Genomic DNA, 66089 nt, shown 5'->3' on the forward strand with positions numbered 1-66089 from the left:
TCCCCAGTATGTTGAAGAGAGGAAGGCTGAGTATTCAAGGAGGTGGTACAGTTGATAAAGTGTTAAACTCTCAAGCATGAGAACCTGAGTTTGAACTCTGGCATATGTGATGTCCTGGCTTTTCCCCCTCCTCACTCCCTATCCTTTTCTCTCTTATAAGCAAACAGATATCCACCCCTTGCAGGAGGGAAGCTTCAGGAATGGTAAGTCAGTGATGAAGGTGTCTCTTTCTTTCTCTATTTCCCCCTCCCCCTCTCAATTTCTATCTATCCTATCAAATAAAATTTTTTTAAAAATTTAAAGGAAGAGATAGTAAGGTTGAGGGGAATAGGTGTAGGAAGCTATGGGGTCTCTGCAGTTTCTGCCCAGAAGCCCCCAATGGTCAGTGACATAACTCAAGACAGATGCCTGTTCCCATTGCCAACCAGCTGCTCACCTGATACACAGTCATAAAGTAAGTGAGGAATAACTACTATACAATGACTCCCTTTCACACTCTTCCTTATTCTGGATGCCAATACACAGCACGATCTTGGAAGCTACAACATGGAAATAAAGTTTCTTGCAGAAAAACAAAGAGACTCAAGTTTAATCCTCCACACCACCATAATCCAGAGCTCAGCAGTGCTCTGGTTAAAGAAAAAGGAAGGAAGGAAGGAAGGAAGGAAGGAAGGAAGGAAGGAAGGAAGGAAGGAAGAAGGGAGGAATGGAGGAAGGGAGAAAGGAAGGAAGGAGGGGGTGGAAGGAAGGAAGGAAGGAAGGAAGGAAGGAAGGAAGGAAGGAGGGGGTCAAAGGTACCAGCTACCTTGGTCCTTGTTATACACTTCAAAAAAGAAAACACAGAAACAAGACATTGATGTCAGGGACCTCGCTGTGGAGTCCCATTCAGATGGCAGTGGAATGGCTTTTTAATCTGCTGCAGCACTGAGTCCGGGTGGTGGTGTACCTAGTTGAGTTATAATGCTCAAGGACCCGGTTCGAGCCCCTGGCCCCCACCTGCAGGGGGAAAGCTTTGTGAGTATGAAACAGTGTTGCAAGTGTCTCTGTCTCTCTCCTTCTCTATCACCACCTTCCCTCAAATAAATAAAGATTAAAAAATTTAAAAATAAGATAATCTGCAGCACAGTCTTGAGCGGGAGTCGTACAGGAAGATTCACACCTTATTGGAATCTGACATTGATGAGAAATTATCTTACGGCAGTCCCCAGGGAAGGGAAGATGAGAGGCAGATGGCTCTGTAGAGGCTTCCCATCCTCTCACATCCCACAGGATCTTCAGGTCTCAGGCCAAGGCTCAAATATACTACAACTCCCACCTCTGCTTACATGGGCCTGGGTAAGAAAGGGCAGCAAGGGGGGTCGGGCGGTAGCATGGTGGGTTAAGCACACATGGCGCAAAGTGCAAGGACAGTCATAAGGATCCCAGTTCGAGCCCCCCGGTTCCCCACCTACAGGGGGTCACTTCACAGGCAGTGAAGCAGGTCTGCAGGTGTCTATCTTTCTCTCCTCCTCTCTGTCCTCCCCTCCACACTCAATTTCTCTCTGTCCTATACAACAACAGCAACGACAACAATAATAATGACAACAACAAGGGCAACAAAATGGGAAAAATGGCCTCCAGGAGCAGTGGATTCAAAGTGCAGACACTGAGTCCCAGCAATAACCCTGGAGGCAACAACAACAAAACAAAAAAACAGAAAGGGCATCAAGAAGTCAGGGCAGAGCTGTTCCCCCTGCAGCAGCAGCCACACCACAGTTCTTTCCTCAACTCTAAGCCTGACCACTGTCCTTGGTGCTGCATCTCTCAATTTTTGTTGACTATCTACTACCCCTGGTTGAAGTAGTGTATAGGAATTAATGGCAACTGCTTGTACTAGGATCTTTTAAGCCACCTGTAAATCCTAAACCTAACCCCCTCTTCCTCCTGGTATTTGTAAAAGTGAGCTTCTGCTGTTTGAAAAAGTACTAACAACCTTTGACCTTTATGACTTCTGTCCATCTCTTAATCCTTGTATGCAGAATATGGATATATATATTTTTGTCTACCTTTCTTTTTGTGTAAAGGGGAGATCTTACTGAACAACAGGGCCCAGGCATTTTTTTATATTTATTTATTTTCCCTTTTATTGCCCTTGTGTTTTTTTATTGTTGTTGTAGTGATTATTGTTGTTGTAGTGATTATTGTTGTTGTTATTCATGTTGTCCTTGTTAGATAGGAAAGAGAGAAATGGAGAATGGAGAGGAAAATAGAGAGGGGGAGAGAAAGATAGACACCTGCAGACCTGCTTCACTGCCTGTAAAGTGACTCCCCTATAGGTGGGAAGCCAGGGACTCAAACCAGGATCCTTACGCTGGTCCATGTGCTTCATGCCACATGCACTTAATCTGCTGGGCTACCGCCCAACTCCCCAGGGCCCAGAAATTTTTAACATGAGCTGATTCTGGTGACAGAATAAAACTCTTGTTTTCCAGCATCCCAGGTGTCATGTACTTTTGATCAGATTCCCATGTTTACATGGTGAAGGACCTCCCCCAGCCCCCTAATAGAGCAAAGAGGTAAAGAGAGTAAAGGAAGCCATAGCAGTAAAACTTCCTCCAGTGTGGTGGGGGCCAGACTCAAACCTGACTCGAGTACATAGAAATCAGCGCACTATCCCAAGTGAGCTCTTTTGCTGGACCTGGAACCATGAACTTGTTTGCTTGTTAATATTTATTTATTTATTTATTTATTTATTTATTTATTTATTGGATAGAGACAGAGAAATCAAGAGGAAAGGGGAAGTTAAGAGGGGGGGTGGGAGGGAGAGAGAGAGACTTGCAGAACTGCTTCACTGATCATGAAGCTTCCCCTTGAAGGTGGGGACCAGAAGCTTGAACCCAAGTCCTTGTGCATGATAACATGCATGCTCTACTGAATGTACCACTGCCTGGCCTCCAGGATTCTTTTTTTTTTTTTAAGCTTTATTTATTGGATAGAGACAGCCAGAAATCAAGAGAGACAGAGAGACACCTACAGCACAGCTTCACCACTTGCAAAGCTTTCCCCCTGCAGGTGGGGACCAGAGGCTCAAACCCACATCCTTGAGCACTGTAATATGTGCACTCAACCTGGTGCACCACCGCCTGGCCCCTAGGATTCTGTTTTTAACTAGGTTTTTTCCAGTCTGACTGGTCATAATGCACACCTGTTGCTCAAAATCTCTCTCAGGCCTAGGCCTCATTTTTAAGATTGAGTCTGCTTTTTTTTTTTTTTTTTTGGTGGGGGGGATCTTATGGGTGGGGGTATGAGTCTGCTTTTCCAACCTTGAAATTCCCCATGTGCAATGACCTCGGTTCAAGTTCCCAGCCCCAACTTGCATGGGGGAAGCGTCATGAACAGTGGAGCAATCTCTCTCCCCCCCACCATTGAAACAAGAAGAAAAAGGAGGGAAAATGGCTGCTGGGAGCAGTAAAACCATGCAGACACTGAGCCCCAGCTATAACACTGGGGGGGGGGGGGAGACAAGGAACCAATTTTCTGCATTTCTCTTTCTTGTAGTACTTAATAACTGCAGCCAGTAGCAAACAATACTTGCTGCTAATATTCTCATTTTTATATATTTTTATTATTGGACACAGAGAAATTGAGAGGGGAGGAGGAGATAGAAAGAGACAGAGAGACACTTACAGACCTGTTTCACCACTCTAAGTTCCCCTTGCAGGTGGGGACGAGGGGCTTGAACCTGGGTCCTTGCGCACTGTAATGTAAGCACTTAACCACCACCTGGCCTCCCTAGTAGTCTCTTTAACTTCTTCCTCCCTGTGCTTCAGGACAGTCGGGACATGTTCTATTAAGATGACTGAAGATGAGTCTAGATAAACATTTTGCTGTTGCAAAAGCTATTTCTGTGGCAAGGAAAAATTACTTACTAATCTTAGGTTCTAAAGCATATATCCCCTTATTTACACCTATTCCTTCACAGAACTGGGAATTTAAGTATGAAATACTGTCACTTAAAAAGATCAATTTTTATTTCATTTAGAAAAAAACAGATTTTAAATTTTTAAATTATTTTTAAAAAATATTTATTTACTTATTCCCTTTTGTTGCCCTTGTTGTTTTATTGTTGTATTATTGTTGTTGATACTGATGTCATTGTTGTTGGATAGGACAGAGGGAAATGGAGAGAGGAGGGCAAGACAGAGAGGAGGAGAGAAAGATAGACACCTGCAGACCTGCTTCACCGCCTATGAAGCGACTCCCCTGCAGGTGAGGACTAGACTGACTCTACATGGAAGAATCACAAAGAGTCAGTCATGTTTCAGGGAGAAGATGAGCATTATTGGGAGAAAATAAGTAAAAGAGAAGAAAGTACAAGCCATGTCAACATAAAGACCCCGGAGATAGAGACACACGGAGGCTCCAACCTCCTGGTCTTCCCATCTTTCTAGTCCCTTCAGAGGAAGGGCTGGACTCTCAGGGGCTATGGTTCAGCCTTTGTCTTCAGGTGCTCACATCTGCCTCCATCTGCATGTTATGACCTTTGCAGTCAGGGAGGGAGGGAGAGCTAGGGTAGGATGCAGACACACTGGGCTTCAGGGCCTTGCCTTGAACCCTTCTCCCAGCTCCCTGCAATGGTGTGAGGGGAAGGCTGCTTTCTTTAAGCTGCCTCCAACATGAGTAACTACTCTTTCCCCCCTGGTTTTCTTTCTTCTTGCATCCTAACTCTCTATGGTACTCCTACTCTGGGGACCCAACCCTTCCCTATGGCCACTGAGTCAAATCGAGGTGCAAACCTTTTAGCTCCTGTGATTGGTAGATCCCCAATTATCCTACCACTCACTTCTTTACAGTGGCTGGCAGGGAGGTTCCCTCATACCCACCCCCACTCCCACCCCATCACTGCCCAGCAGGATAGGGCCTCAGAACCTACTGGAGGGCAGTTTAGGGAGAGCAGCACCCCTCCCCCAACCCTGCAGGAAGGAAGAAGGCAGTGTCTGCATCCTGCTTTAGCACTCCCTACTTGACTGCAAAAAAGCCATAAAATGCACGTGGAGGGGTTCGGGCGGTAGCTCAGTGGGTTAAGCGCATATGGCAAGGACCAGTATAAGGATCCCAGTTCCAGCCCCCGGCTCCCCACCAGCAGGCGGTGAAGCAGGTCTGCAGGTGTCTATCTTTCTCTCCCCCTGTCTTCCCCTCCTCTCTCCGTTTCTCTCTGTCCTATTCAACAACAACGACATCAATAACAACAACAATAACAACCACAACAACAATACAACAAGGGCAACAAAGGCAGAAAAAAAAAAAAAGAAAGAAAAAGAAATGCACGTGGAGGGAGATGTGTGCATCTAAAGCTAAAGGGTAAAGCACATCCCGAGGGTCCAGCCCTTCCTCTGAAGCCTGGGGCCTTACTCTTTCTATCTCCGGGGTCTACTTGCCTATATGGCTAGTACTTCTCCTTTTCTGTCCTTACTTCCTCCCAATAAATGCTCATCTTCTCCCTAAAACATAACCGGCTCTCTTTGTGAGTCTGCCATAAAGGAGTCAGTCTAGAATCCCCCGGGATAGAACTAAGGAACAGCCCCTGCTAGCCGCTGCCTCCTCTTTAAGACCCTCCAACACTCGCTGGCGGGACAGATCCTGCCAAGGCTCCCGGGAACCCGCGTCCCACCGCGCAGGTCGCCAGGGTTCCGCCCGCCCTCTCACTTTACGACACGTGACCTCACTTCCGCCGGAAACTAAAGTGTGTCCTGGAGCTTGGCGCGAAAGTCGTTTCTGGGTCTCGGCGATTTCCGCTTCCCGCGCGTGCCGGGCTAAGGCTCCGGGGTGGGGGGGCCAGTGAGCGGCGGGCTGGCGCTGGACCCCCGCCCGGGTCCCGCGGGCCACGCCCCCGCCGCCCCGAGCCTCCCGGGGCTCCGCTGAGGTGACCGAGCGGGGACGGAGGGCGGAGCTGGGCGGCCTCCGGCCGGGGTTACCGGCCCGGACGGCGGGTGGGGCTGGCGGGCGGGGGCTGCAGCCCGGTGAGTGGGTCCGGCCTTTAGGCCGCGGCTGGGCCGCCCTGCTCGCCACCGGCCGGCCGAGCTGCTTTAACCCCCCCCCCCCCCACGGAGGCCTCCTGGGCGGCCGGGACCGGGGCGATCGCGCATCCGTCGCCAGGTGCGGGCAGCCCCCGTCCCGTGACCCGCGAGGCCTCGCCCGGGGCTCGTCGCTTAAGACTGGCTCGGAGACGGGGTGGCGAGTCCGCGGCCGAGTCGGCGCTTCGGGGCCCGGTGGGCTCGGGCTGCAGAGTCCCCGGCCATCTTCCCCGCTGCGAGCACCGACCCACTTTCCTTCTGGGCCCCGGAGGGCGAGGATGTTAGCGGGAGATGAGCCGAGGGCCCCGAATCCCGGTGCCATCAGGACCCCGAGAGAGGAGGAAAAACGGAGCGACACTCGGAAGTAGCAATAGGTGTTAAGTGTGGCTTGGAAAGGAAGAGAAGGCAGAACCATAGGAAAAAATGGGCAAATACAGATAAATACAGAAGTAATAGTTATCCCGTATCTGTGACCTTGGGAGAAGCACTGCAGTTTTTTTTTTTTTTCTATAAATACTTTATTTAACCAGACATCATTCTGGGGTGTTTTGTTTTTTAACCAGGACACTGCTCAGCTCTGGTTTATGGTGTGGCAGGGAATTGAACCTGGGACTTAAGAGCCTCAGGCATGAGAGTCTCTTTGCCTAACCATTATGCTGGCTACCCTGGCCAGGGACTTTCTCTTCCAAGTGCTGCTGGGGATCGAACTCAGGAGTTTGTGTTTGAGATTCAAGTACTTTATACACTGCATCAGCCCCAGACTATATACCACTGCAGTTTGGGCAACACAGAACTCTGGTAGTGGGGGTGGTGTGGAATTGTAGCCTCCCGTTATTTTATAATTTTGTAAATCACTAAAAGAAAATTTTTTTTTTCTTAAGAAAAATCTTTAAAAATTAATTACAAAATTCTTTTTGGGTTGCAGAAGGCAGGGGTTCTGTAATTGCCAGGAAGTCCTCTCTCATCTCACTCCACTCCCCAACCACTCTGCCAAGTCTGCATCGCAAATCTGCACAGAAAAGAGCATTTTCTGAGGATGTAGATCATCAGAGTTAATTTAAGAAAGTCTGTGTATGTGTGTACATGTGAATAGACACAAGGTAAAGGGTGGGTGACATGTGCTCCCAGCCTGCAAGGGGGATAAGCTATAAGGGTGAAGCAGGTCTGCAGGTGTCTGTCTCTTTTCCTCTATCTCCCCTGCCCCTCTCAGTTTCTATCTGACCTATTAAAGTAAATAAATAAATAAAAGGATAGTTGTGTTGGGGAGGAGACAGCATAATAGTTCTGCAAAAGACTTTCATACCAGAGGTTTTGAGGCCTCAAATTCAATCCCCAGCACCACCATAAGCCAGAGTTGAGCAGTGCTCTGGTGAAAAGAGAAGGGGTTGGAGAAAGACATGTTTGTCCATGCATGAAAACAGATGTTTGGAACCATTCACTTTCACTTCATCAGGAAGGTGTTTTTTCTTTGCTTGTCCTTACTAATGCTGCCTTTGTTTTGGCAGGTCCACAATGTCCAGGAAGGACAAGGAACCTTTTTTTGTGAAGTTCTTAAAGTCTGTAGAAAATTCAGAGTGTTTCTTGAAAGCTCTGGAGGTAAGAACAATTGAAAGCCTCCTGTGTGGTGCTGTGTGCTTATCCTCTTGCATGTTAGTGTGTTAGAGCCATTGGAGTCACAGTGTTTGGTGATAGGTATTTGCATAATGGGACAGTAGGCTGCACCAATAGACTAGTCATTGTTACATTTTTAAAATCAGTGTCTATGTAGCATTATTATGAATTTTGGGGTTGAAGTCTATGGGAGACAGTGTGAAAACCCACTCTGTCTACACCTTAAAACAAGGACTGAGACACAGTCATGAGCAAGGCAAAAGTTTTACATATGTATATGTGCAAGGGTGCAAGCCAGCAAGCACACTAATGGCCGTCTTCAGGGTCTTTTTGTAAATTACTAGAACATGGGAACAACCTGTCCTTTTCCCATTTTACGAGAGGGATGGGAACGGATACAAGGAGGGGGTCGGGAAGTCTTAAGCTTACAATGACTATGATGGGAAAAAAAAGAGTGAGGAGGGGGTCGGGAAGCCTAAGCTAACTTTGAAGAAAAATAAGGCATGGTTGTAGTCACTAGAAGTGTAAGGGCCAGGGGTTTGTAGTCAGACTGGATCAATAAACATCAGTGAAAAGGCTATAGCCAACTGGGCCGTTTCTCACAAAGTCTGTTACAACATTTTAAAAAAATGTTTTATTTATTTTAATGAGAGACCAGAGCACTGCTCAGCTCCAGCAGTGTGCTGTCCCCTTAGCCCTACTGTGGCATTTCTGTTGAGTGTGTGAACTTAGAATTCGGTTGCTTGCTTTTGTCTACTAAGCAGAGTCAGACCTTTGTGTGTGTTGGGGAAAACATGAGTCAGTAAGGTGTGGGTTATAGTTCATTTTTGGTTGTTAGAAGTGTTTCATTAATCATCTTTTAATGTTTTATTTATATTAATGAGGGAGATAGGTGGTGAGAGAAAGAGAACCAGAGCATTGCTGTGCTGCTGGGGATTAAACTCAGGACTTCCTACTTGAGAGTTCAACTCTTTATCCATTGCGCCACCTCCTAGGCAGCAATATCGGAGTTGGAAATAGTGTGGGCCTTATGGGACCAGAGGAGACTTGATGGAGAAGATGCTGTTTGAGCACACTTGAAGAGAGGAAGTTAATCATCTGGCTGTTCAGGGAAGAACATTTCTGGCAGAGGGCACAGCCATACACAGGCCCTCTGGGAAAGTGCCTGAAATGTCGGTCTGATGTTGCTGTGCTTGTAACTGTGAGCAAGAGATGGAGAGTATCAGAGAGATGCTTCAGAGAGCAAGAGGACAAGCTTGATTGGGCCTTGTGGGCTGTTGAAAGGAATTTGTTTTTTTCTTTTAGTGGGCTGGAGAGCTACTGTAGGCTTTTAATAGACTAGTAGCATGAGCAGATCTAATTGATTCTAAGGGACTACTCAAGTATTTAAGATAAGGACTTCACATATTTGTACAGAAAGTATTACGTACTCACTGTGTACCGGGGTATATGGTGCAGATGAAGTCGATGGTGAAACTTACATTCTTATCAGGGAGACAAAAATTAACTGTACATATTATCAATGTTGTTCTTTCTAAAGGAGACTGGAGGAATAAAGGAAGAACATTTTAGAAGGTTTGCTCAGAAAGAGCACCCCTGAGGAGGTGATTCTTGAACAAATCTGATTAAAATGAGGAATCCAGTCAGGTGAAGAAGACCTGGGAGAGGTGTATTCTGGGCAGTAGGAAGTGAGACAAAGATGCTAAGTGAAGACATGCTTGAGTTCCAGAACTAGCAGTGGTTGGTGCAGGAATGGCCAGAGTAATCAAGAGGGATGACAAGAAGCTAAGGGAGAGGGCTAGACAGGGGCAGGCCACTGTCAGAAATGTAGATTTATTCTGAGTGTGACTGATCGCCACTGGAAGCCTTTGAGCAGAGACTGAAGACTTGAGGGGCCAGGAGATGCTCACTTGTCGAGTTTGAGCCCTAGCGCCACATGGGAGCACTATGACGGGAAGTTCCACAGATGGTAGAGTGACACTGTGCTGTCTGTCTGTCTCTATATATATTCAATAAAAAGAGTGGAAAAGTCTAACCAAAAATGGTAAAATTGTATGTACATGGTTCTTCCAGCAACCTCCTCTTGACTCCACTCACCCACCCCCTTAAGGGAAAAAAAAAAAAAAAAGATAACTAACTACTGCATAGAAAATGAATTTAGGGTAAGAAATAGGAAAAAAAAGCATTTTGGAAGCTTTTGTGGGAGTCTAGGTAAGATGAGAGTAGCTTTCAGTAGGCAAAGGGAGCTTATGAAGATGAGCGTTCTTAGAATTAAAATGTAGAACATGCTTATTTCATTTTTTCTTCTTTCAGTCCATAAAAGAGTTCCAGTCAGAAGAATATCTTCAGATTATTACAGAAGAGGAGGCTTTGAAGTTACAGGAGAATGACCGATCACTTTATATCTGTGACCCCTTTAGTGGTGTTGTCTTTGATTACCTCAAAAAGGTTTGCTAACTTGTAGTGTGCTTCTTTTGTAATCTGTTCTTTTGGTTTATTTTTACTTCAGTGGACATAAACTCTTACTGATCATGAACTATTTTGTGAATTATGATTACAAAGAAACTCTTTGATTTGGGGAAACTAGAATTGTGTTTTTAAAAGCTAATTATGTTACAGTAGACTTGTTATGTGTCATTTTTATTTCAAGGGCTATACTTTCACTTAGTATATAATTGAGCCCTACAGTATTATTAAAGCGTTTCTGTGATAGGTTTTTTAATTTTTTATTCTGTTCTTTAATTCGGTTTGCAAGATGTTTCTAGGAGGGAAAGATCTCAACATAGCATTGGTTTACTTATTCTATGTGCTGTCCCAGTTTGCTCCTGCACATAGAATTTTCATGCCTGTGCTTTATGTTGGGGCTAAGAAATTTCATGCTAAAAGGAGACATTGGGGGATGAGTATTGCTGTTATACCAATGAGCTTTCTTACTTCTTTTTTTTTTTTACTCTAGAGTCTAGTGACTCATTACTTTTCTGGTGTCTGGACAAGAGAGGAGCAATAAAATAAAAGTAAACTGCCGTTGTAATCCCATCCAGATTATAAAGAAGTGGTTGTTGTTTGAAGGAGAAGAAAACATCAAAGAGTAGGTAGATGCAGTACTGTTACAGTTTTGGGAGGCCTGTGCTCACCTTTGCCAAGAGCATTGTTGGCCTTGCCCTCCTTTTGGCAATAACTGCGTGTCAGAAAGATCAGTAGCATAAAAAACTCAGTTTCCAGCTCAAGGACCGGCTTAAGGATCCCGGTTCGAGCCCCCGGCTCTCCACCTGCAGACAGAGAGGAGTGGAAGACAGAGGAGGAGAGAAAGATAGACACCTGCAGACCTGCTTCCCAGATTTGTACCCCTCTGATCCTACGGTTTTGTCAGTGTTTCATTTTTATAAATAAAGTTTTAAAAAATGTAAAGATTATATCAGGTTAAGATTCTGATGACAGTTTTTACACAGTTTCTTGAAGCTTCTTTCTTTTGATATTATGGTTTTGATATGTTTTCTTTTGATAGCCTGCACTGTTTGATATGCTTTGTGTGTGTGTGTCTAATTCACTCAGTGTGTACTGTGTCTGAGAAATTCTATTCTCTTGGAATTTGGTTATTTTTCTGTAGCAGTCCTCAGCTTCTGTAAAGAACTGAACAATATTAATAGTAAGATTAGATATCTTTTCTCAATAAGTGCTTTCCTATCTTGTAGCTTGGCTGCAGAATTGTCGGTCCTCAAGTGGTCATCTTTTGTATGCAGCACCAGCAATGCGTCCCCAGAGCTGATCACCCAGTCTATAACATGGTCATGTCTGATGTCATCGTGTCTTGTACAAGCCTGGAGAAAGACAGAAGGGTAGGTTGTGAGGTGTTGAGAAGACTGGTCAGTGATCTGCATGAATGTTTCCACATCTGGGTCTTCACTGCCCAGGGAACCCTTTGGTAAACCTTGAATTTGGTGTTCATGACAAATAGAAAAGTCAGTGGTTTTGTTGTTGTTTTGTTTGTTTTTTAATTGGAGAATGGTTTTGGTTGAAAAGAAAATACATTTTCCTCCATACATAGTAAATGAGGTGGTCGGTTTGTTTTATGGTGCCCAAGCCTTGTGCATGCTTGCTTCCATCAACCCCAGGCCAACTTTTTCATTCCTTTTATCTCGGTGTGGAGGAGGGGGAGAGACACCACAGTAATTATTCTGTCATCTGTGGAGCTTCTGATGCTGTGGTGCTGCGGTTTGAACCTGGGCCTGGTGCTTGTAACTTACAGTCTTGACCAAGTAAGCTATCTCTGGGTTATGCTTTTGTTTTAAACCAGAGCACTGCTCAGCTCTGGCTTATGCTGGTGCTAGAGGTTTAACCTGGGAGGCTTCAGCATGGAAGTCTGTTGCTTAAACTGTTATGCTGTTTCCCCCACCATGTTTTGTTTTTTAATCTTAAAAAAAAAAAAAAAAGCTTCTGTTCTGTGACATAGAACACTTTTCACTTTTCTTCTTCTTCTTCTTTTTTTTTTTTTTAACTCTAGTCCCTTGGAATGAATCCAGGACCTCAAACATGTAGAGTTGCTGGCCTCCCTGGCCAGATTTCTCATTCTTTAGTTTATTAGAGAAGAGAAGGACATACACAGGGGAATGATACCAGGGCACAGTTCCAGTATGAGCTCTGGTGCCATCTGTGGTGGTCTCACATGGTGTTAGAGCTCAAACCCTGGCCTGAAGCATGGCAAGGCATGTGTCTTTGGAGTGGACTACCCTACCCTACCTCTAATCCCTGTAAAGTATTTTTATATATTATGTGTAATTTATATACTTTAGAAATATGTGTAACAGAAAAGTATGCATATTGTAGAAACAGTATTTTTTTTTAAAAGAAATTAAAGGAGCCAGGTGGTGGCACACCTGGTTGAGCACAAGTTATAGTGTGCAAGGACCTGGGTTCAAGCACCCGGTCCCAACCTGCAAGGGGAAAGCTTTGCACGTGGTAAAGCAGTATTGCAGGTGTCTCTTTGTCTGCCCCTCTCAATGTCTGGCTGTCTCTTTCCAATAAGTAAATAAAAATAATAAAAGAAAATATTTTTTAAAAAAATAGTTAAAAAAGAAATTAAAATATTTTTTTATATTATCTTTACTTATTTAGTGGATAGAGACAGACAGCCAGACATTGAGAGGGAAAGGGATGATAGAGAAGGAAAAAGACAGAGACACCTGCAATACTGCTTCACCACTTACAAAGCTTTCCCTCCGCAGGTGGGGACTGGGGGCTGGAACCCAGGTTCTTGTGCATTATAACATGTGCTCAACCAGGTGAGACACCACCCTGCCCTAAAACAGTATAGTTTTTGTTTGTTTGTTTGTTTGTTTTGTTTTTGAAACAGTATAGTTTTAACAAGTTCTTAGAGTTGAAAGAATTAAATGGGGGAAAATAATATATACAGGCATAATTTTGGGGCCGGACGGTAGCACAGCAGGATAAGTACACATGGCACACAGCGTAAGGAGCGGCGCATGGATCCTGGTTCAAGCCCCTGTCTCCCCACCTGCAGGGGGGTTGCTTCACAGGCCACTAGTGAAGCAGGTCTGCAAGTGTCTATCTTTCTCTCCCCCTCTCTGTCTTCCCCTCCTCTCTCCTTTTCTCTCTGTCCTATCGAATAACAACAGTAATAACAACAACAATAAGCAATGAGAACAAAAGGGAAAAAATGGCCTCTAGGAGCAGTGGATCTGTAGTGCAGGCACCATGCCCCAGCAATAACCCTGGAGGCAAAAAGAAAAAAAATGTTTTAATAAAATAAAAAAGGCATAATTTCAAAATTTGTTTGTGATTCATATATAGTTTACTTACAAAAAATAATTTCATCAGTTAATTTTCTAGTGGTGGGAAATATTTGTATATTCCAACTGACAACAAGAGATATTTATAGGATATTGTATTAAAATGAAAGAGGGGCTGGCAAAGTAACTCACTTGAATAATGTGATGCTTTTGCTTTGTGTGAGACCGGATTCCATCTGGCCCCCACCACATTGAAGGAAGCTTCAGTGCTGTGCTCTATTTTACTCTCTGTCTGAAGCTCTACCTCTCTGTATCTGAAAAGGAAGAAGGGAAGGAGGGAGGAAGGAGAAAGAAAGGAGGAGGAAGAGGTGCTATTTGTTTCGGTATTAAAATATAATTTCTTTTGGGGCTACAGGAAGAAGTTCATAAATATGTGCAGATGATGGGTGGACGTGTATACAAAGACCTTAATGTATCAGTAACTCACCTCATTGCAGGAGAAGTTGGAAGCAAGAAATATCTGGTTGCTGCAAACCTAAAGAAACCTATTTTGCTTCCTTCCTGGATAAAAACACTGTGGGAGAAATCACAAGAGAAGTAAGAAAGACATTTAGATATTTTCTAATTAAAAAAAAAAAAGTAATTCTATTAAGCTGGAATACATAAGGTATGTTTTATGGTATGTTCTTTGGATTTGTTATTCAGGAACAAAAATGAAGTTGTTATTTTTCAGTGAAAGTAAAAGAGTAGAAACCATAGCTTTTTTTTCCTTGTTGAGGGGATCAGTGGTTTACAGTCAATAGTAAGCTATAGTGATTTGGACCTGTGTAACATTTCTCAGTTTTCCACATAATAATTCACCCTTCTCTAAGTCCTCTGCCATCGTGTTCTAAGACCTGAACCCTCCCCTGACACCAAGCCCAGATTCTTTGACTTTGGTACAGTACACTGAACCCAATCCAAGTTCTGCTTTGTGTTTTCTTATTTTTCATAAGCTCTGATTTATGGTGGTGCTGGGGACTGAACCTGAGACCTCATAGCCTCAAGCATAAAAGTTTTGCATAAACATTATGCTGTCTCCTTAGCCTGACTATGTCATCAGTGCTTCTGCCTAGCAAGACAACAGAATGGTATTTTTTTGTTGGCATTTTGCCAAAAATCACTGTTTTTTTGTTGTTGTTGTTGTTGTTGTTGTTTTTTATCAGAGCAATACTCAGCTCTTGAATGGTGGTACTGGGAATTGTACCTGGAACCTTTGGTTCCTCAGGCATGAAAGTATTTTTGCATAACCATTATACTATCTCCCCAGCTCAAATAATTTTTATTATTGTATATTTATATCATGTAAGGATTTTTTTTCTTTTTTTTTTTTTAGCCACCAGGGTCGTTGCTGGTGCTTAGTACCAGCACTGAATCCACTGCTTCTGGTGGCCATTTTTCCTTTTTATTGGCTAGAACAAAAAGAAATTGAGAGGGAAGGGAGATAGAGAGAAAGAGAGACAGCAGGGAGTTGGGCGGTAGCGCAGTGGGTTAAGTGCATGTGGCTCAAAGCGCAAGGAGCAGTGTAAGGATCCCGGTTTGAGCCCCCAGCTCCCCACCTGCAGGGGAGTCGCTTCACAGGCAGTAAAGCAGGTCTGCAGGTGTCTTTATCTTTCTCTCCCCCTCTGTCTTCCCCTCCTCTCTCCATTTCTCTCTGTCCTATCCAACGACGACATCAATAACAACAACAACAACAATAAAACAACAAGGGCAGCAAAAGGGAATAAATAAATATTTTTTTAAAAAAGAGACACCTGCAAAACTGCCTCACAACTTATGAAGCTTCCCCCCTTCGGGTAAGGAGCAAGGACTCAAACCTGGGTACTTATTTTGGATAGAGAAAAATTGAGAGGAAAGGGGGAGACAAAGGAACAGAGATTCCTGCAGTTGTGTTTCACTCCTCGTGATGCTTCTTGCAGGTAGGGGTGTGGGCTTGAACCTCAGTCCTTGTGTGATATAGTGTGTACTGTCTACTAGGTATATTACTTCCTGGCCTCAGAATCTGATATTTTTAAGTAGAAATTCAGACATACAGATTTGAAATATGTATTACTTTGATTGTCATGAACTTGAATTCATTAATATTTTTCCCCTTAAGGCAGTTCTATTTGACAGAATCTTTCTCTCTTTAATTTTATTTATTTATTACCAGGACATCACTGGGGCTTCATGCTTTCACAGCTGTACTACTTCCAGAAGTTTTTTCCCCATAGAGAGAAGGGGGGAGAAATAAGAGATACCATTGTACTGCTCCCCCACTGGTGAAGCTTTTCCTTTGCATGGTGCTCCTGTTTGGTGACTGAGAATATAAACCAGGTCCTTGTACATGGTTAAGTGTCCACCTTACCAAGTACTATCTCTTGGACAATTATTTTTTCATTATAATTATCCTTGTAAGCTCTGACTGATGGTGGTTCAAGCATTGAACCTTTGGCTTTAGAGCCTCAGGCATGCAAGTCTTATGCATAACCATTATTCTGTCTCCTCTGCCCAACATTACTTAGTACTACGGGTGTGATGTTGAACTTGATGAACAGTTAGTTTAATTCTGAATTTGTTTACCCCCTTTTCTTAAAAGTGATGAAAATCTTTTAAAAAAATAAGGAAAGTCCTTGATTAGATTTCTGGTTTTCTTGGGGGCCGGGGCCGTCATTATTCTGAGAACTTTTAAACTATTATATTTACTATTTAACTTTTTTCATTTTATCATTTCCCCAGAAAAATAACTCGCTATACTGACATAAACATGGAAGACTTCAGGTGTCCTATTTTTCTTGGATGTGTGATCTGTGTGACTGGCTTGTATAGTTTAGACAGGAAGGTAGTACAGCAACTCACAGTCAAGCATGGAGGCCAGTACGTGGGACAGTTGAAAATGAATGAATGTACACACCTCATCGTGCAAGAGACAAAAGGTAAACTTGCTGCTAATTTTGATGCTATATGACCTCTGCGCCTATGCTGGAAAATATCTCATTATTTATATTATGTTTTTTCCCCCCCCTTTTGTTGCCCTTGTTGTAGCTTCATTGTGGTTATTATTATTGCCCTTGTTGACGCAATTTGTTGTTGGATAGGACAGAGAGAAATGGAGAGAGGAGGGGAAGACAGAGAAGGGGAGAGAAAGATAGACACCTGCAGACCTGCTTCACCGCCTGTGAAGCGACTCCCCTGCAGGTGGGGAGCCGGGGGCTCGAACCGGGATCCTTACGCCGGTCCCTGCGCTTTGCGCCACATGCGCTTAACCCACTGCGCCACCGCCCGACCCCCTATATTATGCTTTAACAAAGCTGTCTAGATGAGAAATAAAATGAAGGAAAATACTGTTAAAAATTAGTTTGTAAATTGTCCTTAAGTTAGAACCTCAGGCATGGCCAGCTATATTAGGACTATAAGAATTAATAATCACTATTGATTTCCTCAGTCTAAAGGCAGTTAGCTCATCCCTTGACACTCAAGAATGGATTTACTACACACGGAGCCACCTCCTCAGCCCCAAGATAATTTTTTAAACCATTTTTATGTGTCATTAATGTGGTTTACATAATTCTAAGGTTACAGGATATAGGCCCACACCACACCCATTATCAAAGTTCTGTGCACTTGCCCTCTCAACAGAAACCAAAATAATTTAGGACTGGGCAGTGATGTACATGGTAGAGAAATTGCTACCTTGTGCAAGGACCCAGGTTCAAGCTCCCTGATCCTCACCTGCAGAAAGGAAGCTTCACAAGTGGTGAAGCAGTGCTGCAGGTGTCTCTCTGTCTCTGTCAAATAAAAGGTAAATAAAATATTTTTGTAAAAAAACATTGCCACCATAGTTCTCACAAAGTCTTAGAGACTATTTTCTTCTTCTTTTGGCAAATTCACATCTTTCAGTTCTTTAGATTATACATATGAGTGAAACCATCCAAGAATTGTCTTTTGTCTCTTAATTTTGCTATGCATAATTACCCCTAGTTATATCCATTTTGTCTCAAAGGACACAATATCATCTCTTGATTTCAAAGCAGTAGTCTATGGAGTATATATCCCATAGCCTTTTGGTTTTTATTTTATTTTTATTTATTGAAATACAAGTGGGAAACAACTTTAATGTCTTTCTTTTTTCTCTCAATGCAATAGGCCAAAAGTATGAAAGTGCCAAGAAATGGAACATACACTGTGTAACCACACAATGGTTTTTTGACAGCATTGAGAAAGGTTTTTGTCAGGATGAATCCATGTACAAAGCAGAACCTAAACCAGAAACAAAAACTGTACCTGATACTTCAACTCCTACTGGACAAACCAACACAATTAGCAGTAGTAAGTTTCCTTGGGGGAAATGACATCATTTTTAAGATAATTTTTCTTTATAATAACTTATTTGCATTAATAGAGTCACTGTGATATAGTAGGGATTCCATCTTTCTAGTCCAGTAGTCAACTTATATATAAAGCTAGTCCAGACTGTTAATGGTATTTGACTTGTTTGATTTTTTTTGTTTGTTTGTTTTTTCCTTTTTTCCTCACCAAGGTTATTGCTAGGGCTCAGTACCTACATCATGAATCCATTGTTCTGGTGGTCATTTTCTCCACTTTCCTTGTTTTCTTTTATTTATTTGGAAAGAGAGAAATTGAAAGAGGAGATAGAGAAAAATAGACACCTGCAGTACTGCTTCACTACTCCTGAAGCACCCCCCCCTCCAGGTGGGGACAGGGGGCTTGAACCTATGATTCTTTCAAGACCTGTAGTAAATGTAAAAAATGAGTAAGAATATTTATAGCACTGTCAAAGATGAAAAAGATTACCTTTTAAAAACATCACATGAGTTTTTTGTTGTTTGTTCTGTTTTGTTTTTGTTTTTTTTTTAAGATCTGTGTTTTATCTGTTTCTTAGCAACAGACAGAGTTAACCAGAGCATCACCAGCATATGCAGTGCTGGGCTTGAATTCAGGAGGACTTCATGCATATAAGCCCCATGCTGTACCATTAAGCCACCTCCTGGACTGCACAAAGGCATTTTTCAAAACATGGTTGATGTGTAAATGTCACCTCTTCACTATGTACTATAATTGTTCTGTAACATCTAGAGAACATTCTGTAGCAGTTGTTGTATACTGTCATCTGTAGTCATATAAAATGTGATAGTTTCATAGTCCTTTGTTTTTTAGAAAAGTTAACCTGCAAGAAAATGATGTAATCTTGATTATTTCCTCTCCATAAAAATGTATTCATCTCCTTAATGTATAGGTCGGACTCTTTCAGATGTCAGCCATATTTCCAACATCAATGCAAGTTGCATAAATGAATCCATATATAGTTCAGTTCTTAGTAGCAAAGTGGAACCTGCACTTGAAAACTTAGAAAATCTGGACATCAGTGCATTTCAGGCACCTGAAGACTTACTAGATGGTTGTCGGGTATGTGTTTCTTGCTAGTAAATGGAATAGTTGGTGATATGCATTAGAGTTTCTTAGCCTAAATGTGAAGGCCTTTCAGGATTTAGTTGCTCATCATCCCTCCATTGTAACTAGATACATTTAGGAGGCCAGGACCACCCTTTAGTTAGTGAGTTTCTCTGCCTGTGATGTACCTTCATCTGTCACCCTTCAAAATTCTTTTCTGAGGGCTGGACAGTGACACATACAGTATCATGCACAAGGACCCAGTCCCCACCCGCAGCGGGGAAGCTTCACAAGCAGTGAAAGAGTGCTGCAGGTTTCTCTTTCTTCTCCCCTCAATTTCTTTCTATTCAAAAAAAAAAAAAGTTTTTTCCTTTTCTGAGCCCTCCTAATGACCTTAGTATTTTCATGTGCTGTTGTGTTTTAAGAGTAATTTCTGAATCCTTTAGTGAATTTTATTTATAGCTAAGCTATCATTTACTAAGTGCTTATACTAAGCTAGACCATTGCTAACTACTGCACATTGTTAATATGTTGGATATAAGCTTATTCTTAATTCTTGAGAATAACTCTTAATAGATATGTTATTCTGGGAGTTGGGCAGTAGCACGGCAGTTTAAGCACACATGGTGCAAAGCACAAGGACCAGCATAAGGATCCTGGCTGAAGCCCCTGGCTCGCCACCTGCAGGGGAGTCGCTTCACAGGCCGTGAAGCAGGTCTGCAGGTGTCTATCTTTCCCTCCCCCTCTCTGTCTTTCCCACCTCTCTCCATTTCTCTCTGTCCTATTCAACAACAACGGCATCAATAACAATAATAACTACAGCAATAAAAAACAAGGGCAACAAGTGGGAAAATACATAAATATTTTTTAAAAAGATATGTTATTCTGAAAATGAGATTTAGCCGATTAAGAACTTGTTCAGAATCACACAGGCATTAAATGGCTGACCATCTGTTCCAAAGCCTGTATTCTTGAGCATTATAGGCACATTGCTTAATGTTTCTTAAATGATGATATTTTTCATTGTATGAACAGATTTATAAGTTATTTGATAGAAATCCATATTCAATAGATTCCTAGAGCTTCCCTTAATGTATTCCCACTTGTGGAATGAATATCCTTTACATTAGTTCTTGAGGAGTAGCAATGATTTAAACCTGTTTATTATTAAAACGAATAGTTCATATTACCATATCTTTATATACTTATAAAACTTAAAACCCAGAGTTGGGTGGTAGCCCAGGTGGCACAAAGCGCAGGACTGGCCTAAGGATCCCGGTTTGAGCCCCCGGCTCCCCACCTGCAGGGGAGTCACTTCACAGGCGGTAAAGCAGGTCTGTAGGTGTCTTCTCTCCCCCTCTGTCTTCCCCTCCTCTCTCCATTTCTCTCTGTCCTATCCAACAACAGTGACATCAGTAACAATAATAACTACAACAATTAAAAAAAACAAGGGCAACAAAAGGGAAAATAAAAAATTTTTTTGGAAAAAAAAAAAACCTACTGGCAGAACAGAAAGTGTCTTGGGGCTGGGGACAGCTTAACAATTATGCAAAAGACTTTCATGCTTGAGACTCTGAGGTCCCAGGTTCAATCACTACTGTCAGCCAGAGCCAAACAATGCTCTGGTGGCTCTCATTAAAAAAATAAAGAAAAGAAAATGTGTAGGGGATTGGGCAATGGCGCACTGGGTTAAGCACACATAGTACAGCGCGCAAGGATCCCGGTTTAAGCCCCTGGCTCCCCACCTGCAAGGGATCGCTTCACAAGTGGTGAAGCAGGTCTACAGGTGTCTCTCTTTCTCCCGCTCTATCTTCCCCATATCTCTCAATTTCTCTCTGTCCTATCCAATAAAACAGGAAATAAATAAATGGCCACCAGGAGCAGTTGATTTGTAGTGCAGGCACGGAGCCCCAGTGATAACCCTGGAGGCAAAGAAAATAAAAAAAAATGTACAGATAATGTTTAGAGTGATAAAAAGAAAATTTCATGACTGGGAAAAATAGCATAGTGGCTATACAAAAGACTCCCTCCTTTCCTTTTTTTTTTTTTTTTAATTATGCTTTATTATGATAGGGGCAGAAACAGCAGATAGAGACAGCAGAAAGAGAGACACCTGCAGCACTGTTTCACTGCTTGTGAACCATCCTTGGCACTGACATTCTTATAGAGCATTGTCACCATAAACTTTATACAGCTTTTCACAAGCTTGATGTAAATCCCTTTAGGGAAGAAAAACAGTAAAATGTGGTGAGAATGCACACTTCAATTTCCATCTTGAATTGGAAGTCAGTCTATTTTTTTTAATGAAGCTAGAACTGTCACCTGTCAAATGGCATAGAAAGAGCATGGATGTGAATGACTCTTTTGCTTCCCAAGATGAGCTAGTGCTGTCTTTTTGCAAAAATGTCATGAGTTTTCTGACAGCCCAGTAGAAACTCAAAAATACTTGCCAGATGCCCACTGTGAATGACAATAATGCTGTGGAATAGTGGAGGTGTATTCATATCAGAGTTTCAGAATACTTTTTTTAAAAGAATTTTTATTTATTCATGAGAAAGATAGGAGGAGAGAGAAAGAACCAGACATCACTTTAGTACATATGCTGCTGGGGATTGAACTCAGGACCTCATGCTTGAGAGCCCAGTGCTTTATCCACAGCGCCACCTCCCAGACCACAGAATACTTAATATGTTTTAAAACATACACGGTAATATGATAACCCATCTTAAATGTACTCATATAAAGAGAATCTCCTTTGCAGATATACCTGTGTGGTTTTAGTGGCAGAAAGTTCGACAAGCTGAGAAGGCTTATTAACAGTGGAGGTGGCGTTCGTTTTAATCAACTCAATGAAGATGTAACTCACGTTATTGTGGGAGACTATGATGATGAATTGAAGCCATTTTTGGAGAAATCAGTGCACAGGTGTGATCATTTTATTTTTTTCAAAGCTGTTTCTTTGATACATCTTAAAATTGCATGTCCATGCAGTTATGGGTACTGCCTGGTATTGGAAATGATGGCTTTTATGTTTTAAACTAACATGTAAACTACCTACTATTTTGTAGGCCTCACATAGTGGGAGCAAAATGGCTGCTTGACTGTTTTAGTAAAGGCTATCTGCTTCCTGAAGAGCCTTATATCCCTGCTAACTACCAGCCAGCAGAAGTTCCAGTTTCAGATCAGCCTGAAAGTAAAACAGCCCTCTTAAAGAACAATAGCTTCTCCAAGAAAGACCTTGCTCCTAGTGAAAAGCCTGAGCAAGCTGATGAAGACCTGCTTTCTCAGTATGTGAATAGTAACTCAGTCCTAGGTAAGGAGTCCTGGATTAGTATTTATTCTCATTAAAAAATAGTTTAGTAGACTACTGTGATCCACCTCCCCAGTACCTCAGTTTAAAACGCAGAGGTTACATAGGCTCCTATGCTGACTATGGGCCCCAGATCAAATCGATGGAGTTTACAGTTAACATTTATATACTTTTCCCTTATTTGGGAGCTCCTCTCCTCCCTGATCCAGCTTTCTGGTCCTTTTTCCAACTATGACATCATCCCCCCCAAACAATAGCTTAGGTCACCTGCATATTGGATGTCAGGCACAGGCAAAACCTAGTTGGGTCATGGGCCCCTGGGAATATACCTAAAATAGACCTACTAGCTTTTTCCAAAACAGAGGACACTGTGCCCACCCCAAATCTTCATCTGCAATATTCCAGCCTTTAGGTTCATGATTAGTCAACAATTTGCTCTGCTTTCTATCTTAACTCTTTTTCAGCCACCAAGTTCCGGATGCTACCATGATGCCAAACAGACTCCCCAGGGCAGATGACCTCACCAATGTGTCCTTGAGCTCCGCTTCCCCAGAGCTCTGCCCCACTAGGGAAAGAGAGAGACAGGCTGGGAGTATGGATCAGCTTGTCAATGCCCATGTTCAGCAGGGAAGCAATTACAGAAGCCAGACCTTCCACCTTCTGTACCCCATAATGACCCTAGGTCCATGGTCCCAGAGGGTTAAAGAATAGGAAAGCCATCGGGAGGGGAGGGGATACGGAGTTCTGGTGTTGGGAATTGTGTGGAATTGTACCCCTCTTATCCTATGGTCTTGTCAGTGTTTCCTTTTTTTTTTTTTTTTTAAATATTCCCTTTTGTTTCCCTTACTGCTTTATCGTTGTTGTGGCTATTATTTTTATTGGTGTCATCATTGTTGGATAGGACAGAGAGAAACTGAGAGAGAAGGGGAAGACAGAGGAGGAGAGAAAGATAGACACCTGCAGACCTGCTTTACCGCTTGTGAAGCGACTCTCTTGCAGGTGGGGAGCCGGGGTCTCGAACCAGGATCCTTAGTCGGTCCTTGCACTTAGCACCACCTATACTTAACCCGCTGCGTTACTGCCCGACTCCCAGTATTTCCATTTTATAAATAAAAATGAAAAAAGAAGTAAAAATTTTTTTTAAATAATTAACTTGGGTTATTCACAGTGGAAAAAAAAAAACTAAGAAAGACCTACAGACCTACAGAGTTTGGGGTTTGGTAATTTTCTGCTAAGATTTCTAGTACTTTAGGAGTGCTTATAATAGTACTATGATTTCCTTAATGGAAAATGATAAGCTCTTAGTGTCTTTTGCTGAGAATGTTTTGCTTGCTTGCTTTCTACCAGGGTTATCACTGGGGCTTGGTGCCTGCATGGTCAGTCTACCACACTGGGTGGCCTTTTTTTTTTTTTTCTTTGTTAAAGGGCAAAAAACAGATATAGAGAAGGAAAGGGAGGAGCCCAGGTGGTAGCACACCTGGTTAAGTGCAAATACTACAATGCACAGGACCCAGGTTCAAGCCCCCAGTCCCCACCTGCAGGGAGAAAGCTTTGCAAGTAGGGAAGCAGTGTTGTAGGTGTAACTCCCCCTTCCCTCTCAATTTCTGGCTGTCTCTATCCAATAAACAAAGATAATAAAAAAAATTAAAAAGTGAAATATTAAAAAAAGAGAAAGAAGACATCTGCAGCACTGCTCCACCACTTGTGAATTTGTAAAACACCCCACCCCGCCACCCCACCCCGTGCACTTTGCCAGGTGTGCCAACACCTGATCCTTGTTATAACAATATTGGTAACCCAGAAGATGGAGTTTGTATACTTTTTTTGTTGTGTATTTTTAAAGCCGTAGTTTTGTAAATGTGGTCATAATTCTCATGCTGCCTTCACTAGGAAATAAACTTAACAGTATGATAATTTATCTGTTAGAAAACATTTTTATTTCTCTTCCAGGTGAAGGTGCGAAGTCTGGAGTTGGCTCTATTAATGATTCTACTCATATTGAACCCTTTAATGACTCTACTCATATTTCTGTGCAAGAAGAAAATCAGTCTTCTGTCACCCGCTGCCTCCCTGACACTTGTAAGATTACCGAAGAAGGTTTATTTAGCCAAAAGAGTTTCCTTATCTTGGGTTTTAATAATGAAAATGAAGCTAATATTGCAAATATCATAAGAGAAAATGCTGGGAAAGTCGTGTCCCTCCAGAGCAGAATTGTTGCTGATTTTGCTGTGGTTCCTCTGCTTGGGTGCCAAGTGGAAGCAACTGTGGGAGAAGTTGTTACAAACACATGGCTGGTAAGAAAATACTTGGAGCTTAAATACTGTGTTGAAAGCTATCTGAATGCTGAGAGTGTTGATGTTTATGTGTTGGGCAGTTCAGTTTAGAAGAGATCAGGTGAGTTAAGGGTGGTATGGCTATAGGCTATAGTTCTGTTTGGATACATGAATGTGGAGTTTGGAGCACTGTCTGGAGTTGTTTTTTGGCATGGTGCATTCTAAAATAGGAAGATGGTCCTATTTTGTTTTCTAATCCTGGTAGACATTATTACTCTTTCCCAGGGCCCACAGTGGCAAATTATTGTATATCATTTCATACTATTTTAGTCTTCTCTGTTTCATCACACCAAGCGTGACATGTACTTTTAAGAAATATAAATTTATAGGAGGTTCCTGGAAGATGGCGGACTGAGAAGCTGCTAGTGGCTTGAGCTCTGACCACATCTTCTGGATTTTCTGCCTTTAGTAGGCCAGTCAATAAGGGGTCCTAGCGGTGACACCAAGGAGGTGACTATAACTTAATTTGGGTTAAAAAATAGAGTAGAAAAAAAGGGAAAAAAATTTTTTCTCTTTTAAATTATTAAGCACACCTCCACCCCTTCCCCCCTCCCCCCATAACCAGTCCCTGGGGACCAGCTCCTATCAGGCTCCCCTGCTGAGCTTCTTTCTTTACCAAGAAATATAAATTTATCTTATTTATTCCATTACGTAGAGGCAGGGTAGGGTCAAGAGGCCGAACAGTATTCTAGCACATGCAGTACTGGGGATTAAACCCGGGACCTCATGCTTCCAAAGTCCAAAGCTCTACCACTGTGCCACTTCCTGGGCCCCATGACATGTACTTGTATTATTCCATCTGGCTGATTTTTACCACTGCTAATTTCAGCACTGATTTTTTTTTTTTTGAGGGATCTGGGGGGGGGGTCTTCAAAAATTCAGAGAAAAAAATTACAAATGAACACATTGGAATAAATTAAACTTAAAACAATATTCAGTAACTTCCATGATAAATCTGGTTTTAAAATTCCAATTGATATGTGTGTGCATATATACATGTACATTTGTGTTTGTTTAAATACTAGAATTTAAATTGGTATTTAATAAATTAAAGCATTGGGAAAGGGCATACACAGGTATATATTAAAGTAAGATTGCTTTTCATCTAATCATGTCAGTGTTAACCTCTGTTACTTATATTGCTACTGTTTCTATTGTTTTTAAAAGGTAACTTGCATAGACTATGAGACTTTAATGGATCCAAAGTCAAGTCCTCTCTTCACACCAATCTCAGTGATGACAGGAGTGACACCTCTGCAGGATTGTGTCATTTCATTCAGCCAGTATGCAGGAGCAGAGAAGGATTCATTAACATTCTTAGCAAATCGCCTTGGAGCAAGGTAAGCAGTACCTTTACATACCTGTTTTCTTGGTTTATCTTTTTTTTTTTTTTCCTTGTCTTAATGGAAAGCATCCATACTAGAGTTCTGTTGTGTATCTTTGTAGTCTATATGGGTAGCATGTAGCAGATCTGTGTAATAGTTCAAAGCAGGAGAGTGAGATTGCTTACTTCTAGATTAATATCTGCCAAATGTTGAAACCACAAGCATTAATACTTATCAGGGGGAAAAGGAAACATTCAAAGCTGACACAGGGATCATTATTAACTACTGCTTGCCTTCGCAATATCACCTTCCATGTGCCATGTGGATGACTTATTCCTGCTCATTATACATTTGTTTCTCTGATTTTGAGAGACAGAAAATGAGTTTAAAAGTTATTTCAGGGAGTCGGGCAGTGGCGCAGTGGGTTAAGTGCATGTGGCACGAAGCACAAGGACCAGCATAAGGATCCTACCTGCAGGGGAATCAATTCACAGGTGGTGAAGCAGGTCTGCAGGTGTCTCTCTTTGTCTCCCCCTCTCTGTTATCCCTTCCTCTCTCTATTTATCTCTGTCCTGTGTAACAACAACAACATGAATAACAACAACAATAATCACTACAAAAACAATAAAAAACAAGGGCAACAAAAGGGTAAATAAATAAATAAATGTTATTTCAAAGTTCAGGGCTGAGGAGATAGTTATACAAAGAGATTCTCATTCCTGAAGCACCAAAGATCCCAGGTTCACTCCCCAGCATCACCATAAAGCAGAGATGAATAATGCTCTGTAAGAAATATAGGGAAATTTTCCCCAAAATCCAAATTAACTCAACCCTTAAATGAACATAGTGGCAGCTGTTTAACATAGAAGGGAAAAAAATTATTTTACTTATCAATTTTTTTAAAGAGACTTTTAAAAATTAGATTATGAAACAAGACTTAAAGTGATATTAAACACAGATTGCCTAAAATAAAGTTATCCAGGGGGCCAGGTGGTTCTTCTTCTAGCGTTTGCCCTTCTTCTGTAGCCAGTCAACAGCGTCAGGCCACGTGGTGATGCACCCAGTTGAATGTACAAGTTACCATGCTCAGGGACCCTGGTTTAGGGCCCCCAGCCCCTGCCTGCAACAGAGAAATATGAATGTTTAAGAATTTATTTAGAGAAAAGGCAGTGTGGCACCTGTGCATGTTACAATGCACAAGGGCCTGGGGTTCAAGGTCTAGGTCCCCACTTGCAGGGGAAAAGCTTCACAAGCAGTACTACAGATGTCTCCCTGTCTCTCTCCCTCTCTATTTCTCTTTCCCCTCTTTCCTATCAAATACACGAATAAAAAAACTTTTAAAGAATTTATTCAAAGAATAATACAAATCAAAACATTTTTCTTTTTTTAATATTTATTTTCCCTTTTGTTGCCCTTGTTTTTCATTGTTGTTATAGTTATTGTTGTTGTTATTGATGCCATCGTTGTTAGATAGGACAAAGAAATGGAGAGAGGAGGGGAAGACAGGGGGAGAGAAAGATAGACACCTGCAGACCTGCTTCACCACCTGTGAAGCAACTTCCCGGCAGGTGGGGATCTGGTGGCTCAAACCGGGATCCTTATGCCGGTCCTTGTGCTTTGCGCCACCTGCGCTTAACCCACTGCTCTGCCGCCGGACTCCCTATTCAAAATATTTTTAAAGGATGAATAGTTATGCTAAGTAGACATAAACAATAAAAGAAAAGAGAGGTTGCAGTTTTAATATCAGAATTTTGATTGAATCAAAAACATTAAAAGAGAAGAACACTATAGAGAATTGAAACGGGACCAGGTGGTAGCACAGTAGATTAAACGCACATAGGGCAAAGCTCAGGGACTGGCGTAAGAATCCTGGTTTGAGCCCTTGGTTCCCCACCTGTGTGTGTGTGGAGGGTCACTTCACAAGCGGTGAAGCAGGTCTGCAGGTGTCTGTCTTTCTCTTCCCCTCCTCTCAGTTTCTCTCTGTCCTATCCCAACAACAGCAGTGGGGCAACAAAATGGAGAAAATGGCCTCCAGGGGCAGTGGTATCTTAGTGTAGGCACCAAGCCCACACTATAACCCTGGGACCAGAAAAGAAAGGAAAGAGAGACTTGAAACAAGTGAACTTGGGGCTAGGTGGTAGCACAGTGGGTTAAGTACACATGGCACGAAGTGCAAGGACCAGCATAAGGATCCCATACCCCTATTAGCTTACAATCTTGTAAGTCACTATAAATCACTAATGAAAATATGATTTATAAAAGAGGAAGAAAAGGAGGTGGGGGAGAAACTACAACACCAAAACTTGAAAGCAGTGGGGATTGGGGTCATGCATTATCCAAGTGAACTATTTGATCAGCCTTTTCTGTCCCATATTTTCTGTTTAGTATTCTGTAATGTTGAGCAAGTAACTTAATTTTTCTTTTTTTCACTCTAATATTTTTGCAAGTTAGCTAATTTCTCTTTATCGTTCCTAGGTTCTATCTGTGTAATATTTTGTAAAATACTCGTATTTCATAAATATTGAGAGGCTTACATGAAATTAGATATGAAATGTTTTAAGTGTCATGGGCTGAAAACATAATGTGCAGTTCACTTTCTTTGCTCCCCTAAGTTATTCCTTTCCTCCTTTTAGGACAAAGTGGCTGAGTAATGACTAATTAAGAAGTAAATTTAAAAACGAAGAAGTAAAATTTTCAGGCTGGCAAAATAGCTCACTTGGACAGTGTGCTGCTTTGTCATGTGTACAAGCCAGATTCTGGCCTGTCCCCCACCATATTGAAGGCAGCTTTGGTGTTATTGGTCTCTCTTTCACTCTCTGCCTTCTTTATCTCTGTCTAAAAATAAATTAATTAATTAATTAAATTTTTCTAGCTATTTGCAGAAAGCTTAATTTAACTGAGTATGGTATTATTAAAAGTTGGATTGTAGTGGCACATTCTATTCTATAGTAAGGTATTTGGAAGAGAATTAATTTAAGACCTAGACTAGGCCAACTTTTAGTCAGAGGTCAGAGGGAATTTTATGTTTAGTACTCCACCTGTACTTTTGGATAAGAAACGTCATTGCACTTGCCAGCCAATTGTATCTATGACCATTTCCTTTCCTTTAATACAACTTTCAGTGTTCAGGAATTCTTTGTTCGCAAATCCAACCCAAAGAAAGGGATGCTTGCCAGTACACATCTTGTGTTGAAAGACCCAGTCGGTTCTAAATATGAAGCTTCCAGGAGATGGAATTTACCAGCAGTCACTGTTGCTTGGCTACTGGAGACTGCCAGGATAGGCAAGAGAGCAGATGAAAGCCATTTTCCGATTAAAAATGCATCTATAGAAGGTGACTACTTTTTTTCTCTTTTCTCTTTTATGTGTGTGTGTGTTGATAACTTGGTGATTTCTGGGATATGAATGTGACAAAGCTTGTCTTGGGGAAAGTCTTTGACATGGAGTGCAGTGAGCCACTGGTAGGTGTTCCTTGATGGGCAGCAGATGAATGTCCATAACACAAAGGCCTAATGTTTCTATGCTTTCAAATGCAGGTACTATGTAAAACCTAAAGAATACACAACAATTTAGGGTCATTCTAGGGTTTCAGATGTGAGCTTGAATCCCAGTTACTGTTCCTTTTATGTTCATAGTGACACACCAGGTAATTAATGTGCTCACACTTCCTCTCACCTTTCTGCTTTTTATGTGTCTCGTCTGGCTTCCCACGTGTTTGCTTTTTCCCCCTCATCCTTTACTCCTCAGCTGGATGACACTTTCCCTGGGAAGCCTTCCTTGACTCAAAGTGTAATCTTGCCAGAATATGGTGTATTATCCTTCTGTAGCTCTCATTCCAGTGTCATAGGTCTCACTTAGTTTTGTGCCTCCCGCTTAACTGAAAGTTCTAAAAACATGAGCAGTATGCATATCCTATGCCTCCATTTATGCATAGCCTGCGCCTTCATTCTCTTTTTTAGCACTGGGCCTGGTGTGGAGCTACCTTCAGCTAATGTTTTTGTTAAAAGTTGACAAAAGGTAGGAGGCAAAATGGGACATAGTGGCCCCTTATCAAATGATGGCAACCCTGGACAAGTTCAAGGACAAGTCAGACTCAAACACTGATTAGAAGGGACATAAACACCCCTATTTTCGTAGCCCCATTATTCAACAATAGCCTAAGAGTAGAAGCAGCCTAAATACCCATCATCAGATGACTGGCTAAAGACGTTATGGGATACATATTTCATAGAATTCTACTCTGCAGTCAAAAAGATGATACTGAATCCTTTGTGACAAACTGAATGCAACTGGAGGTGATTCTGCTTCATGAAATAAGCAAAGAGATGAAAGACAACTACTAGATGGTTTCACTCATATGGAATCTAGAGATCTGTTTTATGTGAACTTGCCAGAAAAAATAAAAATTCAAACAGAACAGAAGCAAGCAAACTGTAAGATGTATGAGAACTATGGTGATTCTCTTTGGGAGGTGGCAGGTTGGAGATACAGAACTCTGGTGGTGGGTGTGGTGTGGAACTCTACTTTGTATCTTACAGTTGTGTGACAAACTATTAATAACAAATTAAAAATGACTTTAAAAAGGGACAAGTCAGCAGTTTGGGCACAGCTCTTAGCTGTTATTTATTTACTGGACAGACTGGAAATTTTACAGCTAAAGCAAAAGTCATGTTTTTTGGTCATACCAACATTTCACCAAGGACAGCTTTTCCAACACCTTGTTTTTTGTTGACTTTAAGTACATATAGTAAGAATTTTCATTTTACTTGGCTATTGACTGAGGTGACATAATTTTTTAAAAATTATTAGGCTTACTGAGAATATTTTAAGTTACACACTAGATGAAATAGGAAGTCATTTTATAATATATTTGTCAATCTCAATATGTGTATATATTTCACAGATATATTTAGTAGTGCGTGAGACAGAAACCATAGTTTTACTCTGGTATGTGCAGTGCTAGAGCTTGTACTCAGCATCTCACTTTACCCACTGTACCACCTCCCAGGTTGCTCAGCATACCATCTGGTTTGTTTCTTAGAAGTAGGTATATAGGGGGGGTCGGGCGGTGGCGCAGTGGGTTAAGCGCACGTGGCGCAAAGCGCAGGGACCGGCGTAAGGATCCTGGTTCGAGCCCCCGGCTCCCCACCTGCAGGGGAGTCGCTTCACAGGCGGTGAAGCAGGTCTGCAGGTGTCTATTTTTCTCTCCCCTTCTCTGTCTTCCCCTACTCTCTCCATTTCTCTCTGTCCTATCCAACAACAAATTGCGTCAACAAGGGCAATAATAATAGCCACAACGAAGCTACAACAAGGGCAACAAAAGGGGGGAAAATGGCCTCCAGGAGCGGTGAATTCATGGTGTAGGCACAGAGCCCAGCAATAACCCTGGAGGAGGAAAAAAAAAAAGTAGGTATATAGGGAGTTGGGCTGTAGCACAGTGGGTTAAGCGCAGGTGGCGCAAAGCACAAGGACCTGCGTAAGGATCCCAGTTTCAGCCCCCAGCTCCCCACCTGCAGGGGAGTTGCTTCACAGGCGGTGAAGCAGGTCTGCAGGTGTCTATCTTTCTTTCCCCCTCTGTCTTCCCCTCCTCTCTCCATTTTTTTCTGTCCTATCCAACAAAGACAACAACAATAAAACAACAAGGGCAACAAAAGGGAATAAATAAATAAATATTTTTTTTAAAAAGAAGTAGGTATATAACTTTGTGGTTTAATGTGTGTTTGAGAATTTGCATGAAAGCTAACAATATAATATAAATTAATCCCCTAATAAGTGCTTCTTCACAGAAAATGGGGCCTCAGTGACTTACATCTGTTTCTTTAAATTTTAAATCTCTAGGCCAACATTTGGAAACTCAAATAGCAAATGGCATGAATCTAAATCCAGAGACTCCAGAGCCACCTGTCCCACATCTGGAACCTCATAGGACAGCAGGTGTGACACCGCTGGATCTGAAACACTTCCAGAGTAAAGCCTTCCATGCTGTGATTTCACAACACACCGGGCAGGCTCCGGCCTCCTCCACAGTAGGGCAGCCACTTCAGAAGGAGCCCTCATTACATCTGGACACCCCATCAAAATTCCTCTCCAAGGACAAGCTCTTCAAGCCTTCCTTTGATGTGAAGGTGGGTTTCTAGGGACTGGCCCTGGAACTCATTTAACAGTATGATATATTTTAGATAGAGGCAGAGAGAGTAAAGAAACCACAGCACCAAAACTTCCTTCAACGCAGTGGGCGCTGGGCTCAAATCTGTGTTGCGCACATGACAAAGCAGTGCACCATCCAAGAGCTGTTTTGTTTTTGATGTTTGTTGGGGATGGGGGGAGGGGAGTGGACCCAGAGCACCATTCTGGCATATGGAATGCCGAGAGTTGAGTCCAATGCCTTATCTTCTGTGCTACCTCCTAGATCACTTAATAGGTTTTTTGAGATGTTGGTTAAGTAGATTCATAGTATAGAATCCCAATATATATACACAGAGGTGATGTATATGGTGTAAAATCAGGATGTCTGTGGTAGCATATGGCTTGAATCTAAATTCAGAAATTCCAGAGCCACATGCCGTTCCCCTAGAAACTCACATGAAAGATCTGTTGTGAGCTGTATATGACTTCACACAGATCTTTTACTCCCTTCTTTCATGCAAAGAATATCCCTCCCTTCTTTCATGCAAAGAACGTAACACTAGCTCAAAGAATATTTATTAATGATCAGAAGAAATGGTCTGTTGAAATAATACTTTATAAAAAATGTAAACATGCTATTTATGTATTGATTTCATCTTTAGCTTTGCTTTGTTTTATTTCTTGAGTAATAAGGCTTCATTTCTGGAAAATTCATTTGCAAATCAAGGGCTAATGTAACCTTCTCTAATTGTTTCCTTTCATTCCCTAAAGGTGAGGTTTTTTTTTTCTAGTATCTTTAGTAGAATTTGATCTTAAAAGTACAGTAGATACTTATTTTTCTTTTTATTTATTCCTTTTTGTTGTCCTTGTTGTTTTATTGTAGTTAATTATTGTTGATGATGTCATCGTTGTTGGATAGGACAGAGAGAAATGGAGAGAGGAGGGGAAGACAGAGCGGGAGAAAAAGATAGACACCTGTAGACCTGCTTCACCGCTTGTGCAGGTGGGGAGCTGGGGACTCGAACCGGGATCCTTACTAGGTCCTTGCGCTTTGTGCCACATGAGCTTAACCCGCTCTGCTACTGCCTGACTCCCTCTTTTTTCTTCTTTATTTCTTCATTGTATTTGATAGAATAGAGAGAAATTTAGAGGGGAGGGAGAAACGGAGAGGGAAAGAAACACAAAGACACCTGCAGCATTGTTTCACCACTCCTGAAGCTTTTCCCTTCCCAGCCCCTCACAGATGGGGAATGGGGTCTTGAATCTGGGTCCTTGTGCATGGTAATGTGTGTACTCAACCAGGTATATCCCTTCCCGGGCCCCTATATCCCTCTCTTTGTATCTGTAATTGAAAAGAGTGGGGTGAAAGTCCACCAGCTGCTGTGAGATTATATAGACATGAGGCCCCTTCAACTGTAAGGAATAGTAAAAAGAAATGAAAGCTTAAATACTCCAGTATTAACCTTGTTGATCACTAGTAAATCACTAAGAAACACAAAGCAGAACTTGGACTGGGTTTGGTGTTTTGCACCAAAGTCAAAGACTCTGGGGTGGGGAGGGAGGGCTCATGTCCTGGAACATGATGGCAGAGGAGGACCAGAGGGGATTGAATTGCTGTGTGGAAAACTGAGAAATGTTACACATGTACAAACTACTGTATTTGACTGTTGACTATAAATCATTAATCACCTCAATAAAGAAAATAATTTAAAAAAAAAACTCTAGTGGATCCGGGAAGTCAGCAAGTAGAGTGCATAAGCCCCTATTGAGTCCCTGGCACCATACTCAAGCAGTTCTCGAATGTCTTAATCTTTCTCAGTAATAAGTAAGCCAGAGAATGTCAGAACAGGCTGTGAGAGAGTGTTTTTGGTTTTGAATAAAAGAGTCATGATTCTAGCATTAAAATTTTTTGCACATTATGCTTGTAAATCAATATTAAATCACTATTTTTTTTTTTTTAATTGCACATAAAACTTCTGATTTGAAGGGGCTGGGTGGTGGTGCACCTGGTTGGGTGCACATGTTACAATGCACAAGGACCCAGGTTTGAGCCCCCAGTCTCCATCTGCGGGGGGAAAGCTTTGCGAGTGGTGAAGCAGTGCATCAGGTGTCTCTCTCTTTCTTTCTCTCTCTCTCTCTGTCTCCCCCCTTCCTTCTCAATTTCTGGCAGTATGTACCCAATAAATAAATAAAGATAATAAAAAAAATTAACAAAAACTTCTGCTCTAATTAATGTGCAGTAAAAGTACGTATTTTGAATTCTTAACTGAGAGATAGCTCAATTTGTTAGAATAAAGAATTTGTATCCTGGAGACTCCCAGGGCCTCTGGTCCAGTCCCTGGCACCACTGTCTACCAGAGCTGAGTAGTGCTCTGGGCTTTCATAGAAAATAATTTTGTGTGGTCCGGGAGGTGGTGCAGTGGATAAAGCACTGGACTCTCAAGCATGAGATCCTGAGTTCAATCCCCAGCGGTACATGTGCCAGAGTAAAGTCTGGTTCTTTCTGTCCTCTCTTTCTCGTGAATAAAGAAAATCTTTTAAAAAAAAGAAAAGAATTTGAGGGGGTCTGGTAGTGGTGCACTTGGTTAAGTAAACATAGTGTGAAGCACAAGGACCTGCACAAGGATCCCAGTTTGAGCCCTCAGCTCCCCATCTACAGAAGGGTCACTTCACAAGTGGTGAAGCAGGTCTGCAGGTGTCTATCTTTCTCACCTCCTCTTTATCTCTTTATCTCCCCACCCCACAGATTTCTCTCTGTCCTATCCAAAAAAAAGAAAGAAAGAAAATTTTTTTAGACCTGGAGAGACAGCATAGTAGTTATGCAAAAGACTTTCATGCCTGAGGCTCCAAGGTCCCAGTTTCATCCATAGCACCACCATAAAAACCAGAGCTGAGCAGTGCTCCTATCTCTGTCTCACCTCTCTCTATGTCTCACTGACTCATTAGAGTAAAATTTTAAAAAAAGGAGAGACTTAGAAGGTGGTGCAGTGGAGGAAGCATTGAATTCTCAAGCATGAGGGCCTGAGTTCAGTACCCAGCATCCTATTGCCTGAGTGATGCTCTGGTTCTCTATCTGTCCACTTAAGAGAGAGAGAGTGTGTGTGTTTTAATTCTCCATGGCAAAGGTCTGACAAATGACAGATTGGAGGTGAGTATGTATCACAATCAGTATATATTGAGTTGTATTAATTTACACAAATACATTAGGCTGTTGGAAAAGCAGTGACGTATTTTTTTTCTACACAAAAATGTAACTTCTCCAGCAGAAGAATATATTTGTGTAAATTCAGGCATGTGAATATGTTAACATATTTATAGATGTGAGTATAAAAAAGAAGCCTTGAATACAAGTATTATACATTCCTAAAGGTGGCTATATGAAGGTAGAAAAGTAAACCAGGTGCTGGGCAGTGGCGCACCGGGTTAAGTGCACATAGTACAGTGGACAAGGATTCCAGTTCGAGCTCCCAGCTCCCCACCTACCCAGGGAAGGGGAGGGTCATTTCACAAGCTTGAAGCAGTTCTGCAGGTATCTCTCTGTCTCTCTCCCTCTGTCTTCCCCTCCCCTCCCCTCTCATTTTCTCTGTTCTATCCCCAAAAAAAAGAAGAAAGAAAGAAAAGTAAACCATACAGTTGTGGCTTTTTGTTTGTTGTTTTATGGAACCACTGCCTTGTGCACCTGCAGTTACACCAGTTCAGTTGTTTCTTCATTTAGACAGAGGGAGAGATACCCCAGCACTTCCCATGTGGTGCCAAGACTCAACCTGGGCCATATGCATGACAGGGCAGACACCCTACCCAGTGAACTTGTCTGCATCCTCAGATAATTTTTGACCTATAAATTGACAAAGAAGAACTCAGTTACCCACTGTACTGTCAAATATGTTTGAAAACACTTGAAAGCTGTTTTTTTTCCCTTGCATCTACAAAGTGTTACATGTCCAGGGTTGTTTATTGTTATATTATGCTGCCAAAAGATTGTTAATGTAAATATGCATCAGTTGAGCACTAGTTAATTGCTTTCTGCTAATACTATCCAGATAGGAAAGGAAGAGAGTGAGCAACCAGTGGCTTTCTCTCTTAGAGGAAATGAGGATAATCTCGGAACAGAAATACATGTGTTTCATTCTTTTTTATTGTTGGAGAAAAACTGGAGGGGGTTAAAGCTATAATCCAGTGAATTTTGAAAAATACCCCATTCTCTCTCTTTCTCTTCCCCTGTTCTTTGTTCCTTTCTGTCCTTTCTTTTTCTGCTTTCTCTCCTTCCACATAGGATGCACTTGCAGCCTTGGAAACTCCCAGAGGCCCCAGCCAACACAGAAGGAAGCTAAGTACCCCACTCTCAGAAGTTATTGTCAGAAACTTGAAACTTGCACTGGCAAATAGCTCTCAAGATGCTGTCAGTCTTTCTGCCAGCCCTCAACTGAAGGAGGCCCACCCAGAAAAGGTAGTGTCAGATCTCTTAGATTCTAGGACGTTTTAAGTAAAATGTTTCAAATAGTAATGCCTGGACTGTTTTCTTTTTCTCACCCTTTGGGCAGGAAGAAGCTCCAAAGCCACTTGACAAGGTGGTGATCTGTGTTAGTAAAAAGCTCAGTAAGAAGCAGAGTGAGCTAAATAGGGTGGCAGCCTCTCTGGGAGCAGAATACAGGTTGGTACAGCTTTCTGTTTGGTAGTAACTTCTTTATGTTTGTGGTGAACTCCAAAGCTATTGTGAGCACCCACAGAGAAATACTTTGCCTTTTAGTGTGTCATATTCCAAAATTTCTTTGATCAGTTTTTAATTTGCCACATTCTTCTATTTTATTTTATTTTATTTTATTTTGAAGATTTATTTATGAGAGAGAAAAAACAACATCACTTTGGCACATTTGATGCCTAGGTTCAAACTTGGGGCCTCATACTTGTGAGTCCAACATTTATCCACCACACCATCTCCTGGGCCACTCACCACACACACCCTTTTAAGAATATCCTCTCCCATATCAGTACACACACACACACACACAATTTCGAGAATCTATTTTGTGCTGTTCATTATCTAGAATCATGATGTTCATGGACCAAAGAATTTATAGTCAAATGATACAGTGAAGGCTGAGATTAAGCATCCTTTTTTTTTTCAATTTATTTTCACATTGTTGCCCTTTTTTTTTATTGTTGTAATTGTTGTTATTGATGTCATCATTGTTGGATAGGACAGAGAGAAATGGAGAAAGGAGGGGAAGATAGAGAGGGGAAGAGAAAGACACCTGCAGACCTGCTTCACTGCCTGTGAAGCGACTCCCCTGCAGGTGGGGAGCCGAACCAGGATCCTTACTCAGGTCCTTGCGCTTTGTGCCACGTGCGCTTAACCCACTGCACTACCGCCCGACTCCCTGAGCAGCCTTTTATCTTACAGATAAGACCATTTTATGAGTAATACCTGCAATACTTGTGAATTAAATAGCCTTTTTTTTTTTTTTTCTTAAAGAATATTTTGAAAGGATGGGGGTAGATAGGCTAATGGTTATGCAAACTCTCATGCCTGAGGTTCTGAAGTCCCAGGTTTAATCCCCTACACCACCCTAAGCCAGAGGTGAGCATTGCTCTGGTTAAAAAAATGAATAAATAAAATTTTAAAAGAATATTTTGGGGGAGTCGGGCGGTGACGCAGTGGGTTAAGCGCACGTGGCGCAAAGCGCAGGGACCGGCGTAAGGATCCCAGTTCGAGCCCCCGGCTCCCCACCTGCAGGGGAGTCACTTCACGGGCGGTGAAGCAGGTCTCTCCCTTCTCTCTCTGTCTTCCCCTCCTCTCTCCATTTCTCTCTGTCCTATCCAACAACAAAGCAACGTCAACAATGACAATAATAACCGCAACGAGGCTGCAACAACTAGGGCAACAAAAAGGAGGAAAAATGGCCTCTAGGAGCGGTGGATTCATGGTGCAGGCACCGAGCCTAGTAATAACCCTGGAGGAAAAAAAAAAAAAAGAAGAATATTTTGGGGAGTTGGGCAATAGCATAGCAGGTTGGCGTGAAGCGCAAGGACCAGCATAAGGATCCCGGTTTGAGCCCTCAGCTCCCCATTGTGAAGCAGGTCTGCAGGTGTCTATCTTTCTCTCCCCCTCTCTGTCTTCCCTTTCTCTCTCCATTTCTCTCTGTCCTATCCAACAATGACATCAGTAACAATAATTACAACTATAAAACAAGGGCAACAAAAGGGAATAAATAATTAATTTTTTTAAAAATTAAAAAATGTATTTTGATTTGTTATTTGAAAACATGAATTATCAAATCTGCCTTCAGCCTGCTAAAAGTGTTGCTGACACAAATATTCCCAGCATGGGTGTATCTGGTACAAATAGCATCATATAAGGACTGAGACAGCTTTGCCGTTCTAGCTAGTTCTGAGTTAACCATACTCCTGTCATCTGCAGCACTACCTTTCTTAACCACTTATAGTCAGTCATTCATAGATAGTATAGTGATTGTTTTACTTTTTTATTTCTTCTTTCAGACAAAGCTTCAAATACTAATCATCTGGCCTTGCAAAGTCAACAACTAAAATAAGCACCACCCCCTAATTTAAGCCCTTCATTAATGTGAAGATTATGATTTAACTTCATTTTCCTCTTTGGCAAATGTTGCTCCAGTTAGCTTTCTATTTGACAAGTGAAAATAAGGAAATAAAATAATAAATCTTACCTGTACTATAAGCATCTTAGTGTTTAATCTGTTATGTAAGAGTGAAACTTTGTAAATTTTTTATTAGTGATTTAATAGTGGTCTGCAAGATTGTTCAGAATAAAGGGCATATAGGCCCACGCTGTGTCCACCCACCACTGACGTTATGTGCCTCCACCCTCCCAACAATAACCACTAGAGTTCTCACAGTCTTAAAGAGAGCTTGTTTACTTACTCTGTTCTGTTTGCAAGTCCATGTGTTAAAAGTGAAAATCTTATTCATGATAACTGTTATCTAGTATGTATAGTATCTCATTATTTAAATAATGCATAGGTATCTTCCATGTTTGTTTGTTTCAGGTGGAGTTTTGATGAAACAGTGACTCATTTCATCTATCAGGGAAAGCTAAATGATACTAATAGAGAATATAGATCTGTAAAAGAAAGAGGAATTCACATTGTCTCAGAGCACTGGCTTTTATCAGTAAGTAATATTTTTCCTCCCCTCTGATAAATGAAAATGAAAATATTCAAACATTATTTCAAAGAACAAGCCAGTGTCAGTACATATAAACAAGTCTAATAACCTTAGTTAGCTGTACAGTTAGTAAGTCTTTAATGGGTAATCTTTCTGACTCTTTGATTCTTCTCACTAAGTAAACATTTTATAGGGGAGAGGGCATATAAATCATGTAAAAGTCACACAAAAATGCAAATGAATGGAGCCTAGATTTCTGGTGGCAGATAAGGTAATATATACAGTTGGTGATTTAAAAGGCTATATACCTGAACATAAAGTAGTATTTTAAAAAAGGGAAGGGAGAGAGGGCCAGCAAAATAGCTCACTTGGATAGTATATTGCTTTGCCATGTGCACCACCCAGATTGGAGCCCAGTCCCCACTGCATTGAAGGAAGCTTCGGTGCTGTGGTTTCTTTCACCTCTCTGCCTTACCTTTAAAAAAGAGAGACTAAGTGTTCCAGAAGGTGGCACAGTGGATAAAAGCATTAGACTCTCAAGCATGAGATCCTGAGTTCAATCCCTGGCAGCACATGTACAAGAGTACTGTCTGGTTCTTTCCTACTATCTTTTCTCAATAATAAGTAAACAAAACCTTTAAGGAGAGAGAAACTGAATAAATATTAAAGAAATAACAAACTAATTTTGAATAGACAGAGAAATTGAGGTGGGAGGGAAATTAGGGAAGGAGAAAGACCTGCAGTACTGTTTTATGAAGCTTCCCCTTTGCAGATGGGAACCAGACCTTGAACCCTAGTGTCCTTGCACACAGTAATGTTTGTGCTCAGCCAAGTATGCTATTGCTCACCACTGAGATCTTTATAAGAGGAGAACTAGGGGGCCAGTTGGTGGCGTACCCAGTTGAGCACCCACGTTACAGTGCACAAAGATGCAGTTTCAGGCCCCTGGTTCCCACCTGCAGGGAGGAAGCTTCACAAGTCGTGAAGCAGGGCTGCAGGTGTCTCCCTCTCTATCTTCCCCACCTCTTTCAATTTCTCTCTGCCTCTATTCAATAATAAAGAAATAGAATATTTTTAAAAAGAAGAATTAGGGGGCTTGGCAGTAGCACAGCAGGATAAGTGCACATGGTGCAAAGCTCAAGGACTGGCATAAGGATCCCAGTTCAAGTGCCCACCTGCAGCGGGGGCGGTGAACAGGTCTGCAGGTATCTATCTTTTTCTCTACCTCTCTGTCTTCCCCTCCTCTCTTGATTTCTCTCTGTCCTATTCAGTACCAACAATAGTAACAACAAAAACAATAAGCAACAAGGGCAACAAAAGGGGAAAAAAATAGCCTCCAGGAGCAGTGGATTCATAGTTCAGTCATCGAGCCCCGGCAATAACCCTGGAAGCAAAAAATTAATTTATCATACCAGTATAATTATTTAGAGCTTTTTCTTTTGTTCCCCTGCTCCCAAGTATTCCCCAGATTATGGCTGATATCTAGGCAAAAGCAAAGAAATACAATTGGACTTCGTGGTAGATATGAGGTTACAAAGTGAGAACAGTTGTCATTTATAGGGTAGGAATTTCAGTGTCAGCTACTTTTACCACCTTAGGATATATTGCATTGGCTATCCTTTACTTATCCTGTTTAATATCATTTATTCACTAAGACTTCTTTTCAGTTCTGTTTTTAAACAATTGATTGTATTGCAGTGTGCCCAAGAGTCCAGACATCTTCCTGAATCTCTTTACCCACATACTTATAACCCCAAAATGAGCTTGGACATAAGTGCAGTGCAAGATGGAAGAGTCTGTAACAGCCGACTCTCAACTGATTCAGCAGCAAATGAGGAGGAGGTAGGTAGGCAGCGTGGGTGATGCATGTCACCCTGAAGCTGAATGGATAGTCACATATTTCTCTGGGATTAAGGTTTGGTCTGAGAAACTTACCATTTTTTTCACTCCTTAGCCAGATTATGTGTCTGTAGAAGAAAATGATCTAGACAAAGCCCCCACCGATAATAAAGAGTCAGCAACGACAGAGGAAAAAAATTATTGTAAAGGAGGTAAGATATTTTAAGTTATAATTACAATCCAAATGTTGGGTTTCATCCCTGGCACAACACAAATGGTATAGTCCTCTTGTCTCTCTTCTTCCTCTCCCAATTGTGGGGGGTTGGGGCGGGTTTGGATGTATGTTTAATCCAGGGTGCTGAGTCAGCAGGTATGAAAGCATGCTTTACATACACGAGGGGCCAGTATCATGGAGTGGTGCTCTGTTTCATCTTTAATGCAATTTTTTTTTTAATCATCTTTATTTATTTATTGGATAGAGACAGAAATTGAGAGGGTAGGGGAGATAGAGAGGGAGAGAGACACCTGCAGCCCTGCTTCACCACTCGTGAAACTTCCCCTCTGCAGGTGGGAACCAGGGGCTTGAACCCAGGTCCTTGTACCCTGTAATCTGTGCGCTATTTTATTTTATTTTTTTAATATTTATTCCCTTTTGTTGCCCTTGTTATTTTTTATTGTTGTAGTTACTATTGATGTCATCGTTGTTGGATAAGACAGAGAAATGGAGAGAGGAGGGGAAGACAGAGGGGGAGAGAAAGACAGACACCTGCAGACCTGCTTCACCGATTGTGAAGCGACTCCCCTACAGGTGGGAAACCGGGGGCTCGAACTGGGATCCTTAACGTCAGTCCCTGCGCTTTGCGCCACATGCACCTAACCCACTGCAGTACCGCCCGACTCCCTTATCTGTGCGCTTAATCGGGTGCGCCACTTCCCAGCCCCTAGAATGCTTCCTTTGTTTGCATCTGATGGACAGATAAAGTTCTGTGTTGATAAGGACTGAACTGAGAGTCCATGACAGTTGTTAAAATGATATGTAAAACTTTAAATGTTTCAGGTTCAATCCCCAGCAGCCCCATAAGACAGACTTGAGCAGTTCTCTCTCTCTTTCTCTCTCTCAATAAATAAAAAAAATTTTTTTAAATTAAATATCTAAGCATGAAACTTGTTGAGGGAGTTTTTTTGTTATTGTTCTTTCCAGAGCTTCACTATTTCCAGGTGACTGTCAAACAGAGAATAAAGAGACTGGGAGATACCATAGCACTGAAGCTTCCCTCAGTGAAGTAGTATTCTTACATGGCTTACTGGAGTGTTTGCTCCTAGCATCACATATATTCCTAGCTCACAGGGATCCTTTTTTTTTAAATTTTTTTTTTTAGAGTTCTTTATTATTATCTTTATTTATTTGATAGAGACAGCCAGAAATTTTGAGGAGTAGAGAGATAGAGTAACAGAGAGACACCTGCAACCCTGCTTCACCACTTGTGAAGCTTTCCCTCTGCATGTGGGGACTGGGGCCTTGAACCTGGATCTTTAAAGATACAGAAAGGAAGTATGATGAGTTTATTCCATTATTCAAGTACTAGTAGTTATTTATTTATTTGTTGAATAGAGACAGAAATCAAAAGGGAAAGAGAAAGAGAGACACCTGAAGGTGGGTGGTCAGGGGCTTGAACCAGGATTCTTATGCACTGTAATGTGTGCACTTAACCAGGTGTGCTACTACCCAGCCCCTATGAGTAGCTTTTTCTGTACCTTTCTAGGCTGTTTTATGCATATGTAGTCATAAATACATATATTCTGTCCTTGCTCGCATTTGTAAAATAAATGCTATTTTATTCTTTGATCTTCTCACTGGATAGCTGTAAAGCATCTCCTATTTGTGTATAAGGAGCTTCTTCAGCCTTTTAAGTTTTTCTCTTCAACAGCTGATTTCATTGTCTTAGTACGTCACTCTGTCTGGCTAGTGCCATGTTGATGGGCTTCTAAATTATCCCTCACTTCCTACTCCTAAGAGTGCTTCAGTGAATAACCTTGTATCTATGTGTGTCTTCTTTTTTTTTTTTAATATTTATTTATTCCCTTTTATTGCCCTCGTTGGTTTTATTGTTATAGTAATTATTGTTGTTGTTATTGATGTTGTCGTTGTTGGATAGGACAGAGACTCCCCTGCAGGTGGGGAGCCAGGGGCTTGAACCAGTATCCGTATGCTGGTCCTTGCGCTTTGCACCGCCTACGCTTAACTCGCTGCGCTACCTCCCAACTCCCAGGGTGTCCTCTTCTTAATGGATTAATATTTCTCTGTTTTCTTTATTCATTCTACTCTACCAAAATTTTTTGTCTGGCTTAGGTCAGTCCTATTCTGACTGAAACTATTACATATCTCAGAGTACAGTACATAACAGGAGAAAGGGAAGGAAGATACCAGGAGGGAGTTGGGCGGTTAGCGCAGCAGATTAAGCCCACATGGCTCAAAGCCCAAGAACTGGTAAGGATCCTGGTTTGAGCCCCCGGCTCCCCGCCTGCAGGAGAGTCGCTTCACAGGCAGTGAAGCAGGTCTGCAGGTGTCTATCTCTCCCCCTTTCTGTTATTCCCCTCTTCTCTCCACTTCTCTCTGTCCTATCCAACAATGATATCAATAACAACAGTAATAACTACAACAATAAAACAACAAGGGCAACAAAAGAGAATAAATAAATATAAAAAAAAATTTTAAAGAGACCAGGAGCTGAATTTATGCTCATCCAAGCCTTGACAAAATATTTAATGTAAGGCCACAGAATGGAAGAAGATGACATGGTTGTTGTATTTGTCCTCAAGCCCTGACGCAGACCTTGGAGATGAGAGAGAACTTTCAGAAGCAGCTGCAGGAGATCATGTCTGCCACATCCATAGTGAAGCCCCAAGGGCAGAGGACTTCCCTTTCAAGAAGTGGTGGGAACAGCGCTTCTTCAACCCCCGACAGCACTCGCTCTGCCCGCAGTGGGCGAAGTAGAGTTCTGGAGGCCCTGAGGTGAGTACCTGGCTCAGGTGGCATACTTTACTATAGTTCAATGCAAACTCTTCTGCCCTAGACTCTGGGAATTTTGGTTAGCAAGAGCTAAGCAAACCTTTTTTGTAAGTAGTAAACTTCCTATGTAAATGTATTTCCAGTGGCAAAAATGTAGCTACGGCAAGCAAAGGTTCCTAAACATTAACATCTAAGAGAAATCCCATGTTCTTGAATTTTGTGTGAGACATCTCTCTTAAAAAATTTCTTTTTATTCTTATTTATTTATTGAATAGAGACAGTCAGAAATCGGTAAGGGGGTGATAGAGAGAGAGAGACATCACTCACAAAGCTTTCCCCCTGCAAGTGGAGGCCAGGGGTTTGAACGCTGGTCCTTGCGCACTGTAACGTGCACTCAACCAGGTGCACCACCACCTGGCCCCAAGTGAAACATCTTTCTATGGCACTCTTTGATTATTTATAGTACTCTATTTTGGTTTTGTGTTTGTTTTTGCTGTTTTATGTAGTGCCAGGAATTGTATTCAGAGCTTTACACACACAAAACATGCTCTTTACTACTCAGTGGTCTACCAGTTCTAGAAATTGTTTTAAAATACAGCAATCGATTTAAACTTAAAAAAAATAATAATAAGATTTACTTATGAAAGAGAAAAAGAGAACCAGAGCATCACTCTAGCACATGCAGTGCTGGGGATTGAACTTAGAGCCTCATGCTTGAGACTCCAGTGCTTTCTCTACTATGCCATCTTCTGGACTACATTTTTGTTTTTCTTTTTAATTTAGAGTGAAGAGATACCATTCCACTATCTATGGTGCTGCATGTGATGCAGTGGCTTCAATCCAGGGCCTGGTGCATAGTAAGGTTCATACTCTACCAGTTGAGCTATCTTTTAGCCCCCAATTTTAGAACTTTTTTTTTTGTCCCCCCTCAGTATAAAATCTTTTCATTCTGTGGTTATTTTCTTTGGCTATACAGAACTTTTCCAATTTGTCATAATCTGTTGCTAGTTCACATTTCATTTCCGTTACTATTGTGGCCAAGTTCCCAGAGAGATCTCTGATCTGATGCTGTGGTACAGTTCACCGATGGCATCTTCTTTATACTGTTGTTTTGAGTCTTACATGAAGGTCACTGATCCATTTTTGAGTCCATTGTTAGAAGCCAAGCTAGAAAGTAGTCCAGCTTCATTCTTTTGCATGTGGATATTTAGTTTTCCCAACACCATTTACTGAAAAATACACTCTGCTCTCCATTTTGTGGCTCCTTTGTTATAAATTAAATGTCAGTGAGTATACTTATTTTTTAATTCTTGGGAGACTGGCAAGGGAGCTCACCTAGGAGCACAACTTCCTAGTCATGTCTGAGACCCACCCAGGTTGAAGCCTAGCCCTCACTTTACTGGGGATCTCTCACACACCTCCCGCCCCCATGTGTCTCTTTGTCTGTAAAAAATTGATCTGGAGCAGTGAAGCACTGGAAATAACTTCAAAATAAATACTTGGGGCTAAGCAATAGCTCACCTGGTAGAGCACTACATTACCATGTATGAAGTCCTGAGTTTGAGCCCTGGCACCACTGCCCCAGGGGAAACTTCCTAGATGGTGGAACAGTACTGTGGTGCTGCCTCTTCTTTAGAGTAAAATCCCTTTATTAAAAATAATGATCTTTTCCTTCCTGAATTAGCCTCAATTTTTTTTAAGTTACTATGGTTTCTGTGAATGTAGATTTTGTTATAATTGTTTGCTTATTGAATTTATCACTTTTTTTCCTTAGGCAGTCTCGTCAAACAGTTCCTGATATCAACACAGAGCCCTCCCAAAATGAACAGATCATTTGGGATGACCCCACAGCCAGGGAGGAGAGAGCAAGACTTGCTAGCAACTTGCAGTGGCCTAGTTGTCCCACACAATACTCTGAGCCTCAGGTTGACCTTAAAAAAGTGGAGGATTTCTCTTTCCAGGAGCCTTTACATGACTCAGAAATTGCTGAACAGGGTAACAAGCAAGAAATCTATTTATTTGTTTATATTAAGTTCTTGGTGACCTTGTAAAAGTAAGAATATAAGCACATTGTGGTTCTCTGAGTTGTACACACAAGCAAAAGAAATTTACTAGATATTCTTTCTAGATATTTCTGATTTGGGTTTTAAAAGAGTCAGAAAAAAAATCATTGAAGTAGCCTATCAGTAAACAAAAAATTATGCTTCGCATCTTAAATTTCAAATGTAAAGCTGTTTATTATTTTCTAGACATGATTTTCATCATTTCTCTTTCCTTCTAGTCCTTTTTGCATTTGAATGGCTACTGCTTGTTTTACTTCCAGTTGTCTGTTTTTATATATATTCTTCCATATTCCACCTACGCATGCCTACATTTGCTTTCTTCTTTGGATTTGTACTAGCTCCTTTTGAATTCTCCTATTGTTTTCTTCCGTGAGCTTTACCTACCCAGATAACAATGCTTCAGGTTGCTCATCTTTGGTCATTTTCCAATTTCTCTTTCACGTAACATGATTATCTCTTTCTACTATGTACATAGACGTAACCTCCACTGATCATTTTCTAACAAATTTGTGTTAACGTTTTACTCATGAACACTTGGTATTTAAAGTTTGGCAGATACCCACAGGAAGAGAACCTTTTAAAGTTAATTAATTGCACGTGTTTGTAAGCTGTCAAAATAGGCTGCTGCTTTTGCTTATATCTTTTACATTCCAGGGTTTGTGTCTCATTTCATCTTAGCTAGGAGAGATAAGAATATTTCCCAGAATGTGTTCTTAGTCATAGTTGGATAGTATCACACTACAGCATTTTATTGCCCTCAGCTGTCTGTGATCCTGAAAATTTAGCTGTGACTGAAGCCCCTAAAAGCCCGAGCTCTGTAAAGCTGGAAATTGCAGTAGAAGACACCCACCTGATCCCCACGCCGCAAGCCCCCAGTATTGCCTTTCCCCTGGCCAACCCACCCGTGGCTCCACAACCCAAAGAAGAGGTTTGTTTATCATCTATGTGGGGATACAGCTATGATGTTCTTTTTATAATTTGCTGGTGCTAATATCAAGGGTTCATCAAATGCTGGAAATTGCATTTCTTTGATTCACTTGAAAACTCGTAAGACTAAAATGTCACTTTAAAAGAACCATATACCTGATCATTTTAATATTAATTTTTTTTTTCTAAAATAAAACTTCCATTCCAGGTTATAACAAAGGAGGAGACACATGAAGACTTGAAAAAACAGTATACATTTCAGTTGTCCTCTTTGAATCCTCAAGAACGTATTGATTATTGTCATCTGATTGAAGAACTAGGTACATGTTTTTACTTCAGTAAAAAATGTCCCATGATTGATCTTATTTAGAAGTGAAATGTAGTTGATTTTGGTATTATTTGTATGATGTCTGACATAGAGGAAATACTAAAACCGGTTAAGAAGGTAGCTTACCTAAGGCTATCCATTAGGCACTATTTAGAACTTTGATTCCCCTTCTAGGTCTTGGGATTTATAGAATTAAATTGGAGTTAGTCATGGAGGTTTAAAAATAGTAAGTATCTCGGGGACCAGGTGGTGGCACACCTGCTTAAGCACACACATTACAGTGCACAAGGGCCCAGGTTCAGGCCCCTGGTCCCCACCTGCAGGGGGAAAGGTTTACAAGTGGTGAAGCAGGGCTGCAGGTGTGTCTGTCTCTCTCCCTCTCTATCTCCACCTCCGCTCTCAATTTCTGTCTCCATCCAGTAGTAAATTTTTAAAAAATGTTTTAAAAAAATAAATGTCTCCAGAGGCTACATAATGTTATGCAAAATGGCTTTCATGCCTGAGGCTCTGAGCTCCCTGGTTCAATCCCTAGCACACCACCATAAGCCAGAGTTGAGCAATTAATTTAAAAAAAAAAAAAAAAAGGATCTCTTATGCTGCTTAGAACATTTGTTACTGATAAAACCCTGGACAAAAATCAATGGAATTGGGAGTTGGGCGGTAGCACAGCGGATTAGGCGCACGTAGCGCCAAGCCAAAGGACTGTTGTAAGGGTCCTGGTTCAAGCCTCCAGCTCCCCACCTGCAGGGAAGTCGCTTCACAGGAGATGAAGCAGTTCTGCAGGTGTCTGTCTTTCTCTTTCCCTCTCTGTTTCCCCCTCCTCTCTCCATTTCTCTCTGTCCTATCTAACAACGACATCAATAACAACAGTAATAACTACAACAATGAAAAACAAGGGCAACAAAAGGGAAAATAAATAAATATAAACAAAATTTTTAAAAAGTCAATGGAATTATAGATTTAAAGGATAATACAGTTTAATGAAAGAATAGTAGTATCTTTATGTTTCGTTATTCTTATCCTACTAGCTCACCTGCCAGTGTCCTAGAAACAGCATACGGGAAAGGTAACTTAGTGCTCTGTAGCTGCTGTTCTAAACTTTTAGTACCCACATTTTCAAACTTAAAAAGAAACAGATGAAGTCAGTTTGAAGCATATTTTATTTATCCTACTAAATGTAAAAGGTAATTTTTAGTTTGTAATTATCATGAAGTAGCAGATATTTCACCTTTTTTTCCCTGTCTTTTAAATCCAAAGAACTCTCTAGAATCAGGAAAATGAAAGTGAACTCAAAAGTGACACTTGACATAAGAAAAACAATGAAAAATAGTGTTTATTTTTAAAGATCGGTTTATTGGAGGGGGAGGGCCACATACGCCACTCTCTTATATGTAACTCGAAGAATCAAACTTGAAACCTCAGGCTTGCAAGTCCAGTGCTACTTCCCAGGTCACAGTGTTGGTTGCTTTTATTAATGACCTGAATCAAGAAAAGACTGAATGTTGTTTAGTGCTGTCCTTTTAAGGATATGGAGAGCTGTGATATACTTTCTAAAAAAATTATTTCAATTTTTTTCTTTATTGGAGGATTAATGTTGCACAGTTGACAGTAAATACAATAGTTGGTACATACATAACATTTCTCATTTTTCCACACAACAATACAACCCCCACTAGGTCCTGTGACATCCTGTTCCAGTAAGGGCCAGGAGATAGTTCACCTCACCATGCATGGGGCCTGGCTTTGAGCTCTGGCACCACAGCTTTGGAGATAGCCCCAGCACTGTGCTGTTTCTGTGTGTACAAAGAGTGACAGTCGGCCTGGGAGCAGTGAGTCCTACATATGCCAGGTTCTAGCACAAAAAGAAAGGAAGTTGCTAAGGTGAATGAGATAAAACAGCAAACTACAGAACATGGCCCTTGTTTGTGTCTTATATCTTAATTGTATCCAATTGAGATATCAAAGAATTTTTTGTTAGTTATATAAGCAGTGATGGCGGTGTAGCTACATAAAAAAATGTCCATGGTATCCCAGGAGGTGGCTCAGTAGATAAGACACTGGATTTGCAAGGAGGAGGTCCTGAGTTTGATCCCCAATATTGGATGTGCTAGAGTGATACTCTGTTGTGTTTCCTCTCTCTCTCTAATCTTTTAAAAAAGAAAATGTCCATGCATTTTACAGATACACATTGAATATATAAGAATAAGTTACAAAAAAAAAAATGTGGTTATGTGGTAATAAACATTATATGGGACGGGTAGACAGCATAATGGTTATGAAAAAAGACTCAAGCCTGAGGCTCCAAAATCCCAGATTCAATCCCCCGCACCACCATAAACTAGAGCTGAGCAGTGCTCTGGTAAAAAATAAATAAATAAAATAAAAATATCCAGGGCCGGGCAGTGGTGCACCCAGTTAAACACACATAGTAGTAAGCACAAGGATCTAGGTTTGAGCCTCCGGCTTCCCACCTGCAGAGCGGGGTGCTTCACAAGAGGTAAGGCAGTTCTGCAGGTATTTCTATCTTTTTTCTCTCCCTCTCTGTCTCCCCCTCCTCTTTCAGTTTCCCTCTTTCCTATCCAATAAAATGGAAAAATTGGCTGCTAGGAGCAGTGGATTTGTAGTGTCGACACTGAGCCCCAGTGATGACCCTGGAGGGAAAAAAATGTGTAATGCACAAGAGATTATACAGTAGCTTGAGTTCTAGATTGTTGAGCATAAGGTCCCAAGTTTGATACCTGGCATCACTTGCACCAGAATGATGCTGTAGTTCGTGTTCTCTCTCTCTCTCGTCAAAAACTTCTAATATTCTATTTTATTTATTTGAATGAGACAGAAAAGGCAGAGAAAGAAAGATACAGAAAGACAGTAAGAGAGACCAAAGCCCTGCTCAACTCTGGCTTATGGTAGTACTGGGAATTGAACATGAGACTTCAGAGTTTCAAGCATGAAACTTTTGTATAGCCATTATGTTATCTCCACAGCCCTCAATAAATCAAATATAATATCAAAGTTTTTATGTATTTTGTTAATTAATAATATCTGTGTATAGTTGAGATACACATTTCTAGGACACAGTTTAGTCAATCAGAGGACCAGGTCCAGGTAGTAGTGCACCTGGTTGAACACATCTTACCATGTGCAAGCCCAGGTTCAAGCCCCCCAGTGCCTACATGCAGGGAGGAAGTTTCACGAGTGGTGAAGCAATCAGTGCTACAGTCTGTCTCTCACTTCCTTCTCTGTCTCTAATAAATAATAAATAAATAAAACATTTTAAAGTAAAATAAAACCAATTTTTCTCTACTTAAGGTGGTTTAGTGATTGAGAAGCAGTGCTTCGACCCCAATTGCACACACATTGTTGTGGGGCATCCGCTTCGGAATGAGAAGTACCTGGCCTCAGTGGCAGCGGGAAAATGGGTGCTGCATCGCTCCTACCTTGAAGCTTGCAGAGCAGCTGGACACTTCGTGCTGGTGCGTATCCAGGCCAGTGCGAAGGCCTTTTGTCTCTAGTAGTAAACACCACCATAGTTGGTAATAATTGAAACAGCCACATAGAATTGTACCAGTGTTATACAAGGTTCTTGCCAAAAAAAGAAAAAAAAAAAAAATCAAGAGACCTAGATTCCGAGCAATAGTTTTACTTAATTTGAATGTGTGATTGTAAACTGACATTTGAAAAAAATGTAAGATTATCTCATGCTTGCTTAATACTTCCTGTGTTTGTAGCAAATGACATTTTTAAGACTGGACTCCTTGATGACATATTTTAGGAATTCAGAGATTTGTTGAACTAATTCTCTAGGAAGAAGACTATGAATGGGGAAGTAGTTCCATACTTGATGTTTTGACTGGTATCAGTGTACAACAACGAAGATTAGCACTTGCAGCAATGAGATGGAGGAAGAAAATACAGCAAAGACAAGAATCTGGCATTGTTGAGGTATTCACATATGACTACAGAGATCATATAAATAGCATTCTGGGGCACAGCTGTTGGAGATTTTAGTTTTTCTCTTTTTTTTTTTTTTTTGCTCCTGGAGGCCATTTTTTTTCCATTTTGTTGCCCTTGTTGTTGCTATTGTTATTGCTATTGTTGTTGAGTAGAACAGAAAGAAATTGAGAGGAGGGGAAGGCAGAGACGGGAAAAGAAAGATAGACACCTGCAGACCTGCTTCACTGCCTGTGAAGTGACTCCCCTACAGGTGGAGAGATGGAGGCTCAAACCAGGATCTGTAATGCCGATCCTTCTTTTTAAAATTTTATTAGTGATTTAATAATGATTAACAATTTAAAAAAATATTTATTTATTTTCCCTTTTGTTGCCCCTGTTGTTTTTCATTGTTGTCATAGTTATTGTTGTTGTTACTGATGCTATTGTTGTTGGATAGGACAGAGAAATGGAGAGAAGAGGGGAAGACAGAGAGGGGGAGAGAAAGATAGACACCTGCAGACCTGCTTCACTGCTTGTGAAGTGACTCCCCTGCAGGTGGGGACAGTTTTTCCTTTTTAAGGGAATATACCCAGCAAAATTAAGAAATCAGGCCAGTATCATAACATAATGGTTATGCAAAAGACTTTACAAAAGTCCCAAATTCTATCTCTGACACCACCATAAGCCAAAGCCAAGCAATTCTCTACTTAAATAAATAAATAAATAAATAAATAAATAAATAAATAAATAAGGGGTTTGGGTGGGTAGTACAAAGTACAAGGACCTAGTTCAAGCCCCCACTCCCCACCCGCAGGAGGGTCGCTGCAGCTGTCTATTTTTATCCCTCCCCTCCCCCCATATCTCTACCTCCCCTCTCAGTGTCTCCCCTATCCAGTAAAATGGGAAAAATAGCTGCCAAGACCGGTGGATTCGCAGTGCCACCACCAACCCCAGCAATAAACTTAGAAGCTAATAATAAATAAATGCAGCCCAGGAATAAAATGTTGGGTTTTCAGGCATCACATATGTCAGAGTGTTGTTCTGATTCTCTTTCAGATGAATAAATATTATTGCAAAAAAACAATAAAGACATAGGATATGTCTCAGTAGGTGAAGTTGATGCCAACCATGCCCAAGACCCTGGATTTCATCCCCAGCTGCACCTGCTGCACTATTAAGATTGTTATTAAGGGAGTCGGTCTGTAGCACAGCGGGTTAAGTGCACATGGCACAAAGCGCAAGGACCGGTGCAAGGATCCCAGTTCAAGTCCTGGCTTCCCACCTGCAGGGGAGTCGCTTCACAGGCAGTGAAGCAGGTCTGCAGGTGTCTATCTTCCTCCCCCTCTCTGTCTTCCCCTCCTTTCTCCATTTCTGTCTGTCCTAACAATGACTACAACATCAATAATCACAACAGTGATGACAACAATAATAACTACAACAATAAAACAAGGGCAACAAAAGGAAATAAATAAATAAATATTTTTTTAAAGAAAGATTGTTATAAAGTGTGGTGGGGGAGTTGGCTCATCTGGTAGAACACAGCCTTTACCATGTGCAAAGGCCCACCAGGCCTACACTCCTGGTCACCACATGCCACATGGCAGCACTATGCAAACAGGAATCTTCATGAGTGGCGGTCTGGTGTCTCTGTTGTCCTCTGTCTCTCACCCTGGGTGTTCACAGGGAGTGTTGGTCTGAAGGAGGTCTGTTTTTCTCTTATCAGTTCATTGATGTATTTTATGTAGATATTCTAAAATAGCCTTTACATTAGTTCCTAACTATGTTCAACTTCTTCTGATTATGATCAAGATACATACATTGTATGTTGTTGACTTTCTCAAAAGTAATTTGTAGGTGTAAAATGTGACCCATACTTTATTTCTTCCAAATAATAGTTGCAGGTGTCCAGAGACTCTGGAGCAAAATAATTTGTCAGTCAAATTCAGGAAGGTTATCTTTTTTGAATGGGGAGAAAACACATTCATATTTCTTTAGCAACCTCTAATTGAACCTTGGTGGTTCCTTTAAATTCAGCTAAGGTGGCCTGGGGAGACAGCATAATAGTTATGCCAAAGACTTTTATGCCTGAGGCGCTGAGGTCCCAAGTCCAATCTCTAGCACCACGAGAAGCCGCACCTGAGCAGTGCTCTGGTCTCAGAGAGCACTGTCTGTGTGCTCGTGTGTGCGTGTGTGCGTGTGTGTGTGTGTGTGTGTGTGTGTGCGTGTGTGTGTTATCTGTATTTATGGATAGAGACAGAAATTGAGATGGGGACCCGCATAAGGATCCTGGTTCAAGCCCTGGCTCCCCACCTGCAGGGGTGTTGCTTCACAAGCGGTGAAACAGGGCTGCAGGTGTCTATCTTTCTCTCCCTCTCTCTGTCTTCCCCCTCCCCTCTCCATTTCTCTCTGTCCTATCCAACAACAATGACAACAATAATAATTACAACAATAAAACAAGGGCAACAAAAGGGAATAAATAAATAAAAATAAATTAAAAAAAAAGAAATATGTAAAACATAAAGGCATGGTCAGTAGCCTAAAAAAAAAGAAAAAAAAGAAAAGAAATTGAGATGGGAGTGATAAAGGGGGAGAAAGATAGACACCTGTAACACTGCTTCACCACTTGCAGAGCTTTCCCTCTGCGTGTGGGGAGCAGGGGCTCGAGCCCAGGTCCTTGTGCATTGTAACACGTGCACTCAACCAGCTGCGCCATCACCCGGCCCCAGAAATAAATATTTTTAATTAACTCTAGGCAACAAAACAACATTATTGATAATATACACGTGGCCTTGCCATGAAAGAAATCGGGTGTTTTCTTTGCATTATAATTCCAAGTATCTTGAAATGTCTGTATTCATCTGTTCTTATGGCTTGACCTACCACTAGGTCTGTACATTTCACAGTGTTTTAACCAGAGACATTGACCACTGTGGCAAAAACTATAAAGCTCTAAGGTCATTTCTTGACTTAAAGCTTTAAATGTACAAATAATATGATGTACTGTCATTTGTTTTCCTCGTTTTGCAATACTTGATTGTTTTTCTTGTTTGTAGGGGGCATTTAGTGGGTGGAAGGTTATTCTCCATGTTGATCATTCCCGAGAAGCAGGATTCAAACGTCTCCTACAGTCTGGAGGAGCAAAGGTTCGTACTCCATCAACTTCTACAGTTTTGCCTGAATTACTTTCTAGCCAAGGTCACTGAGATCAGTTCTAGATTTTCTGTACTCTGGACTATGGTAGTGCTTAAGGACAGATTATGAAGTGGGACTACTACTTTGGGACACTGACAGAATGTGATGTTTCTTGTTTTTTTCTCCAGGTACTGCCTGGTCACACTCTACCTCTGTTTAAAGAAGCCACACATCTCTTTTCTGATTTTAATAAACTGAAATCAGATGATTCAGGAATTAATATAGCAGAAGCTGCTGCCCAGAACGTATACTGCTTGAAAACAGAATACATTGCTGACTATCTTATGCAGGTTTGTAAGATTCCTTATATACTCAAGACCACAGAGGAGCTTATAAGCATAGAGCTTCAGTTCTGCTGTCACAGTATATTATGATATTGTAGTTGTTGCTATATGGTAATAGTCATTATTTTAATTGAGTCAATATTAGTTTACACTACTAGGTTTTAGGAGTGTAATTTCATGCCTACATCTGTGTATGTGACTCAACACACCCGCCACCAAAGTTCCAGTGCCATCATACCCAAGAGGTCCTCCACCCCTCCCTCGTAACTAGCATAGTTTTAACTTTTTTTTTCTTGGTAAAAGAGAGGAGTTCATTACACTGTTGTATAGGAGATTCCAGATCACTCTGGGAAGTTCTCTCCTCGCACCTAGGAAAAGCCCACAGTTTTAGTGCGGTCCACCTCCCCATTGCAGTTAGTCAGTGTGGCACAATTCTCTTCCCCTCAGGAATTCCGTGAGAATCCACAGGGTCTCTCCTTTGCCTGCTGGGTCTGCTCTGCTCCCTCACCGGTAACAGCTGGCAATGAAGAAGGCACTGAGATACTGGGTTCAGTCCCTGCTTATCACAGGTGCCGAAGCACTGCTTTGGTTCTACCCCTCTCCTCCTCCTTCTGCCCCCCCCATTCTCTCTCTCTGTGTATGTGTGTGTGTGTCTCCCTCCTTAATTATAAAGTAAATCTAGGGGCTGGATGGTGGCACACCTAGTTGAGTGCACATGTTACAATGCACAAGGACTCAGGTTTAAACCCCCAGTCCCTACCTGCAGGAGGAAAGCTTTGCGAGTGATGAAAAAGTGCTACAGGTATCTGTTTCTCTCTCTCTACCTCCCCTTCCCTTTCCATTCCAGATTTAAAAAAAAAAGAAAAGAAAAACAAGTAAATAAATAAACAAAACCTAAAAAATGTTTTAAAAGTATATAGGTATGGGGTAGCGCAGCAGGTTAAGCACATGTGGCGCAAAGTGCAAGGAGCAGCGTAAGGATCCTGGTTCGAGCCCCCAGCTCCCCACCTGCAGGGGAGTCGCTTCACAGGCAGTGAAACAGGTCTACAGGTGTCTGTCTTTCTCTCCCCCTCTCTGTCTTCCACTCCTCTCTCAATTTCTCTGTCCTATCCAACAACAACAATAATAACTATAATAATAAAACAAGGGCATCAAAAGGGAAAATAAATAAGTATTTTAAAATATATATATAGGTATGGTGGGCTGGGAGGTGGTGTAGTCATTGGCATTGTATGTGCCATGGTGATGCTCTGCTCTAGTTCTTTCTTCCTCTCATTTTTTTTTGGGGGGGGGCTCTGTGCTGCCACTGGGAATCCGCTGCTCCTGGCAGCCATTTTTTCCATTTTATTGACTAGGCCAGAAAGAAATTAAGAGAGATAGGGGAGATAGAGAGGGAGAGGAAAATAGACACCTACAGACCTGCTTCACTTATGAAGTGACACCCTCCACCAGCAGGTGGGGAGCCAGGAGCTTGAACCCAGTTCCTTGCGTGGGTCCTTGCACTTTGTACTATAAACATTTATTTTTTAAGCATTTTATTTATCTTAATGAAATACAGAAATAATAGAAAGAAAGACAGAAAGACTAGAGCACGGATCATCTCTGGCTTATGTTGGCACAGGGGATTGAACCTGGGACCTCAGAGCCTCAGGCATGAAAGCCTTTTCATTGGCCATTATACTATCTTCCCAGCTCCAAAGTCCCAGGTTCAATCCCCTGCACCACCATAAGCCAGAGCTGAGCAGTGCTCTGGTAAAAAACAATAGTAATAATAAAGTAGGAGCTCCAGGGCACAATCGGTTAGCGTGCGGTACTTACACAGTGATAATAAGGTAATTTTTAAAATGTGGTTCAGGAGGTGGTGCATAATATAAAGATAAAAGCACTAGACTTTCAAGCGTGAGGTCCCAAGTTCAGTCCCCGGCAGCACATGTAACACAGATGTCTGGGGCTCTCTCTCTCTCTACTCCTGTCTTTCTCATTAATGAATTAATATTTTTTTTTATGTGCTTAATAAGCACATAAAATTTTTTTATGTGCTTAATAAGCACATAAAATATTTTTATGTGCTTAATAAGCATGAGAGCCCAGATTTCATCCCCACCATCCCATGTGCAAGAGTGATACTCGGGTTCCCTTTTACCCTCTATCATAATTTTTTTTTTAAGGCAACCTACATACTTCTAAAAAGTATTATGCTGGGCCTTCAGAGTGTCCTCAGTGGCCCGGCAGAGTGGTGAGGTACGGGGTAAGGTGCTCACTGATAAAGCGCATGTCTGAGGCTCAGAGTTTTGTCTCCAGCACTGTGTGATGAGGCTATGTTCTGACTACTTTCTCGCAAAACAAAGACAAAAAAACAAACAAACAAAAAGCCTTAAGAAATATGTGACTTAGAGCCAGGTGGTAGCACAGTGGGTTAAGCGCACATAACAAGGACCAGCATAAGGATCCTGGTTCGAGCCCCAGCTCCCCACCTGCCAGGGGCCACTTTACAAGCAGTGAAGCAGGTCTGCAGGTGTCTTTCTCTCCCCCTCTGTCTTACTTTCCTCCATTTCTTTCTGTCCTATCTACAACATCATCATCAGTAACAACAATAATAACTACAATAATTAAAAAAGGGCAACAAAAGGGAAAACAAGTTTTTAAAATATATATATATGTGGCTCAGTGGGTAGCACACCTAACATGCAGGCATAAAAGGTCCTGAGTTCTCTCCCCATTGTCACATGTGCCACTGTGATGCTCTGGTTCACTCTCTCCAGTGTTTCTTCTGGGTAAATGGGGAAAAAATACATATCACATACACACACACACACACACACACACACTAATGCTCACCAGGAGATAACTCGCCTGGTAGGACAATGAGCCTTACCCTTAACAAAGCCCCAGGCTTGAGCCCCAGCACCAAGGTAAGTTCCACAGGTGGTAGACAGTGTGCATTGCCTCACATATTCTCAGTGAAAAGGGAAAAAAGGGGGGTGGGGTAGGGTGGGAGTGTGAGTGAGAACAATCATGAGAAAAGAGAAAGACACCTACAGACCTGCTTCACTGCCTATGAAGCGACTCCCCTGTAGGTGGGGAGCTGGGGGCTGGAACTGGAATTCTTTTTTTTAAAATTTTTTATTTATTTTCCCTTTTGTTGACCTTGTTGTCTTTTTATTGTTGTTGTAGTTATTATTGTTGTTATTGATGTTGTTGTTAGGACAGAGAGAAATGGAGAGAGGAGAGGAAGACAGAGAGGGGGAGAGACAGACACCTGCAGACCTGTTTCACCGCCTGTGAAGCGACTCCCCTGCAGGTGGGGAGCCTGGGGCTGGAACCGGGATCCTTGTGCTTTGCGTCACATGCGCTTAACCCACTGCGCTACCGCCCGACTCCCGGAACTGGGATTCTTAAGCAGTCCTTGCGCTTTGTGCCATGTGCACTTAACCTGCTGCGCTACTGCCCGCCTCCTGGTTTTTGTTTTGTTTTGTTTTGTTTTTTCTGATGCTTGGAATTCAGACATGTGGCTTTATCACTCCCAGACATATTTTTAATAAGTAGCACATCACTGGATCTCCCCCATTGCCATGATGATCTCCCCCACTCCCAGGTAATGCTGAGGCTCAGACACGGGATTCATGCCCTTCCCGTGAGCCTGCTCTCCAACCCCATCATGAAAGAATTAATAGTGTTGTTGTCCCCTTTTCTAGGAATCTCCTCCTCCAGTAGAAAATTATTGTCTGCCAGAAGCTGCTTCATTTCTTCAGAGTAACAAAGAACCTGGGCCTGGATTATCACAAAAGAGAAAAGTGCCTACAGAGAAAAGTAAAATCAAACGGCCTAGAGTACACTAATCCTTTCACTCTTCAGTTACCAAACATTAATTTCTTTATTGAAAGTTTAAATTTTCCCGTAGTAGATTTATGGAGTAATTTAAAGGCAAGTGCCCGGTTGAGGTTGGTTTTAACACCTTAAATTTAAGTCCGTGGAATATTAGCTGTTCCTGAGTGGAGAATAACCATATTCAGCTCCTTTGCCAACTTGTCATGAAACACTGGAGACTGGGGCTTTGGGCTTATTTATTTCCTTGTAAATATCCGAGGCTGTCACTTAGTGGAATTTTTAGCAAGGTGATAGGTTTTACCTTAAGAGCTGTCAATTGGGATTTACTCATTTTTTTCCCTGATTTTTATTTTTTCACCTTTTAAACAGAAGCCTGAGCATGAGGTTTAATAAGGAACCAAGGCTTTCAATGTTAATGTGTATGTATATATGTATATGTATGTTTGTGCAAATTCCATGATGTTTGCCAAGTTGAGTGACAAAACTTGGAAAATAAAAGACAATACAGAATAAAAGTAATGACATAAATTAGTGGTTCATATACATTTTTTTTAATGAAAAGTATTCTGACATCCATTCTCGTTAATTCAATAAAAGATTTGTGAAAAATAGCTGTTAAATTGTTAGTTATATGTCTGCTTTTTGTCAGTTATGTGGAATATTATTCTATTGAGTTAAAAAAATAATTTTTGTGGCCAGGCAGTGGCACCCCTGGATGAATGCACAGTACAGTACCCAAGGACCTGGGTTCAAGCCCCTCTGTCCCCAAATGCAGTCCCCCTTCCCTCTCAATTGCTCTCTGCCTTTATCCAAAATAAATATTTAAAATAACTTTAATTGGAATTGCAAAAGTACATTAGCAAGGACTGGAAGATAGCTTGTCACCTTACCATGCACAAAGCCCCAGGGGTGAGTCCCAGCAAGTTAGGACTGTAGTTTAAGATCAGTTGTTTGATTCATAATGTTTCTTTGACAGGCAAATCTTAAATTGGTCATAAAATTCTTAAAGTTGGTTGTTGGCTTTTTGGCTTCATTTGGGGTTTTAATTTTGTTTTAATGTAATTTTGTGGTGCCAGGATTAACTCAGGGCCTTGTGCTTGTGCTGTCCTGCTGAGCAGCCTCCCAGCTCCCAGATTCTTTTTATTGGATGAAAACAGAAATCGAAAGGGAAGGGGGAGGTAGAGAGTAAGAGCTTCATCGCTTGTAAAGCTTCCCCCTGGAGGAGGAAGCCAGGAGCTTGAACCTGGGTCTTTGTACATTGTGACATGTGCATTGAACTATATGCACCACTACCCGGGACCCCAATTTTTTTTCCCCCTTATTTGGAGCAAGAGGGCAAACAACCCAGTAGATCTTTTCTCTGTATTGTCCATGTTATGCCAGGCCTCAAACCAGGAGTCCTGCAGATAGCAAGGTGTGTGCTGAGTTTCCCTAGGCTATACCAAACCAGGCAAGGACACAAGAGAAAATGAGAAGTCAATTACCCTTGATAACCTAGGTGCCAAAATTCATATTAGCAAGCCAAAGTCAGTGGTGCTTTAAAAGGACCACTCATGTAGTCCGGGAGGTGGCGCAGTGGTAAAGCTTTGGACTTTCAAGCATGAGGTCCCGGCAGCACATGTGCCAGAGTGATGTCTGATTCTTTCTTTCTCCTCCTATCTTTCTCATAAATAAGTAAAATCTTGGGGCGGGGGGAAGGACCACACTATGACTAGGCAGAATTTATTCTAGACATGTAACAACACTTCAGTGTCTTCAGACTGACTGATGTGGCACACCTTATTAACCAAATTAATTAAAAGCTTATTTCAGGCAGGGGTAGATAGCATAATGGTTATGCAAAGAGACTCTTATGCCTGAGGCTCCATAGTCCCAGGTTCAATCCCCTGCACCACCATAAGCCAGAGCTGAGCAGTGTTCTGGTAAAAAAAAAAAATGGGGGGGGGGGAGTCGGCTGGTAGTGCAGTGGGATAAGCACACAGAGCCCTAAGGATCCCAGTTCGAGCCCCCAGCTCCCCACCTGCAGGGGAGTTGCTTCATAGGCAGTGAAGCAGGTCTGCAGGTGTCTTTCTCTTCTCTCTGTCTTCCCTTCCTCTCTCCATTTCTCTCTGTCCTATCCAACAATGATGACATCAATAACAACAATAAAACAACAAGGGCAACAAAAGGGAATAAAGAAATTTAAAAAAGAAAAGAAAAGGAGGCCAAGGAGTGACACATTTAAAAATAAAATATTAAAAAAGAAATTGCCACTTAGCATATTCAAAGTCCAAATTAGCAGCTTGTCAAGAAAAATATATCAATTGGGTGGACCTTGAAAAATTCATGTTAAGTGAAATAAGTCAGAAACAGAAGCATGAATATGGGATGATCTCACTCTCAGGCAGAAGTTGAAAAACAAGATTAGAAAAGAAAACACAAGTCGAACCTGAAATGGAATTGGAGTATTACACCAAAGTAAAAGACTCTGGGGTGGGTGGGTGGGTGGGGAGAATACAGGTCCATGAAAAATGATGAATGAAATAGTGGGGGTTGTATTGCTAAATGGGAATCTGGGGAATGTTATGCATGTAAAAAAAAAGAAGTAGAAACACAAAGCAGAAATTGACTGAGTTTGGAGTATGGCACCAAAGTAAGAAAGCAGAAGTATACTAGAGTTTGCAGTGAGTACCTCCCTAATACTTCCTCTCCACTTTTCCAAGCTTTGGGTCCATGATTGCTCAACAATTTGTTTGGCTTTGTATGTTAACTCTCTTTTTAGTCACCAGGTTCCAGGTGTCATCAGGATGCCGGCCAGACTTCCCTGGATTGAGGACACCACCAATGTGTCCTGGAGCTCAGCTTCCCAGAGACCCATCCTACTGGGGAAAGAGAGAGGCAGACTGGGAGTATGGACCGACCAGTCAACGCCCATGTTCAGCGAGGAAGCAATTACAGAAGCCAGACCTTCTACCTTCTGCAACCCTCAATGACCCTGGGTCCATGCCCCCAGAGGGATAGAGAATGGGAAAGCTATCGGGGGAGCGGGTGGGATATGGAGATTGGGCGGTGGGAATTGTGTGGAGTTGTACCCCTCCTACCCTATGGTTTTGTTAATTAATCCTTTCTTAAATAAAAAAAATAAATTAAAAAAAAAAAAAAAAAAAAAAAAAAAAAAAAGAAAAGAAAACACAAGTAGAACCTGAACTGGAATTGGCGTATTGCAGCAAAGTAAAAGACTCTGGGGTGGGTGGGTGGGTGGGGAGAATACAGATCCAAGAAGGATGACAGAGGACCTAGTGGGGGTTGTATTGTTATATGGAAAACTGGGAAATGTTATGCGTGTACAGACTATTGTATTTACTGTCGAATGTAAAACATTAATCCCCCAATAAAAGAAAACCCGAAAGAGCACCAAAGATGAGAACACATTAGGGGACTTCATCATGGCTCATGCAGTGGAGCGCACACATTATGTACAAAGACCCAGGTTTCTGCCCCCAGTTCCCACCTGCAGGGAGAAGCAATGCTGCAGGTATCTCATTCTCCCTCTCCCCTGGGCCCCTGCCATTTCTCTATATTCTAAAAAAAAAAAAAAAGTATATAGAATCAGAACGTGGGCTGGGGAAGCTGCCCCACCATGCAGTGCATGTAAGAGGCCCTGGATTTATTCTCTGCCATCACGTTAAAATAATATAATTTGATAGGACAGAAAGACACTGAGAGGGGAAGTGTAGATAGCAAAAGAAAAAGACAGCACTGCTAAGCCACTTGTGAAGCTTCCCCTCTATGGGTGACTGTAAAGTTTTTTCAGGGACAGGGCAGTGGTGCACACAGTTGAGCATAAATGTCGCAGTACACAAGGACTCAAGTTCAAGCCCCTGATCCCTACCTACAGGGGGGAATCTTCATCAACAGTAAAGTAGTGCTGCAGGTGTCTCTACTTGGTTTCTACCAAAAATAATGTTTTCTTTTCCATTTTGATAGGATAGAGAAATTGAGAGGGGAGGGAGAGCTAGAGGGAGAACCATCCTCCCTGCAGGTGGGGAGCAGGGGCTCAAACCCTGTCCTTATGCATGGTAACAAGTGCCACCACCTAGCCCCCAATACATATTTTTAAGAATTTGGGGGGGCAGGTAGTGGCACACCTGGTTAGGCACGCATCACCATGTGGAAGGAACCAGGTTCAAACCCCCAGCTCCCCACCTGCAGGGAAGTTGCTTCACAAGCGATGAAGCAGGTCTGCAGGTGTCTTATCTTTCTCCCTCTCTGTCTTCCCTCCTCTTTCCATTTCTCTCTGTCCTATCCAACGACGACAACATCAATAACAATAATAATAACTACAACAGTAAAACCAGGGCAACAAAAGGGAATAAATATTAAAACTAAAAGATTTATTTATTTTTTTTCTTTTTAAAAAAAATTTATTTACTGGATAGAGACAAATTGAGAGGGGAGGGGGAGATAGGGCAAGAGACAGAGAGAGACACCTACAGCCCTGCTTCACCACTTGTGAAGCTTACCCCTGTGGGTGGGGACTGGAGAGACTTGAACCCGTGTCTGTGTGCACTATAATGTGAATGCTTAATCAGGTGCACCACCATCTGGTCCTTTTTTTTCTCTTTTTTTAAACCATTTTTTTTTTTTTCTCCACATTTCTTCTCCACATGGTGAAGTTAGCAGGTTGCCTTCCTATATTCTCTGCAGTAAGTGTAGTTATATATGTATTGTCAGGGGCCAGGCCTTGCAGGTGTCTGTCACTTTTTTTTTTTATAATTTTTTTACATTTATTTATTTTCCCTTTTGTTGCCCTTGTTGTTTATCATTGTTGTTATTGCTGTCGTTGTTGGATAGGACAGAGAAATGGAGAGAGGAGGGGAAGACAGAGAGGGGGAGAGAAAGATAGACACCTGCAGACCTGCTTCACCACCTGTGAAGCGACTCCCCTGCAGGTGGGGAGCCGGGGGCTCGAACCGGGATCCTTATGCCGATCTTTGTGCTTTGCGCCACCTGCGCTTAACCCACTGAGCTATGCCCGACTCCCGTCTGTCACTTTCTATCTCTCCCCCCACCCCCAATTTCTGTCTCCTATTATTATTTTAATATTTTTATTTTTTTATTGGTAGAAATGGAGAGAAATTAAGGGGAGGAGATACAGGAGAGAGACAGACACCTGTAACCCTGCTTAACACTTGTGAAGATTTTCCCCTGCAGGTGGGGACCAGGAACTTGAACCTGGGTCCTAGCACACTATAATAGTGCTTAACCAGGTGTACCACCCCCTGGCCCCAAAGCCATTTTAAAAATAAATGTGCTGTCTGTGTTTAATCATTTTTTATTTATTTTGGATAGACACAGAAATTGAGAAGGCAGAGCAGGGGGAGATAGAGAGGGAGACAGAGAGACACCTGCAGCCCTGCTTCATCACTTGTGAAGATTTCCCCCTGCAGACAGGGACCAGTGACTTGAACCTGAGTCCTTGCACACTGTAATATGAGTGCTTAACCAGGTACGCCATCTCCTGGCCCAAAAAACTATTTTAAATGTTTAAAATCATTTAAAAACACTTAAGATAAGCATATTGCCTATGGTTAATCATTTTTTAATTATTTTCGATAGACACAGAAATTGAGAGGGCAGGGGCAGGTAGGGAGAAAGAAAGACATCTACAGCACTGCTTCCCCATTCGTGAAGCTTCCCCTCACAGGCAGGGACTTGAACCCAGGTCCTAGCTTACAGTGACATGTGCACTTAACCAGGTGAGCCAGTGCCCGGTCCCTTTTCTTGGATTTATTTATTCTTTTAGCCATTGTACTGCTCAGCTCTAACATACAGTGGTGGTAGAAGTTGAACCTAGGATATAAGCCTCAAGCATCAAAGTTCCATAACCATTCACTGTACTATCTCCCCAGCCCCTTAAGGTTCTAAAACTGTCCCTTCTGGCTTTCCCTGCATTGTGATTCAAGAACTCAGTACTCTGTGAACAGCTTAAGTGAAAGGATGGTCTCTTCTGATGGGAAATGGAGTTAACATAGGCGTGCATGTGACTTCATTTTTAATATTCAGTATTATTTTTTAAATTTAAATTTTAATTTGTTATTATCTTTATTTATTGGATATAAACAGTCCAATATAGAGAGGGGAAGATAGAGAGAAAGAGAGACAGACACCTGCAGCCCTGCTTCACCACTGGCAAAGCTTTCTCCCTGCAGTTGGAGACCAGGGCCTTGAACCTGGATCCTTGCACGTTATAATGTGTGCTCAACCAGGTGTGTCACCACCTGGCCCCATTAAATCAAAAGTTTTATATGTAATTTTTTTCATTTCATTAGTGATTTAATACTGATTTACAAAAATATGAGATATAATGTGCAAAAAAAAATTTTAATGCTGTCAAAATCACATGAGGCTTTTATTCAAAAACACTCTTACAGCCTGTTCTGGCATTGTAACATCTGCGTTCAACCAAGTATGCCACCACTCAGCCCCAATATTTAATACTTTATTCATTTATTGGCTAGAAACTGAAAGAAACTGAGATGAAAAGAAGAGAGAGAGACCCACTGCACTACTTAACCACTCATGAAGCTTCCCCCTTGCAAGTGGGGACTGGTGGTTTGAACCCAGGCCCTTGAGCATGGTAATGTGCACTCAACTGAGTATATACATAAACACACATACTTTTTATTTTTATGAGAGGGAGAGAGACAAGACACCAGAGCACTGTTCAGCTCTGACTTATGGTGGTGCTGGGGATTGAACCTGGGACCTCAGAGCCTCAGGCATAACAGTCTTTGCATAACCATAACAGCTTCCCTAATCTTATATTAGTGTTGCTGTGTTCTTCAGACAGCCCTTGGAGTGAGATACTGAATCATATACATGGTTTCATCTACTTTTTTTTCTATTTATTTATTGGATAGAGATCAAGAAATCAAGATCAGCCAGAAATCAAGAGGGAAGGGGGTGATAGGGAAAGAGACAGAGAGACACCTGCAGCACTGCTTCACCACTCAAAAAGCTTTCCCCCTGCAGGTGGGGACCGGGGACTTGAACCTGTGTTGTGTCCTTGAGCATTGTAATAGGAGCGCTCAACCAGGTGCGCCACCACCCAGCCCCTCATCTACTTCTTATATATTGATAAACCTCTATAGAAGCTTTATTCTTCCCTATCAGTAGCATACCAGAATTTATTTTTAAGATCTCATAAGGTGCATATACACATGAGAGAAGTCAGAGCACCACACTTAGGGATGTAACCAGGAGCCTCAGGCATGTCAAGTCTTGCTCTAGCAGTTGAGTATTTTGCTGGCCACTGAAGTTCTTTTTCTATTTTTATTTTCTTTTTCAACACATTCTTGCCAACACTTGTTTATAGTGTTTTGTTTTGTTTTTCTGATAGAGGTTATTTTCACAGGTGTGAGTTCTCATTGTGGTTTTGGTTTCAAGTTCCCTGATAAATTATTTTTTTTCCCAAGTACCTGTTGATCATCTGTGTCCTCTTTGATGCATTCTCTCTCTCTCTCTCTCTCTTTTTTTTTGGTAAGACTTGAATATCAGGAAGTGTGATACCTGCAGCTTTTTTATTTTATTTTGCCTCCAGGGTTATTGCTAGGGCTCGGCACCTG

General features: G+C 41.6%; 1 protein-coding gene across 6 annotated transcripts; it reads left to right on the forward strand.

Annotated features, from left to right (window-relative positions):
• The first annotated feature begins 5744 nt into the window (after positions 1 to 5744).
• On the forward strand, positions 5745 to 59108 carry TOPBP1 (DNA topoisomerase II binding protein 1). Of its 6 annotated transcripts, none has more exons than XM_016185184.2 (28): positions 5745 to 5902; positions 7559 to 7649; positions 9978 to 10112; positions 11357 to 11500; positions 13827 to 14008; positions 16169 to 16365; positions 17576 to 17758; positions 18687 to 18856; positions 21603 to 21766; positions 21910 to 22154; positions 24102 to 24445; positions 25652 to 25824; positions 28932 to 29143; positions 31648 to 31934; positions 36209 to 36382; positions 36477 to 36586; positions 38961 to 39084; positions 40777 to 40920; positions 41033 to 41129; positions 43738 to 43930; positions 45702 to 45922; positions 46752 to 46918; positions 47126 to 47237; positions 50555 to 50718; positions 51050 to 51187; positions 54232 to 54321; positions 54499 to 54660; positions 58350 to 59108. In XM_016185184.2, the coding sequence occupies exons 2-28, from the start codon at positions 7566 to 7568 to the stop codon at positions 58491 to 58493; spliced, it is 4560 nt and encodes a 1519-aa protein (XP_016040670.1). In that variant the 5' UTR covers positions 5745 to 5902; positions 7559 to 7565; the 3' UTR covers positions 58494 to 59108. The 6 variants fall into 6 exon arrangements, with proteins under 6 accessions (XP_016040670.1, XP_060052938.1, XP_060052935.1 ...); XM_060196955.1 differs by having other exon boundaries at positions 46776 to 46918; XM_060196952.1 differs by lacking the exon at positions 5745 to 5902 and adding an exon at positions 6117 to 6135.
• The last annotated feature ends 6981 nt before the right edge of the window (positions 59109 to 66089 follow it).

This window comes from Erinaceus europaeus, chromosome 1 (genome assembly GCF_950295315.1).
Source record: "Erinaceus europaeus chromosome 1, mEriEur2.1, whole genome shotgun sequence".
In the NCBI taxonomy this organism is placed as follows: Eukaryota; Metazoa; Chordata; class Mammalia; order Eulipotyphla; family Erinaceidae; genus Erinaceus; species Erinaceus europaeus.

Coding starts and splice junctions, on each gene's coding strand:
- TOPBP1 (XM_016185184.2), top strand. CDS start 7,566: ATGTCCAGGAAGGACAAGGAACCTTTTTTTGTGAAGTTCTTAAAGTCT. Junction 16,366..17,575: donor CATCGTGCAAGAGACAAAAG/GTAAACTTGCTG, acceptor TCAATGCAATAG/GCCAAAAGTATGAAAGTGCC. Junction 47,238..50,554: donor TCATCTGATTGAAGAACTAG/GTACATGTTTTT, acceptor TCTCTACTTAAG/GTGGTTTAGTGATTGAGAAG.